General features: G+C 32.9%; 2 protein-coding genes and 1 long non-coding RNA gene across 3 annotated transcripts; 2 read left to right on the forward strand and 1 right to left on the reverse strand.

Annotated features, from left to right (window-relative positions):
• Window positions 1-1,351: 1,351 nt before the first annotated feature.
• Window positions 1,352-46,151, reverse strand: LOC133182820 (uncharacterized). Its single transcript, XM_061317665.1, has 20 exons — window positions 46,069-46,151; window positions 43,434-43,693; window positions 42,419-43,248; window positions 41,984-42,180; window positions 41,502-41,608; window positions 41,220-41,316; window positions 41,058-41,124; window positions 37,048-37,185; window positions 36,155-36,211; window positions 24,936-25,184; window positions 24,300-24,474; window positions 20,740-20,842; window positions 19,947-20,207; window positions 19,699-19,767; window positions 19,004-19,092; window positions 18,097-18,240; window positions 13,993-14,074; window positions 11,198-11,349; window positions 7,405-7,492; window positions 1,352-1,991 (listed from the first exon to the last, which is right to left on the reverse strand). The coding sequence occupies exons 2-20, from the start codon at window positions 43,676-43,678 to the stop codon at window positions 1,899-1,901; spliced, it is 3,243 nt and encodes a 1,080-aa protein (XP_061173649.1). The 5' UTR covers window positions 43,679-43,693; window positions 46,069-46,151; the 3' UTR covers window positions 1,352-1,898.
• A 200-nt stretch (window positions 46,152-46,351) lies between these two features.
• On the forward strand, window positions 46,352-52,448 carry LOC133183806 (cyclin-dependent kinase inhibitor 3-like). Its single transcript, XM_061318711.1, has 7 exons — window positions 46,352-46,507; window positions 47,533-47,588; window positions 47,824-47,868; window positions 48,408-48,630; window positions 50,117-50,148; window positions 50,749-50,852; window positions 52,029-52,448. The coding sequence occupies exons 1-7, from the start codon at window positions 46,386-46,388 to the stop codon at window positions 52,122-52,124; spliced, it is 678 nt and encodes a 225-aa protein (XP_061174695.1). The 5' UTR covers window positions 46,352-46,385; the 3' UTR covers window positions 52,125-52,448.
• Window positions 52,449-54,966: 2,518 nt separating this feature from the next.
• On the forward strand, window positions 54,967-56,809 carry LOC133182857 (uncharacterized). Its single transcript, XR_009720560.1, has 2 exons — window positions 54,967-55,084; window positions 56,011-56,809. It is a non-coding gene; the product is annotated as an uncharacterized LOC133182857 (long non-coding RNA).
• The last annotated feature ends 15,280 nt before the right edge of the window (window positions 56,810-72,089 follow it).

Raw genomic sequence — 72,089 nt, forward strand, 5'->3', positions numbered from 1 at the left:
TGTTGATTATACATGTTCATTAAAGGAAACATGATCGTGCTTAATTCTTAAAAAATGACTAGTGGTGATGAAAAACTGTGAATCTATTTTTGTAACACGGTGACATGAAATATTGGGGTAAAGAGTAGTGCTCACAAATGATAAAAAAAAAATCACAAACCATATAATGAAGCATAACTGGATGTCCATCTGATATATAAGTGTATCATTACTCAACAATCATATTAACCGTTGATATAAAATGTTGTCCACTAATGATATATATATAATTCAAATACAGATCATGAAGGGATGCAAACTCATCATGGATGTTTTATCCGCACTGGTCAACAAAAATACTGTTTGAGGAGAATAATTTCAATAGAACTGTCACGGTGATACAGAATTTTTGTTTAACTAGAGTATTTGTCAGTTTACTCCTTTACAGTCTCCAGGAAGTTTGAGAACCCACTCATTGTAGAAGCACCTGGTAAGTGGTTTCTACAAAAAATCATATCACCTTCTTGAACTAACTTGAGCTAACATTCTTCTCACTTAAATCATTTCTTAAAAATATTTCTCGCGTTCCTACATGATAAAAAAAAATTACAAATGAGACTTCTAAATGATTCTTTAGGATAACAGTAAATTGATAAACAAACTGCTACAAAGGCATGTCCAGATTGCAAACCATTGATAAAATTTTATGGTCAGTCTTAAATTTCCTGCACAGTAAACAAACAAAAATAAATAGAAACTTAATTCAGCAAATCATTTACGGAATTCGGAATCGAAGACGAAAGTCAAATAAATAGGGAGTAGTCAAAGTATATCATATTGATTTACTAGTACATGTACCTTCAGATGAAATATGAAGGTCATAATCATGATAGGTTATCTGCAAGGTCGCAAATCAACACATTTACCAATTTCAAGGTCAAGGTCAATCGCGAAGACTAAATATCTTAATCATAATCTACATGGAAAATTTGGAGATGATGATCATAATGGGTCATCCACAACAGAGCTAAAAAGAAATTATAGAAGATATATATTTCAAAGTCTAATGTCTAGATAAACTCCAAATGTGATTCTTGAATTTGTCCTCGTAATTTACCAACACATTTTTCAATGGAGGAGCTAAAATGGACTTTTTGGAGGAAAAAAAAAATTTAAGGTCAATGTGAACTCAATATTGAAAAAAAAAAAATTGTGAACTCAAGTTGTTGGTCTAAGTAGCAAGTTCTTTTGTAAAATGAGATCTCAAACGTTAGACCTGCAAGATAGAGTCGTTGAAGACACAGGCAAAGTCATATACCGGTTTTGCTCCACAACCTGGCTAATAAGAAATGCATTTCTGACTTAAAATAAAATAAAATAAAAAAAAGAATGAACTAGATCTTATTGCATCAGTGTCATGAAAATAACTCGTGTCTCACACATATTTAATAAATCGACCAATCGAAAGCACTAAAAATTATCAACGTTTTCCAGAATTTAACTGTGTGTGTTTCAGTGCACGTATATTAAACACACATAGTAAGAAATGATGACTAAGAAGTTGATATTCTAGTTAACGAATATAACATACGTGCTAAGAATACCAACAAATCTGCTGAATACAAAAAAAGGGAGAGAGAGAGAGAAAGAGAAAAAAGTTGTAAAAAATGGCAAGCTTTCTTGTTAATACTTCGTATGAGATTAAAGTGACACATATAAACTAAGAAATTAAAACATAACTGTTAAGGCACAAAAATATCTAACGAGGTATCACAGCTCAGCGAATGGTTACAATAAATTACTTCAAAAACAACCAAAACAATACTATTACAAAACTAGAGTATCAATAATAGAGTGTCGTCTGGTCCATCTTGGATCACGTGATCAGAGTCACGTCGTCAGTTGGTCTGAATTAGTGATCAGTTATGACGTATAGATCGCTTGGTTTCGATGAGATCCCAGATACGAATGGTGCCATCATCACTGCACGTCACAATGCGTTCGTTTGAGACCTAAAAAAAAAAACGACTCCATGTCCATCATTTCAGCACTGTCTATTATGACACTCTCGTTAATATGCAGATTAATTAGCCGTTAATGCAGAGTACACATTTGCATTCAGCGTAAGCACGTGTAAACATGTAATTCATGAATATGGCAATTAAACTAGTTTTATTTTCATAATAAACGCTTCAGAAGAGAAGTTTTCTATGATGAGTCACATAGCCTGCGCTGACCTCCTTCCACAATTATACTTTCAGCTGTCCTTTTTCGGTAGAACTATTTTCATGAAAATATTTTATGGGCTGTGAGAGATGTCCCAGAAATTTATACACCGTTTGCACAATATTCCGGCATAAGTCATTTTATGAAACGTATAAAGAATGTGCTGTAAATTTCGGTCTTTTCGAGTCTGCTCGCAAGAGTGCAGTACCAGTACTCAAAATAGAAGATTCAATAGGAGAAACAATGTCTTAGGTAATTAACAGGACATTTTTTTTTTTTTTTTATAAATTATAATTATAGTCTATGTGCACCTTTAAATCAACTGCATTGTTAGTTTTCTTTCTCATTTGTTTTTGGTCTTTACGATATATCCCAGTGAGCTTGAAATAAAAGATACCACAGAGTCGGACACATCTGTTTCATATTTGGATATTTTACTAGAAAAAGACGTTAATGGTAATCTAACAATCAAGCTTTATGATAAACGTGATGATTTTAACTTTACAATCATCAACTTCCCTTACTTATGCAGCAATATACCTTCATCACCTGCATACGGGGTTTTTAGTTGAGCATGCTCTACGTAAGAACAATTTCTAAAACAAGGAAGGTTATTGACAAACAAGTTGATGAAACAAGAATATCAACAGTCTCGTTTAAAGTCGTCATTTCGTTAGTTCTATAGTCGATACAATGACCTTGCCAGCAAATACAATTTATCTTAAGTCAAATGCTGACTGACGTTTTTCATACTTATTGTTAGGTCATTATTTACACACTGAATTGTCAACGGTTTTTTCCGTTATTTCCCGACCATGACAGGGAGCACAAGGCGGGTGTGACCGGTTGTCAGGGGATGCTCACTCCTCCATGGCACCTGATCCCACCTCTGATGTTTTAGAGGTCCGTGTTTGCTCTGTCCCAAAGTTTGTATTGTTTAATGAACTTCTGAGCTTGAATACTGTTCGTTACCTCCATACATTTCATTTGGTCTATTAAACTGAATTCTTTTGTCAGAAATTTATGTTTTTGTTGCCGTCGTCCTTGATTTTCAACATGACTCCACACTATGCATCCAAATTTTTTTTTCCTTTCATGATTTCAAAGATGACTTTTACTACTAAGTTTAACTTTTTCGTGGCTTCAAATAACAAGAATTGTGTGAAAGTTTACCAAAATAACATTCATCAATGTCAAAAACAGAAACGATTTTGCATATTCCTTTTATATACACAGTTTGCACACTTTTCTTTCAACTCTCTCTTTTTTTTCTTTTAATATTCTTTTGACCTATGGCGATATATAGGTGGTATGTAACCCTAAGTCTCTCAGCGAAACTTTTATTGTATTGGTACACATACTAGGGGTAGTGTCCTCTACAAAAATTTATAGTTTTTCAATTTAAATTTGTGTGTATGACATAATTGTAATATACACAAATTTAAATTTTGAAAAATTATAAATTCTTGTAGAGAACAGTAGTAAAGAACCCAATGATCTTTTACGTTTTATCTAGAATATATATAGAATCAATAATTTTACGGGTATAAAAATATATACAAATACGATGCAACTACGCGGCGGACTTAAATGAACATAAGCAGAAAGAATGGGAAAGTAAATTCTACTTCATGCTGATATACAAGTTAATTGTATCTCGAAGATGATTACCTACATTGTAATAAAATATATCAAAAATACACAACACACAACTATATCTGAAACATAGGAAATGAAATTTCACAATTGGGATACCTCTTCTATCATCGTTCTTGTTTTAGAAATGATAAATATTGCATCTATAAATGCCATTCCTTTGATTTTAATTTTAATTAGACTTTCTGACATAACCTCCTAAATTACCTTAAATGATGTATTTATATTGAAACAATTTTGAAGTTTATAAGACTCGTAGCCGTCCCACCGACGCAACGATTTTTCCTCCAGAATTAACTAGTAATATCATCGTTCTGTTTTAATTGATTCCACTAGTTGTTTTTTAAATGCCTTTGAACGCGAAAACCTCCCAGCATATCATTCTTTATCAAACCCATGATTATGAATATCACAAACAGCCTGTCTTTGAAGGTGTTCCTATAAACCTTCTTTCTCAGATGATAAGTTTCACGGCGTTATTTTTAAAACTTTTATGAATGAAAAAATTCTTCGATCCTTTAGCTACATACTTCTTTTGATTTCTATAGTTCTGAATATTTCTTGTTAGAGGTAAATTTATCAATTGAATGACGTGCAGTCTACAACAGTCTGTGGGTTTTTTTTTTTTTTTTGGTCATTTATCTCAGAAAAAATGATAAAAATAATGAATTATGATATCCCATCAGTTTTTCACATCATTAATAGAAGCGACTTTTCTTGGCTCTTCTTAACACTTCAAGACAGATACGATCACAACAGTGGGAGTTCATTTTTAACTTTTTTTGATTTATGCCCACAGCAATCTCGTGGTTTGCTAACTCGAAACAAACATTGTGACTGGTTTCGGTATAAAGAGAAAGCAAAAACAGATAATATCCGATCGAATTTCATCTCCCCCACTTAGCTAAAGGAATGCTGAAATTCATATGCCACGACGTGCGTCGCAAGACAATGGCCAATATTGCACCCTTTGACACTTAGGGTTACAGCAAGGAACGGAGAATGACAACCATTTGAATTTACCAATCACCGTCAGAAATTGGTAAGTGACGCAAAGCGCCATCTGCAGACCGGATGTTAGAAAATACCGTTTATTCAAGTGATGCTGATGAATTTCTCAGCTAGTCCTGGCAAGAATTTGACGAGATAAAGCTTTCAGCGCGCATTAAAAATTATTAAAGATGATGAATATCTTTATTAGAATGATTAAGATGGTATGGAGTTCCTGGCAGGGAGCTCTTGATAATCAACCAAGAATACTGAAATATACTTTCTTATCAAAGGAAAGATTATTTTGAATATCAATTAACCTTTATGTATAGACTTGATACTACATATTGAATGTTTGTGGTGGTTAAGGCCTTGTTATATGTATTCCTTTATTTAAAATTTGACTAGCTGTCGTAAAAAATAAATTAAAAGAAAATAGAGAATATCTTACTTAGAACATTTTCCATAGTTTTTTTTCCACCAATCAAAATGCTTTCGTAAAAGCACAATATCGGGTTTTATTTTCCTCGTAGGTTTCTAATAAAACGCAGGAAAAAGAACGTTGCGTATCGGTATTTACTTGTCAAAACAAATCAATTATTTCTGTATTAGATGGACAAGGTTAATCTTGAATTCAAAGCATTCTTTTTTTCTACAAAAGGGTGCCTATCTCAATATACACATCTTAAGTTTAAAGAGCCGAAAATTCTGAATTTTATGCTTTTGTTGAAGAAACTGTTTTAATATGACCAAGGTGTGTCCGGATCACTATTAATGACATGTATCGATATGTCATTGATTTATTCATACTTACAACAGTTGACCTCATGACCCTGGGATTGTCAGAATATGTCGGTGCAAAACAACAAAAGCACAATGTCACAACCATATAGAGTTACAACACAATGATTTTGTTTACTATTTATTCTTTGTGTTTGCAATGCACAAGTGGCATATTGAAATCAGTTCCGCCTTTATCAGTCCTGTGTATCCGACTGAATTAAGTTTTAATTTTGAAACTAATGACTCTATATAGATACTGTACAGGACTCTGACACAGTTACGGGTTTTAGGGGTCTTGGTATTTTCAGAAACGTGTGTCTGACCAAATCCTTCAAATACGATGATATAGATTATTCCGGTTATGACATAACTGTTTTGTTTTGTGGCAGCAAGGTAATATTCTGCGGCAGGTGCCTGACTGGTAACAGTGGCCCACGTGGGGGATAAACTTACACCCGAAAAAAACGATATGATCTATTTTTTCAGCAAGGTGTCTCACATCATTAAACGCAAGTATGCACCAAAAAGGACCCCCCTAGCAAAGTAGGATCAGACGAATAATAGCGGGCAGGGCGAAGGTTAACGATTATGAGGGCTTATTTATAATCCAGAAAGAAAAGTTTTTGACAGATCCCATTGTTGATGTGTATTGGAACAAAATCTTTGATCACTTCAAATGAAGGTCATTTCCGTCATTGTGGGAAATATTGTACTAGTTATCCAAAAAAAAAAAAAAAAAAAAAAAAAAATCTCGCGATCATAAAATAAATTTGGAAAATTGAAAATTTAAAAATCATACTTTAAAAAAAAACACCTTTAAATAAAGAAGATGAATTGGACATGTTATTTGCCTTTGTTCTTTACCTTTATAAAGTGATTTACTTTCATATTTTACTATAAATCAAGGCATGATTCACAATGAACAATCGGAGGGAAATTCGTCAAAGTGTGCATGAACTCTTTTAACACCCATTTCAAATTTTAATTAACCTTCTAAATAAGTTGAGGAAGACTTCATTACATGTGAAGGAAACCTCACAGTTCAATATTTAATGACAGAAATATGACCATGAAAGTATAAATTATCTCTGATTATACTGTCAGCTAATTTAATTACACTTTCAAAGATACCTTGCAGAAATATTTCTTGTCAGGTTAATTCTTTATTACATTTTTTATTGTCATAAAAAGTCTTAAAAATGATCATATGATCAACTTTTTTTTCTCTCGGAGTAAAGGCAACATTTTGACTACATGATTATCTTAAGTGCATTTTGGTGGAGGACCAATAAAAAGTCCAATTCCCATTGGACATGAAGTATTTTTTTTTAATTAGAAAACTAACTGACATTAGACCATTAAAAGTAAAACTATATATTTTTTTAAACTTATTGTTATGAATATTTTTTTAACTTTAGAAAACAACCTTAAATTTCTATGAAATCATCAGTTTCACCCCCCCCCCCCTTTCCTGTTTCCAAAACAAAAAAAAAAACTCATTTGCATTTATATCAGCAGGTTTTCTTCTACACTAATTTACAATTTATATAACTTTATTTTCACAAGACATTGACATTGGATTTATCTACAATACATAACTTTCATGTTTCAAAAGAATAGCAATAAATTAGGAGAATTAGATTTGAGAAAATCTTGCGTGAAATCATTGTGAAAAAAAGCAACTTAAAAATGTTGTGTTCATTAAAAAACCTTCCCTGATTTCCTTGTAAATCATGGAATCACTTCCAATGCATTGGTTTTTTTGCCTACCTTGACATCCCTGATGGGCCCCTTGTGACCTTGGAGAACCCTGACACTGGTCATGGTAAGTAAATCCCACTCCCTCACTGTGCAATCCCTGCAAGAAAAGTCATATTTATTAAATTTTCTCAGCAGAGAAAATTTGGGCTACATTAAATCTTTTTCAGTCTTCATATTGTGAAGACCCTCCTGAACACTCTCAAGCATTGTTTATTTTCATAATACTTTTGATGGCTCTTGAATCACATGGGACACTCAGCAGTGACATACACTGGCCATTTTGCATCAGATCAAAGTTTGTCAGTATTGAAAAGGTCATAAATTTTGTGTATATATATATAAGACCTGGTTCAACCTTTTCCAAGATAAATAGCTGAAGCTTACATCATCTTTTGTCAGTTAACACAGAAAAAATTAAAATGGTCTAACTTTGTGCAGGCATTCTTCCTATGACTGAAAATAGTTTATGCTGTGGTAAATAATAACTTTGTTTAGTCCCTGAATTCTTTGAAAAGGTACCCTCCAGTCTGGTAAAAAAAAAAATGTTTCAAAAAATATTACAAGATTGTCAAAAATTAGAAAAAATATTGCTTTATAAATTGCACATCAGCATTAATATAATAGAATACATTTGAACTTCTGTTAAATTCTGCTTCCCTATTTATATTTTTTTTATTTCTTCTTTTTCCCTCTGAAAGATCACATGCAAAAATACTATATCCTAAAAATATACAGGCTTGCAATATTTCCATAACTTGAAATACAGAGAGAAAGTTTTAAAAATATGACAAACCTGTATTTGTTTTGTGCCCCGTAATCTAAGATTTGGGGGCATATAGTTTTTGCCCTGTCCATCCTTCTGTCTATCTGTCTGTCTGTCTGCAAAAACTTTAAACTTGGCCATAACTTTTGATTGGTTGGGGCTATGGCTTTCATATTTCACATGTGTATTCCTTGGGACAAGACCTTTCTTTTGGTACCAACATATCTGACCTCTTGACCTTGGAGTTCGACCCACTTTTGCAAAATTCTACCACACTTTAACCTTGGCCATAACTTTTGAATGTTTGGTACTATGGCTATCATATTTCACATGTGTATTCATTGTGATAAGACATTCCCTAGGGTACCAACAATTTTGACCATTTAACCTTTGAGTTTGACCTACTTTTGAAAAACTTTAACCTTGGCCATAATTTGAATGCTTGATACTAGGGCTTTCATATTTTATATGTTTATTCCTTGTGACAAGACCTTCCCTTGGGTACCAACAATTAAGACCTTTTGACTTTGACCTTGGAGTTTGACCTACTTTTGAAAAACTTTAATCTTGGCAATAACTTTCGAACAGTTGGTTCTAAGGTTTTCATATTTCACTTGTGTCTTCCTTGTGACAAGACCTTCCATAGAGTACCAACAATGTTGATTTGTTTACTTTGACCTTGGGAGTACAACTTGCATTTGAGAAACTTTTACCTTCACCTTGAGCTGCCATATGGGAGCATCAGTTTTTTACAAACACATCTTATTTTAAAATTGATTTTCCTGAAAACCTACCACCCTGGGACGTAAAACAGAGAATTGATTTACTGAGGCCTTAAGTTTCATGATGATTTACACACTGAGTTGAAGGTTGCCCCAGTTGACCCTGGAGTTGAGGAAAATTTTGACATGTCAGACTGCTAGTATGTCATTTGCATCAAAATGACACAATCAGACACATCCAGTTCTTCCCCCTCTCAAAAAAATGAATTAAGTTTGATTTGTTACACCAAAGTTGCAGCAACTTGAATATAACAGCAATGTAATTTTATATACTGAAAAAAAAATTGTCTGCCTTCGTCTATGATAAATTATGAGTAAAAAAAAACATGCCTACCTGCACTTTTTGTATGGTTATTCAAGGTCTTCTTTTATTAATATTTTTTCAGGTCATTGACATATGCCTCATTTTTTATAGAAGTTACAATGACATTAATGCCGCACTTACTAAATATAATAAATGTTTTCCAATTTCTGCATATTTCCTCCAGATTTAATCTGACAATATAATTTATCTGTGGTTATCTTAACTGAGAAGAAAATTAAAGTATGTTTTCATCCATGAAGCATGATTGCCAGTTTGTTTGTCTGTTCTCAACATACATATACATAATTTGAACAAATGGCATAAACCATCCATTTAATTAAGCAGATCCTGTCCCCCCCCCCCCCCTTCCTTTTTTTGGTTGGGGGACAGGGATGTGAATGAATTGTGAATAAAATACATGAAAAGTTTAATAGATGTGGTCAGAAAAGTTTTCTTTCTGGCGTAGTGCACCATCTAGATGCAAAAGTCATACGATTATATCGTAATAGGGATGACCCTACTCTCAAAAACTGGATCTACTGGTAACTAGTTTAGAAGTAAATTTTGTTTATTGCTTCAGAAAAAGTGCTACATGGTTTTCATAAGAAAGAAGCATTCTGAGAGTTTTGCATAAGCAATAATAGTCCCCTAGCTACCAGCAAGTGTAATCTGGTTCCCCTTAAAAATAATTCCATAAAAAATTAGCAGAACAAAATGCAAAATTGATCTGTAACTCATCAACATACATTCACATACCAAAATTCAGCTCAATATCTTTAAGTGTTTAGAAAAAAGTGTGGAAAACCAAGGGGACAGACTGTCAGAGGGACAGACAAATGAACAGACAAGGAGGAAACCTGTAGTCCCCTCCAGTTTCATTGGTATAAGGACTAATAAAGGGAAAAAAACATTCAGTGGATGTAAATATTAAAGGAAATTTCTTAATATTTAATTCAAATGAATCATCACTATATTTCTGTGTTAGATTTACTGACTTGGTAATTAAACTTTCCCCTTTTAATCATTTTATACATTTGTTAATGACCACCCCAGAACCATGCCGTCCTATCTAAAGAAGGCCAACCTCCAAACCCATATCGTCTAAATCATATTTATTTATATACCTTTGACATTTTCACTTTAAATTCTTTTTAATTTCACAAGTTTTCTGACAAGTATTTGCATTCATTAATTTGGGGTGTTTTATAACTAAAAATTACAGTAAGTATTTCAGAACTAGAGAATGGTGATAAATTATGAGTGTCAGCAATAAGCATCATGTGGCCAAAACAAAATGTAACAGACACAACTTCACCACATTGCAATTCTTTGTATGAAATATGAGATTAAGCCTCGTAAATTTGAGATCAAGACAATATTTCTCTTGAGATCCTAAAATTTCACATAGACTAATTAATTTCATTACATTAAACATGTAACCTACAAGACTGTTCCAGAATTATTTTGAATAAAATCTAAGCTAGTACCTTTTATCTTGGCATTACCACATCCCAGATATATCACCTTTTTACCCATATCACGTATAAAATCTTGTAAAGACTTTAATGACCATAAAGTTGACATTTGCAGGAAACAATTTTTATCAACACATTTTACATAACTGTCTGTTTAACATTTCCAGGGATCATATGCAACAGAATGATCATGAAAATATATCCACCAGGAATTTAAAAAAAAAAATCTTTCTTATTATATAAATGAGATTATATATCTTGAGATTTTGTATTTTTCATACATCTTTAAATTTTAGGGGAAAAAAATGACAGAATGAGAATTCTTGAGTTAATATAACAAATTATTATAAACCCTGTTTTCAATGGATGTCTTGGTCTCTACACTGCCATGTATAACCTGACATCAAATTCCAGACATTAATGTCCATGAAGTACATTTGTTATTTGTGCACTACAGTGCAACACGACTGTCACTTACGAGGATGCTGTAAAGAAGCGACCTTTGTGGAACGCAAGTTTGTTCACTGCTGCATCATGGGCCTGTATGGCAGCCTCACTTTCACCAGTCCGAGCATTCCAGAAATAAACATGTCCCTGTGTGTCAGAACTCAGCAGCAAGTCTCCCTGGATCTGCACAAAGAAAATGTTGATAAGTTTATCATGCACTCTCTGATCAATTAAGCAAATTCATTTACTGTAGATCACTAAATTTTCGTGACACCTATTTTCGTGAGATAGTCATTTACTCTTTATCAACGAGACCAAATTTTCACGAATTGCTCTATATAATCTTTAGGAATACAATTATACATGAGAATGAAATTTTTGCGAAGATACTGTCTCGCATAATTACGCGAAAATAAAGTTCTCGTGAATAAAGTGATTTACAGTACTTTTACAATGATCAAGAAATCTCTTCCCATAGAGCTATGATCCAGACAGAAAAAAAAGAAACTTGTTATGCCATTCCATGTAACCTTGACCTTTAAATGACCTTGGCTGAGGATTGTATCATACTCTCTAGTCCAAGCACCCTTTGGGTAAAATGTGAGCTACAAAATGCAATTCCTTAAAAAACTTTTCAAATGACCTTGGATAAGGGTCAAGATCAATGACACACCCCAGGATCATACCAATCTCTCCTTTAAATAAGGTAAAAGCTTTTAATTCATTTTGATTACTACAATGCCTAGACACAAAGTGGGACAGATTCAGATGGTCAAACATACAAAGACATTATTATTATTCCAATTTTTAAACATAATTATAATTGGATAAATATTGGATTGGATATTGGATATTTTTGATACATTATATGTAATGCATCCTTATCCATTTCTAATTTTATTATCAAAGAAGGAAAATCATAAGTTCAGTTTTGACGTCAGTGTATGTCCTGAAGTTTATATCATTAACCAATGATAAAAAAAACCTTACTTTTAGGTGCAAGAATGAATTTACTGAGAACAAATCAAATTTAATTGTCTGAAATTGAATGCTAAAGAATGACCTTACACAGCATTGTCTGTACATAATCATCATGGTTAATGTTTATCTAAGAATGAAAAATGTTTGTGTCAGTTGTACATGTTGATGATATTAACTAGGAATGGGAAATGCAGTGATCAATTTAACTTTCTGAGTATTAAATATAATATCCATTATCCATTATTAACTTTACTGAAACAAAATTATAATTTAAAGAAAAATCATGACTCAAATGAACAGAGAATGAAAAAAAAAAAAAAACAGGAACAAAAACCTCTCTGGAAGATGAATTTTTACCTTCAATTTTTATGATTTTGAAATAAACGATTTTCTTAAGTGTGGAATATGTGGAAGTATATTGAAATTTCTAGCAATGACTGTCGATGATTCTGCAACACGAACTAATAAAATTTATATAAAGAGACTTGTCATATTACTGTATCATATTTGACCACTTTATAAATGTCATTATCCCAGCAGTAAGAATTTCTATGTATTTATCTTTAAAAGGATTTTTCTTACACTTGATCTATACCTACAATAATAAATTATCAAACAACATATTAGATCTAAATGAAAATATAACAAGGTCTGATTAAATTTGGAAGAGTTTTTTGGCACAATATTAAAGTTAAAAGTAATAAAATCTAATTTTGACTATTACAAGGGTGTAACCTCATTTCATAGTTGATATCATTAGAAAATTGGCAAGCTACATTGCAAGATGTCACTTACAATGATCAATGAGTGGCAATGAAGACAAATTAAAATCAAACTTTACATGTTTAATTCTCGTTAGTGGGAAAAAACTATCAAATAAAGAAAATTCAGTCACTCCGACCTTGTTGTTTGACTTCTTTTCATAAGAATTTTGTCATTCAACTTTACATTAAAACAGACAAAGGCGATTGATTTTCAACCCCCTCATAAACATGTCAGCCAAATTAAATATAACTTCAGCAATGATGACTTTATGGTCAGAATTTCTGTTTAAAATTCCATAAAAAATTATTTATAACTTTCAAATGATCAAATAATGGATTTTCAATTAACAGAATCCAATTTTCAAAATCAGTCTTTGTAAAATTCGAACTGGTCCTTATCAAGTTAGTTCCTCAAAGAGACATTTTTTATTCTCCTGTTATCAGAAATGGAAGTTAAAAACTTAACCAATTAAATGCAATGAATCTGTTAGAAATCTGTTTTGTACATTGTTATTCATTGGATCGTGTGCATACTCCATTTCCCAAAAAAGAATTCCATCTGATGAACAAAACAGATTTGAACTTCTTGCAATTTTAGGAAATGATATATATGAATCAATAAATCAATTATGCTAACCATACATGTTAATGTACAAAAAAAAAAAAGATTTACTTATAATTGCAAAAATAAGAGATCAGATGCTTATACTTATATGATTGAAATACAACAAATATACACAAAGCAAGTTTTCTTGATGTCAACTTTGTGTAGATGGATAAACACAAATCATATAAAAAATTATTCTAATCCAAACATACTGAAGGACAAAAGTGGTATTCTTCCATTTAAATATTGAAATTTTAAGTGCCCGTGTAATTTAAGTTATTCAGTTTAATGATAATGACCAAAATTTGTTGTAAAACAAAGATGAAGTTTTTCTGATAAAAGTTTAATGTCATTTTACTAAAAAACATATTAAGTTAATCTAGATGACTTTTGATCAAAGATTTTCAAGTGCTCTTTCATGATGGCATAACAACAGGCATGACTTTTCTTGTCAGGATCCACCCATGTTCTTACCAAAACTGACAAAACCTGGTTCTGGCCATTCTCAAACACATGCAAACACTGCTCTGTATCAACATTTGTGAGTCGTAGTGTCCTGCAAGTATAAAAAAACAACCAAATCAGAATCAATATTAAGCAACATTTACTGAAAGAAACTTCAAAGACATATATCAAGTAGTTTCTATCAAATATTTACAAATACATCTTATCATAACCCCAGCCAAATTGTTTACATGGAACTGTCATTCTGTAAAACCTTCAAAAGAAGCAAGCTTGTGGGAAGAGGTGCCCACTTTACATTATCTACGATGAGAGTTAATAGGAAAGAGTTGTAGTGATCTAAACAATTCCTCTGATACACTAATTGATAGTGACAGACAAAGAGAGCAGCCCTGGCTGACCCCACTCAAGTTTACAAACATCTCTATGTCAGAATTAAACAGCTCTTATACAATTAGTGGGAATCATCAATACAATTAGTTTTTCTGTGCACAGATTACTAAGTAGATGAATCAATGCCCTTATAACACACACACTACCAGTAGAATGGGAAGGGCAAAATGTTTCTTTACTTGTTAGCCAGTATCATTTTCTCTGATGTATCTAATATTTCAACTTGTGTGTATCATCCAAATTCTTTTTCAATGTTTTACCACTTTCTTATCATAAAAAGGAAAATTGATGATACATGTATGAATCTGGCATTACCAGTCTGACAGTACTGTAACATTATTCACATCAAAAAGAATATAAAATACAGAAATTTATAAATTTTGCATGCATAAACATGTTTTAATTTCTTTCTCATTCATATTAAATAAAAATATTTCCCTGGAATGTGTGTACAATAAATCCTGAATAACTTTTCAAACATTTGCATTTTTCTTGAATTTATATAGAATTTTATTTCAACATTGAAAGAATGCAGTATCTCACACAAATAAAATTGAAGTGGTATGCTAAAAAGTGAATTAAAATGAATTAAATGTGCTAAAATACACACAAATACATTACTTAAAGACCACATAACTGTATGAGTAAATGTTTAAGCATGATATAATATTATATTTTATGTCCTTAACTTGTCAAGGAAAGTGTGGAACATTTTAGCGAGCACAAAACTTCAAGGCTAATCATCGTAAGAGGAATATCTAAAATGATTATGAGCTTCCGTCAGAATGTCATAATTAGGGCTAATTGCCTTGTTAAACCATACAACAGAGTATCCTCAACTTGTCAATTATATTTTCAACTGACCTAAAAGTATATAAACTATACCTCTTCCCATTTTAAAATAGCTGATGATATATATATAGTCTTTCTTAAATACTTTATTAAGGAACCCTGTGGACATTTTTAATGCGTTTACGGAGATGCTCGTTTGTGAATGACCTGGTTTATTTCTATTGGTGGACTCACTTCCTTCTTCATCATGTAAAACAAACATTTGGGGTAATTAAATCATATATGGCATTGCCATTTGTAAATACAAATTCCTAGACATATAAAATAACATCAGACATGACTCACTAGGACCTGTATTATACAACAGAATTAGAAGACTTTCTTCAGCCCCCCTGCAGTTGGTTGACAAATCGTATGCCTTGTTTTAGTAGAATAGAGTGTATAAATGAAACACACCATTTCTCATTGCATTTCATGAAAGAATTTTCTACAAATGATTCAAAGAAAACTATGCGTCACTTGATGAAATACCCTGTCATAACATGTTATTTAATTCATAAAAAAATACTATTTATGCAATTTTTTTAACAAAACTTTATACATTTTTATTTTCAAGAAATCATATAAACCATAGTACTTTATATATATATAAAATAACAACCAGAAATGCGATCTGTACAACCACATACAATAAAAGAAATTTGATTACAATGTACTACTATATGCAGATCTGTTGGTAAATAAATTAGCATAACATTTTATTTGTATTATGTTTTGCGTTTTATTTTTCTCGAAAGCAGAAAAAAATAAATAAAGAAGATATACATTTACAACATTTTTATCATAAAAATGTCAAAGTTTTTTTTTTAAAACAAAAGTCAAATGTTAATTAAAACATGCAAAAGTATACTAAATGAGGGTCTTAAATAAGGCATTCAAATTAATGTCAGACCCTTAAAGTTTCACAGAAATTAATTAATATAGCTTAAAAATTCCAAAATTCAAGAGAACTTTCAAATCAGCACTAGTACCTCACTAGGTCAAAGCTTGCATGTAGAAGTTTTATATTCAGGTTGAAATGACCATGACCTAATTAATTTTCTTAAAATCTTCGAAATAAAGGTAAACTAAATCCAGTGAATGAATGTTTTTAGAATGAGTCACTGTTGAAAAATGACCGTCTTCAGGAAATATTCAAAACCCTTTTTAAAATGTGCTGAAAATATGACAAATGGTGTTGCATGTGTCGGTATGATGTGCAAAGAGCATGGAAGAAAAAAACTGGCAGGATGTTCTTGCAAGGAATAGAAAAACAGGCATAGAAGATGCTTATCAATGCATTAATTGCATGTAAATTAAGTAAATATTAAAGGTACACCTGAGGTAATTAATGAATTTTTTTCATATTGTAGACAATCACTTTTAATCTTAAAAACAAAACAAAATGAAAAAAAATTTTAAAAAAAACAAACTTCTAATTCTTGACCCAATATTCTGTCTCAAAACTAGGAAAATCTGGTTTTAGTATTTTATTGAAATATGTAATCTACACTGTTTGTGATTTAATTGTCTATCTTTCTGTGTACATATAAAAAGTGCAGATTTGCTTATTTTTTTTCAAAGAATGAAGAAGAAGTCTTAGAATAAAAAAAAATTGGATAAAGTCATCCAAAATATGGCTAGGTCTCTCAATGAGATTAGAATTCAAATATTTGGAATATAAACTATCATGCAAAAATTCATATTTTGTTTATTGACTTACAAAATACTGCAGTATTACTGTGTATGTCTCAATACACCACTGATCCCCCTTCAGGTAACATGAATCCCCCTCCCTTTCCTGCAATCTGACCTTTCTACACCAATTCTAGATAAAGGAGCATGACAAAGTGAGAATTTTCAATAACATAAAAAATGAATGGATAATAAATGATTGTACTTTTCCCTCAACACTGCAAGCTCATTAATTATATCAATTGACTAATTAGTTACATGTTAGGATACCTAACAACAGAATAAAAGAATGTGGCAAGCCAAAAGAATGCCATTTTTTTTCCCTGTTTTCCCATTCCATCACATAGCATTATTGGTGATTAAAATTCCTCAGACAAAATCCCCTACTTCTTTAATTGAACAGGTGGGAAAACTCTTTCTTAATATTTATATTAACCCTACATACCAACTTTGAACTTTTCACTGTGCTCTAATCCAAATCCATTGTATTACTATTGCAAATGAAGGCATAAAAATAACTCTAATATTAGTTTTCAATTACAATTTTTTGATAGAGCAATGATGTATGAGGTAATTTGCATTGTTAGTTATGCAAGTTATAAATTTAAGTGTTTTCTTGGCTTGAGAAAAATAAAGATTAATCAGTCAAATGTGGACAACAAAAGAAAGATAACTCATTGAAAATTAAGAAATGACAGTGTTGTCCAAAATCTCGACCAGCCAATTCGGTATTGGAAAATTGGTTTCTAGCACTTGTCATGTTTCTTCTTTTCTCATAAAATCAACAAGGAAAGGACTTCAATTTTGAATTCCTTCTTGTAAGGTTACACAATCCCAAGTATTTATTAATAGTCCCCAAAAAATGATGAAAGATGGTACAACAAAAAGATGGTACCCAAAAAAACCCCAAACAAATAAACAAAAACAAGAATGTTTATTATGTCAAACCTTGCATAAATTTGTCATTGTCAGACCAGTCTAACTAAAATGAAATGTTTGATCTCAATAATGTTTTCACACTTTAATCTGGGATTTTTACTACTTTTAATGTAAAGAACTATAACCCTGGTTTATACCACTAGTCTCAAAACACCAGGTTGTCTGCTCTTTTTAAGCTATGAATGCTCTTTTTTCCTAAGCTTGTACATGTTCTTAGTTGTCAGACAATTTAGAATTATCTTAACTTTTGACACTTACATGTCACTGGAGCCTGTAACAACACATTCCCCATCATAATGCAAGCAATGGATGCCAGATTTGTGACCTGGCTCTATTGTCTTGTAGTGCAGAAATGTCACTCTGTGCCACAACTTCACCGTCTTGTCATGTGATCCTGAGAGTCTACAAATGTCAACTTACAATTATGAAGTGTAACTCTGATTCCGGAATCTGCCTACGAAATACATTCTTTTTCAAACACAGACAACACAACATATTAAACCTTTTGCTACTGCACACTATCAAATATGATTTTAAATTTTCCTATGAAGAATTGACACCACAAGAAACATTGCAAGAAATTTCAAAACTATGAAAATTAAGTTCACTGTCCATTAAGTATTTAGTCCAATCATTATCACTTAGAAGGTCTGTTACTGACTGTCCACAGAAATATGGCAGGTTGTTCAAGACCATGGAAGGCAAGGCAAAGCCGAGGCTTCCATGGACTTGAACAACATGCCATATTTCTGTGGACAGTCAGTAACAAACCTAATAAGTCTTATGTTTTGTTGAGGACCAATAACAGTTAACAAGCCTACCGAGATCAATTGCAATTAAACAATTTTCTTGTCTGTGGTAATCTTCTTCACTAGTCATTTTGTTGTTTACCTATTACCGTATGTCACTGAAAAGGGGCACTCCTCTAAATTTAATCGCAGCATTGCCAAATTGGTAAGGATGTAATTTATTGCTTTCTTTTAAAAGAAAAAATAGTACTGGAATGATTTTCTCTTTAAATTTAGATGACATAACATTGTTTTATCCTCCAAGTTGTCATCAAACTTTTTGCTACTCACCTTCCATATAAATAATGAAGGCAGGAACATGATGTTTGTTACTCAATGACAGAGCGTCATTCTAGTGCAAGGCCAAACAAACTTACATGTACTTATGGTTCATCTGTACGCAAGACACACAGCCTCTGTGATCATCCAATACAGCTTTTTTCTCAAATGCCTTAAGATCCCACACCTACAAATCCACAAGTACCCTCATTTCTTTATATATGTTTTTCTCCCTCACAATTTTCTTTTTGAAATATGATTTGGCTTCTTTTTGAAAATAATATATTATCCTTTGTCTCTTGATCCAGTTTTTATAGTACTATATTTACATTTGTAAATGTTTTCCTTTATATAACACTATTAAAAGCAACGCGTATCTATATCCGTATAAACACGGGTTCCTCGCGTCATAAATGTTTGACGTAATTTCTCAGTGACGTCATAAAGGGTCGACGCGCAATCAATAGATCAAACTCGTGCCGTTGAGTTTGAAAAAATAAAACATTTCATGTGTTAAAGGTTATAATCAGGCTAATAAATAATATGAATAAGTCACAAATGTAAATATAAGTAATAAGGTAAGATTTTAAAAAATCTATCGGGATATAAATATGGGTTGGTACGAGATCAAATTTACCATAAAGCCCTTCGGGCTTTATGAAATTTGATCTCGTGACCAACCCTTATTTATATCCCGATAGATGTTTAAAAATGATACCTTATTTCTTAAGTAAAGGAAGTAGATTTTCAATAAACAAAGTCTTTTCTGCAAGTTTGCTGAAGCACTACTTACAATTAAAGTTGTGTCCCATGAGCCAGAGATGAGTGTGTTGCCTTCAAACTGCAGGCATCTTATTCCACCCTACAGAAATAAAACATTGATATCAATGCTTACTATCAACAGAATAGACTAACCTGACTGCAAATTATAGTTTGTTTAAAATATCAAACATCTGATGCTATTTAACCTATCATTAACAAATAATTCTTGTGAACGAATTATAGTTTGTTTACAGTATCGAACATATCTCAAATGCTGACCTTGTGTCCATAGAATTTGTGTATACTCTGACCGCTCCGGACGTCCCACAGCCTTATACATCTGTCCAGTCCGGCCGATATTAGACGCTTCTTGTCAAAGTGTACACACACTACCCCATTCATGTGACCCTGGAGTTTGCGTACCCTCCTGACACTTTTGACCACCCCCATGTATCTCTGGACCGCTAGCTTGTACTCACTCTCTTCCTCCTGGTTTTCTTCTTTCTTCCATTCTAAATGCAGGCTTGGAGCTGATTTACCCTATAATCAGTCAAAGGTCAACTTTAATATCATGCATTGGCCTACCCATCTTTTTAATATCTTCTTTTGAAAAAAAAAAACTTTTCATGTTAACTGTAATTTCAGAAAAAGCTAAAAATTGTGTCATAAAGGAAGTGGGGATCATTGGGATGTTGACTTCTGTAACATATATCATATTACACTATACTAAATAAGGTTTCATAATTATTCATTGAACATAAAATTTTGTTGTTTTGTCAGGTTTGAGCCTGCCTGACCACAAAATTAGGTAATCAACATAGTACAACATTTTTCTTATGATAGAATAAGATGAGGCATCTGTCCACAAATTTACTGATCAACGAAAATGTATTTTTTTTTGTCCTTTAAACCACACAATTTGATCCACATGAAAATGAATGAAACCAGAGTCTCAGACAAGGTTTTCAAATAAATCTAAAGTATTGTATCAAAAGTCAATATATCTATTAACCAGTATAACCTGGGTTAATAATCTAGATATAAAAACAAAAAAATAATATAAAACTCATACCAAAAGGTCATCTGCCTGCACAAGGTCAGTTCTCACATCCAGGGCGACCTCGTCTTTAGGTTTTCTTGGCTGTGGCCTCTGTTTTACCATAGATCTTACCTCCCTAGGAATAAAAAATTACTGAATTACAATAAAGCATGTAAAGAAGCAAAATAGCAGACTTTCAGTCTTGTGTGTCCAGTGTTTGCCAAGGCAATGTGTGCCTAGTTTGTCTTCCTTACAGTCATATTGAAGAGGTATGATAATATACCTGGTCATGTAGTTAATATAACGATACAAAATATAATACAGTAGATCATATAATACTGTTACAATATTTGATATAATTTGCAGAAAACTGTAGTTTATGATTATTGTTGGAACTAATAACTATTATCCAAATCGAACAACTAATTTATCAGTATATTTTTTTTAGATTATGCTGTTAAATGTACATGTATATTCATCTTATAAGGCTTTTTCTATGCCTACATGTAGATTAATAATTTAATTATGAGTTCCTCACTGACAAAAGCAGCTGCAAATGACATGACAGCTTTGATTCATTAGCGTATTGAAAAAAAAACTTCAAACGCATAACCCCACCCCACCCCCCACCCCCAAATCAAAACAAACAAAAACAAAACAAAAAAACTTGGGAGTTATTAAAGTGGGTCTGATAGGTTACAGGAAACAAACCTTTTTATGTCAATTCATCTAATCAATATGATTGATTCTAACAGGGATTAACTTCCTTCATTTTAAGATGTTTAGGTCTTCAATACATTATCCTTATATCCAATGGGATCAGGCAACAAGCTTTGGCTATTTGAGCCCTTGCATATATTTCTCAGACTTGCAAGATAAAATTCAGACTCATATTACCCAACATAGAAATACGTACATGTAACTGCATGGAAAAATACCAATTGAATACCATATGAAAATTAAAAAACACATTATGAGTGGATTCCCCATTTACACTGTTTACTAAATTTTGCCATAATTATGCTTTTATTTACTAACATTTATGTAAGAATTTTTCACTAATAAACACCATTTTGATACAAAAATTCAAACCACAAGTAGAATTTTAATTTTATAGCCATTAAAATGAAATTAGGACATTTTTAAGTCAATGAATCAAGTTTTACAACAAAATCCTTTTTATATTTAATACAATTCTTTCTTGGTAAAAGTCTGGAAACCTAGTTTCCTTTCATTTGTTTTTATCTTCTAATGTTAACTTGTGGTTGCAGCCTCTAATGTTCCTAAAGTGTCAGAGAAACAGGTTAATCCTCTAGTCTTAGAAATATGACTCAGATACTATAGGAAGGAGATAGACTGCATATTAAATAGTCTGTGGGAGAAGAAAGCTTTCAAAGAACAATTAGTTGTATCCCCCACTTACTTGTGAACCCAAATAAAATGTAAAAAAAAATAGTTATGTAACATCATGAAATTGACCATTTCATAATGATCATAACTTATTTTTTTATACTCACAGTTGACAATGATATATATTCTTTTTGGAATTTAATTTTTAATCTTTAACCTTGAATCTTTATCAAGAGTGCCAACAAGAGTGGGAAATTTTCCCAGACTGATATGTTATTTTTGATATGTTAACTATATTATCAATAATCATTATGTCTTCAGCCTTAATATTTGACCTTGTCCTCTTGCCATCTAGCATCTCTGATGAAGTAGATGGGTGAAATAGAATACTGGGTGGTCAAATGGCATTCTAACTTGTTTTCAAGTTATTCTCAGATTCAGAATAACTGCCTTAATTTCTATTTTATCTAATTGACAACTGACCCTTAAATAAACAAAAAGCATTGCAAAGCAGAGCATTCCCATTGCAAAATCAAGGCAGCATTCAATATCGATCCCGATGCAAATTACATCACTTCTGTTATGCACACAAGGACACACTAACCCACCCACCCCCACACACAAGCTTGTTACTATATCCCTTCCAACTCCGTTGTGAGGGGATAACTAGCTACTTCTTCTTGTGGTCACTTAGTGCTTTTCCGTAAGTGACTGAAATGTCAAATGGTATGCTTTAAACTGTGTGTACAACATTGCTAAAACATATCACTTTGTTTAGATTTAATCTTTGCTATTTTGACCATCAAACTGATAGCCCTAAGGCTTCTTATACTTGACGTCCAACATCCCTTAAACAAGTATAAGACTGAAATTCCATTTGGCACTCTTGTTTATATTTGTACCAATGCACACATGAACACAGAGATTCAATTATATATATAAGGACTATTGAATATTTATCGAGTCATCTTTAATGATGCCTTACCCACGTTATCAATTTTAAAAACCAAGAGACTTTCACATATGATTATGCTAATTACCATGTGCTTGTCATGCCCATAATTGGCACTTCCCCGTGGTTAAAGTACATAAGTAAAAATGGTAAAAAGAGTATTAACAGAATGGTGGCTTTTTATCATTGTCTATGTATATTACATTTCTTCATACAATGTTTCCTCTGCATATTTCAATCTGTGTTGCACTTCCTTCTCTTATCTTTGAAAATCATCCTTTTTGACATAATATTTTAGCACTTGACCCACATACAACAACATGCCTGACTATAGGACCTTCCTCTGATATATGGAAATGTGTGATTAAAATCTACATACATTTTGATGTTTTTTATCGGGTTCAATAACTAATCATAAAAAATTAAGGGCAGGCAGCATGTTAGCAAAGAGAAGGCTACTAACGGACAAACTCTGAACTGTTTTGTGTTTCAATTCTACAATTTAATGGGTAGCTAACAAATAAATGACATCACAAGTTAGACTAGTGGTTTATAGGCAAACAAGGAGATAAATGATTTGAATACTGTATACAGGGTTATTTTCTCTCCCTGTTAGGAGACAAATGATTTGAATACTGTATACAGGGTTATTTTCTCTCCCTGTTAGGAGACAAATGATTTGAATACTGTATACAGGGTTATTTTCTCTCCCTGTTAGGAGACAAATGATTTGAATACTGTATACAGGGTTATTTTCTCTCCCTGTTATTTTCGCCCTTTCACAATTGCAAACAATTTTGTCCCATTTCAAATTCGCCTAGTCCCAATTCTGTTTAAGAAATTATACAATGTTTTTTAAATTATACCCGTTTTAAATTCGCCCGTCTGTGAGTAGGGAGAAAGGGGCAAAAATAAAATGGGGGCAAACATTTCCCTGTATACAGATCATTTATCTCCTTGTTTGCCTATAAACCACTAGCCTAATTTGTGATGTCATTTATTTGTTAGTAATTTTTCAGTCATTCTTAAAATGGAGTTAAATTTGAGTCTTCTAAGAAAAGTACACTGAAGCCTCATTATTCTGGACACCAATAATCCGGATGCTTTACCTTCCAGACAAAATTTGTGAGGAACAATCTATATTTATATATACTAAGTATGTTTCAGTAATCTAGACACTTCACCAATTCGGATGATTTGCTCGAGAACACAAGCGTCCAGATTAATTAGATGCAACTGTAATAAAACTCCCACCAACGTTTAGACTTTTTTCAGGTACTATCACTCATACCTAACGTCAGTCTTCTGTCTCTTGGTTTTGAATCGTTTTTTCTCTGCCTTTTCTCTTTGTTTCTGCTCTTTCTGGTGATCAGCCTCAATCTTTTCCAATTCTTTTGGCTTGTCTTCTGCACCAGATTTCTTCAATGGCTTCCAGTGTGGCTGGGATGCAGTCTGTTCCCTTTCATCTATATTTGTGTACATGAATGTACAGTTTCAAAAATTGATTTTTGCTTCCAATTTTTTGGCTGGTTACTAGTAAACACATTGCCTATTGATGATAAATTCTGCAGTTTTTAGCTATGTGATTACAAGTATATGAAAGGACAATATAAAAAAGAGTTGGGGGAGAGAGACCTTATTTGCTCAGATCAACACTGCTAGCAAACAATAGACAAGGTTGCAATTAAATGAGAATAATATTGATTTCTTTGAAAAAAAAATATGAGCAAAATCATCATAAATAAGGAACTGTCTCAATGCAGTTTCTGAAAAATAAATTTCATTCATGCACCAGTAGAGTTCCTAATATTTCAACATCTGGCCCGGGGATCATGAAGCAGTTTTAGACTAAGTCAGAATTTGAACATTGCCATAAAGTTTTATTATAGTAAATGCATAGAATTTAAAGTGTTATTAAAATTCAAACCTGTCTCCTCCTCATCCTCCTCACAAGCCTGGTATATAAAATCCTCATACTGGGAAAGATCCTCATCTGACACCTCATCCCCCTCATCGCTCTTCTCATCTTCCTCTTTTTTGTCCCCTGTTCCCTCCTTATTTTCCCTCTTGAATTTGATGGCATATCTTTCCCTCTTTCTGGCCTCCTCTTTCTCCTTTTTCTCTGTCTCTTCCTGTTCAATCACAGCCTGGGTACCTCTCCTCACTTCAATGTCAACTGTTGAGGAAATATTCCAAGAGATTATTACAAGTTAAGAATCATCTTGCCAAATTAAATGAACATCATATCCAACTAAAGAGTAATAGATGAATTCAACATTATCTATAAGGGAAGCAAGGCCAGTTTCGGAGTTCACATCCTACAAGTTGTAATTTTAATAAAAGTACCAAAAAAGTTCAAAGAGACTATAAAATACAACACAAAATTCATGCATTTATAATCAGATTTAAATATACCACCCAGTGCAATGAAATATTAAATATATGGCTCAATATTCTTTCTTGCATCATTCAGAATAGTTCAAAAACTGAGAAATATAAAAGTCAGGCACCTTAGTCTTCATTGTTTCTAAAAGAGTAATATAGTCACACACACAAATATGTATATTGTAAAAAAAAAATCAAATAATTGCTACAGTGCATTTTTTAATTTAAATAGAAAAATTGCTACAAAGCTCAGATGATATTTCAAAGCCTTTAAAGTAATTAAAGCCTGATATTAACTTTCTCCTTCATTTTTTTTCCAATGAAAGGATAGCCTTTACTCACTTTGTACCATACAGTAATATATACAATTTTAAACATGCAAATGATTTTCTGTGAGATTATATTCAGTATAAAGCTTTAAAATATTGGTATGCATGCATAAATTAAATACTTTTAATTCATTTCTGTCAAGATTTTAGGACTGTACAATATGCTATAAGTTTTATATTAAATAATGTTTAAGGAGGAATAAACTCCAAGCAAAGAGAGGTAACTCTAGCATCGCTACATCATTATTTCCTTTAATTTAAAGCTTTAACACTAATTTGTCACATATGCTGTCTAGTAAGGTATACTTAATTCTCTCAAATGTCATTTTCATATACATCTTCTGCTAGAAAATTGAAATATTAAATTACAGGAAATAATCCATTTTATCAAGCAGAGGGCTAATTTCTCTCACCTAAATTGATTTAAGGTTCACTGTCCCTTTGCCCATGTATTCACAAAAAATTTTGCTTTAACACTTATGACTTTCCAAAACAAATCTAATTTATAAAATGCACACAATTTTAGCATTCTTTCTGGGGGAAATTTTGACAGAAATGGCCTTTTTACTTGACAATTTTTTAAAGGAATAGTACTTATTTATCCCAGTGAGAGTTACCTCTCTTATAAGAGGGTCAGTGAACCTTAAAATGCTAGTCTCCACGCTTATTTGTTTGACGTGTATTTTTTTTTCAAAAAATATTTTAAGTAATTCTAAATTCTTTTATAAGGAACATAATTTCAGGATTATAGAAAGACATTCATCTCCTACATTAATTAAGGAATACACTTTACATACTACAAGCTCTTTCTAATCAGTTTTTTAAAATTCCATGACTCTTCTTGTTCAAGATTTTGTGCAAATAAGATCATATTTCCCATAATGGTAACTGGTATCCATGGTACTGTTTTTTTTTTTTGGGGGGGGGGGGGGGTTGTTTGTTTTTTCGTCCCATTAGCATTTATTCTTTTAATCAGATCATACAAAATGGACGAATAAAAAACCTAAAAAGATTACCATCTAATCGGGATATGATAATTAAGACATACATTTATATTTATACCTGTACAGGGTGATGAGACTTCAACAGGATACAGTATTTTAGAACAGTGAACAGTATATTTTCTCTAGTATAGTACAAGCATATAGAGTCATGCTGCAGAGTAAAACACTTCTGTAATACTATATGTGTGATATATAAATCTAGTACAAACAACTGTGTAATACTTAAAAAATAAAGAGTCTAGAGAATTTGGCACATTATGCTACCTTGTGCTGTGGATATGTTCCTTCTATCATCTGAAAAGGTTTATACATGAAATATTATCACAAGTGTCAACACATTTAGAAAATGTACAAATCATTTCAGACACAAAATGTTCTTCTAAGAAATGTATTTTTTTTTTACAATGGATAAAAAAATAATCATCATGGATTTTTCTGGAACATTTCTATGAATATATATTACATAATATAAATAACAAAACAGAAAATATCCTGAAAATTTATCAAAACAAGAGGCCCGTGGGCCACATCAATCACCTGAGCATTTTGGCTAAGGAAAAGCAGAAATCAGTATAGTATTGAAAAGTTTAAATATAAAAGTGGTAACAACATTTGTCCTCTTTTGAGACCTTGCCCTACCCCCAGGGACATAATTTGAACACACTTGAATCTACACTTCCTGGGGATGCTTCTAAATTAATACAACTAATTATGGCTTTGCTGTTCTTGAGAAGAAATTTCTTATTGACATATCCTTCATATTCCTTTGTTTAACTTTGTTCCCCTGTTGTGGCCCCACCCTACCCAAAGGGGTCATGATTTGAACAAACTTGATTCTACACTACATAATGATGCTTCGAAGATCCATAAAAATATGATTAATCATGGCCTTACTGTCGTTGAGAAGAAGAATTTTCCTATCTATTTTTATATAAAACTTTAATCCCCCCATTGTGGTCTTATTCTACACTCCATGAAGATGCTTCCATATCAATATGACTAATCAAGTCTTTGTAGTTCTTGGTAAGAAAATTTTGAAAGAATTTTTCCTATATATTTCTATGTAAAACTTTGATCACCCATTGTGGTCCGACCCAACTTCCGTGTGTCATGATTTGAACAAACCTGAATCTACACTACCTGAGGATGCTTCTATATCAATATGATTAATCATGGCTATGCTGTTCTTGAGAAGAAAGTTTTTAAAGATTTTTTCCTGTTTATTCCTTAAAACTATTTAAAACTTTGATGCCCAATTGTGGCCCCACCCAACCCCCAGGAGTCATGATTTGAACAAACTTGAAAAAACTTTGATCCCCCACTCTGGCCCCTACCTACACCCAGGGGTCATCAATTGAATAAATTTGAATCTACACTACCTGAGGATGCTTCCATATCAATATGACTAATCATGGTTTACTGTTCTTGAAAAGAAGATTTTTTAAAAGAAGCCACCCAATTTTCACTACTTCTTAATTATCTCCCCTTGAAAAAGGACATGGCCCTTCATTTGAACAAACTTAAATCCCCTTCACCCAAGGATGCTTTGTGGTAAGTTTGGTTGAAATTGGCCCAGTGGTTCTGGAGAAGAAGTCGAAAAATGTGACAAGTTTACAGACGTACGAATGGACAGAGAGATGGATAGATGGAAGACAGACAAAATGTGATCAGAAAAGCTCACTTGAGCTTTCAGCTCAGGTGAGCTAAAAAGAAACAAATACAAGAAAAGGAGAAAAAATCTTCTACAGGACAAAAGCCCCGAGTTTTATTTTGTGTTGATGCAGACAAATTTGAGCTTGACCTTGTACAGATGACTTTGATTCTGGGTCATGATACATCCTTTAATCATAACTTCCCTATGTGTAAAGTCATGCACCTGTACCATCTCCACATTATAATGGACCAGACAAGAATTTTATACTTGAAAATCCCTTGACCTTGACTTTCTTTTAATGTCCTTTGGTCAGGTATTATAAATACTCCTGGCTCATAATAACCTTCCTCTATATGCCAAATAAGCATTTCAAATGTTTCTTACAAAGTTATAGATTAGGCAAGATTTTATCACTTCTAATATCAATGAATTTGACCTTATATCAAATAACCCTTAATCAGGGTCAAGACACTCTCTCTGGCCATTAGTAATCTTTGTGCCAATTAAGTATGAAGTACTTCAAAAGTTAATGAGCAACACTGAAGTTTTAGACAGAAAAGGCAACAAACAGTCAAAGAAATAATAGATGAGAAACATTTCAATACAAGGAGATAAAAATATGTAAACTGTAGAATAAACTTTAATAGCAACAGTGTTAAACAACTTGTAAAAATGTTTACATGTTTAAATTATTTAGTCACTTTAAAAACTATTACAAAAGCCTACAAAGCAAAAGCATCCTAAAGTATATGTCATCTAATGCTATGCACTACCTATTTAATAAATAAACTATACTAAAACATATAAAAGACTACCCAAAAAAAAAGCTTAATAATGTGTTAATCAAGTAATTGTGGGCAAAAAAATGATGTACAGTAAAACATGACTAGAGAAAACATGGGTATAGTACAAACCTGACACTAACAGAGTCATATTGCTCAATAATAATGAAATAAGTAGTTTGGTTTGCCATAATTGCATTTCACTATATACGACGGGTTATCAAAAAGTTCGTGGACTGATGCGATAAAATTAGTACTAAGTAGTCTGTGCTTTCAAAATTTATAAGGAACATAAAACAACTAAAAATAAAGACGTGTTAAAAATTTTAGCATGATACATTGATTATTTGCCAAATTATTATAAAATAAAAACGACATTGTATGATCACCCGGCGCTGTCGCCGTTTAGTTTCATGACGTCCGACAACATCATTGTTTTTCAATGTCCGATTCTTCTACCTCACACACTTATCTTGATGAGATTCCCTGGAGTTGAGTAAGGACTTAAACCCGTCTTGTTTATATGACTTTACAATATTTTAAACAGCTGCTTTCAATACATATAATATTGCAAATGGATTTATACACTGGGAGAGATCCTCCCTTCATTATGCCAGCATATTTTGCTTTTTGGAGTTCAGTATCTACCACACATGATCAACGTAACGCCATTTTTTGACGTGACTGACTTTTCCCACCTTGACTACAAATGGACATTAACTGTGCATTCCTTTTCTCTCTGAATCTATTTTGGCATTTAAAAAACAAGTACTCTGGATGCATTTTATTTCACTGTAGCCAGTTTAAATATTTCCTAGGTCTATACGAGTTTTTTCAGGGGCAAAACTTAATAGAATGTTGGAAAAAGAAACCCCTCCCCCTATTTGACGTCATTTTCAAGCCCTTAATTATTTGGACACTCCATATAAAATTTACGATTAAATTTCATAGAACTTACAGAATGAGGTAAAAATTGCATATTTTACGGATCAATAGTGTCCCATCACATACCTGAATTAACAGGATTTTTGGATGTCAAATGTTCATAACAAAAGAGTTTTTCTCAGTGACACTGAGGTCGAAAAAACATCATGTTCAAGGTTGCGCCGCCTGGACATACCATTGCTTACTTAAACATTACTAATTTATATAAAAAAAAATTTTATTTATGATTTGTGGTTTATTCTATAGATAGAAAAGATGATGCTAACTAAATATTTAAAAAATCATTGATGTACCTAAAGCGGTTTTAATTTTATGGCGCTAGTCCACGAACTTTTTGATACCCCCTCGTATATGTCATATGCAGACTGAAGTAAGAAATCGTAAAAAAAAATCTTAAAAATACAGTCATATACTGTTTATAATGGCTTACAAGTAGGATTTTGGGGAGTTAAATTTTGGTCCTAAACTCTGTGTCCACTGTCCAACTTATAAGTGTGTCCTTGAAACATCAGTATTTTTCAGTATATATAAAACTTCGAGATATTCAAGGGTTCAAGATATTGAGGGTAAAATACTTAAAGATAAAGTGCTTGGGACTTCCAAATCACTTCGACATATCCAAGGTATATAAAAGTGCTTACATATTTTAATGATTTTATTTTTATTTCAAAAGATTGCTGTTGTATAAAAATTGTTGATAAAAGATTAAATATTGATGTCATATCCCAAACATTCTCTGAAACTTGGGAAAATACTACAGAATTCCGATATGAAATTGTCAATTGATTCTTGTCATATTTACATTTCTAACGTCTTTGTCCGAGACAAAATTTCAAATAGTAAAAATACTTTATTTCTACATAAATCTACTGGTTCATCGATAGGCGTGGTGAAAAAAAATCACGTGCGGGGCGGGACAAATAGAGACAGAAGCGGGGCTTGTAACACGTGAATTTGCAGAATCAAGAGCATGTAAATATAAGGAATAACTGTAAGATTTTTTGGTTTCATGACGATGATCAATCGATTGGCTTGTGTGATAATTTTATGCATAAACGCCTTCGGCGTTTATGCAAATTATCACGCAAGCCAATCGATTGATCACATCATGAAACCAAAAAATTAGACAGTTATTCCTTAAAAAAATTGAACCAATCAATGAATGGGTCAGTGGCAAATTCCTTCAAAATACATGTAAACTGAAAATATACAACTGACTTGTAAGTGGAAAACAAAATTTCAATTCAAAAGAGATACTTCAACTAAATCCTCAAATGGTCTCTGTGGAGAAGAGTCTCTGTATCAAAGACCAGCAGCAAGGTGATGTTGTAGAGTCTAATGATTTATTGTGTTTAGGTCTATGGCCCTATTTCACTCGTATTCAGAAAAAATCTGTGCACAGGGAAGCTAATGTGGGCAAAATTTAAAAGTAATCAATGTACAAAAAAGAATTCTAAAATCAAGTGCAAGTTACCAAAGAAAAGGGCATTTCTGAAGCAGAAACTTAAACCTGATCCTTTCCTCATTGTAATAACCCTCAAAATAATTTGATGGAGCATGCCCTAGTCATTGCTAATGCTAATAAAATTATATCTATTCCAAGAATTATATTTTATATCTTTGAAAAATATAATGACCTTTTAAATTTAGCTTAAGTTTTCTCAGGTAGCATTCTAAATGACATTGTTTTTTAATCATAAGTGGAGAAATAAATAGAGTTACAAGTACATATTCATTAACTACATTCATCTTCATACCATTTTTAATTATACATTTATCAAATTTATTTTTTAATCAATCATACAATTCAGATTTTTCACATTTCATGAATAAATCTTAAAAAATAAAAATATAAAATCTTACAAGGTCTAAATTGTCCCTAAGCTATAAATATGTTTGAAGCATGAAAAATAATGAATATTTGAAATTAACTTTAAACCCCCCCCCCTTTCCCCACAAAAAAAAGCTGATGAATGGAATTGCAATTACCTTCCATTGAATTAAATTTGTCAATTGTTTTGCAATGAAATATATCAAGGTGATCTGACATGCTACTCATTAGAAATGAATTGGTTTATATACAGGTCATATGTTAAATACTAGTAAGTAGGCAATTATGTTTATGCTTTTGGAAACAAGACTTTTTTTTCTGAAGATAGTTTTAAATGCATTTTGCAAAGTTAACGAGATAACAGTCACACATAGGTTTATTTTTTTATATCTAAAATCCAAAACATTGACTTTAATAAAAGGTCATAATAAAACAATTATCAGTGGATAAGTTTGAAAGAATATATGGGACCTGACAAAGGTTCAGAGACTGAATACAATGACCTTGAAACTGAAATATGACCCAGAGCACCGTCTGATATGTTTACAAGGTATGTGATCAATATCAAAGTTCAAGAAGTTTATGATGAACAGGTAAATCAGAAACACGGCTATATTTACATGTTTAAGTGTATTGACATGTACAGACTGTATCTTTGTCCAAAAGTTATGTGATAAATTTCACCCTCCAATGCACTATACTTGAAAAACCTTGAGTGACTCAGGTCCAAGAGAGGCTTCTACACACTATTTTGTGGTGAACAAGTATTGCTGTTGCTATCTCTTTTTAGTTTTTTTTCTCTTAACAGTACAAGTTTTTAAAAAAAATTGTAAAAACTCAAGATTAGAATAAATATTACACTGTAAACTTCTGTGACTTTCAGATGACCTTGATGTAGGATGATGCCATATCCTCCAACCACAAGCATTTTTTATGTCAAAATGACATAAATCTATAAAAATAGATACAGTACATATAAATTGAACATTTTTAAGCCTAGTTATTTAACGTTAAAATGACCTCAGGTGAAGGTCAAGATGCAGATCATTAGTAAAGACCTTTTATTGCAATATTTCTCTTTTACAAAGGTATGGACTGGTCAATTGAGATATAACTTTGATCTTATTTAGATATCCAGAATCAGCATACATACATGTACTTTTCTGTCAAGTATGAATTTTTAATGTGTTCCCTTTCAATCTGTGACCTTGATCTTGTGTAAATGAACATGATTATATTCAAAGCAAATTTTCTAGTCATAGATCATCACCTGACTAAATATATATGTTCTATGTTATTCAATTCAAACTTTATGAGTGATTAAAATTGAAGACAGGTGAAAATACAAACAGATCCAAAACAATACTCCCACTCTCCCCTTCTTTGATTCAAAAAGCTTAAAAAAAGATACAAAACTATATATTAAAAAATCCATTTCAAAATGTCAATGGACCAAAATGCTCGCTTGAGTCATTTACCATTCATCAGCTTTGAATTCCTATAATGTATTTGCATTTCATAGTATCAATCTTGGAATTTAATCTCTATTGGATCAGTGATGTAAAGACATTGGACAGGAAAGCTTAAGTAACTATTATTTAAAAAAAAATGTTCTAAGCTAATCAATATCCAGGTTTTCTATGAATCATTATTTCAATCAACTAGCAATTACATTTCTGCTTAGTTATAATCAGGATGAAAAAGCAACTCAGACATGGTGGATCTAAGATTTTGAGATATATCTACAATTTAATACTGTATTTTAAAGGAGTATATACTAAGCATAAATTGAATCAAGACTGTCTTAATTTTCTGGGGGAGGGCTTAAATCCACCACTGTCACAATGACATTAACTACTTTACACATAAGCACACACAGTAGAAATTGGAAAACTATAGCACAGCAGTTTGAACACTCCGGGATATATTTCAAAAGCAATCAAGGGTGATAACTCTGTCTGAGGATAGTAGCTTAGGCTATAAGGGATAATGTCCCTTAGAATACCTGAATGTGTAGATGGGGTGTAGACATCATAGTGAAACATCCTCTGATACTGAATTAAGATGTCTTCAGAATTCAGCTGAAATTTGGGAGGTTGCTCCGAAGCAACCTCCTGTAAAGTAGGAAAGATACCTACATTTTGTACATTATCTCCTGAAATAAGATTATTTGCTGAAACAAACAAAATTTGGGGGATTATTAATAACATAATTAATATGACAATTTGCATGTTTATGTAGTTAATCATACAATTGCTGTATACAAAATTAAATTCACCATGTGTTACAACTAAATGCTAAAAGTACACACAATTCAGTCTGCTTAATGATTGACATATACTAAGATAACACAGCACTTCTTCCTTTCTCTAAACTAACTTTAAAACACATTACTTCTATCTATACCATTCCTATTATTCCATACTCCTAATACAAGAGTAATACTGGATGTTACATATAAATGTTCTCCATATTCCAGGCATGCAAAAATACACTGAATTCTAATTATTTTAACTAGTTTAGGTGATTACTGTGTCTAAAGTTACAAGGGAAGAAAGCCATTCCTAAAATATAATCTACATATTATAAACAGTTGAGTAATGCTAAAATCTTTCAGAGATTTAACTCTTTCCAGCAATTACAATGTGGTGGATCCAAGGATTTACATATCACATAAAATATCTGTACCTGATTTCATGAATTGTTGATCGTAATAGAATTTGAAACCAATTTGTTGTTAAATGTATGAGAAAAAAATGGAGATAATAGGCAAATATCTCCAAATAATATAAATTATTCTACTCACATCCATCACTGACTTTCGTGACAATTAAAGTGTTTCAAGGTCAACAAAAATTCCACCTCATGTTGCACAATATGTAAGACAAAAATTGCTTTTATTTCTTGATGTAAATAATTGATTTAGTTTCCTAATAAAATCAGGACTCATATGAATCATTTTAATTAATGTTTTCCAAGTAATGGTATTATTAAAAATGTTTACAACATTCCTGCCAGGTTAAAAGTAAGATAGGATATATTAGTATATTGCTATATCTGAATACAGAACATGCGGTAATAAAGATTGTACAAACCTTTGTCTCACCCCACCCAATGTGTACAAAGCACAAGGCCACATCTGAGACTGAAGTGTCATAACGATATTCAAAAATATTTCTTATTCAATTACTTCATTTTTAAATTTTTCTTTGTAAAATCTACATAAAATTCTGGCAACTGTATCCTAAAATAGGAGCAAAACACTAAACTATATATATACATGTATATACACATGTATATACATTAATTCACATTCAGTCACACACAATACTGAATTAAATTACAGCCATGCAACAACATCAACAGGCCAGTCTGTGCTAGCAACCCTCTGGGAACCCCTGCAAAATTTAACCACCATACCCTCCCTTGGGGTGCCTCTTATAACCTATTTTTAGCAAAAAATGCACAGTCTGCCTTTGGCCACCAAGTCTTACATTGAAATGTTAGCAGAGAAAGCAGACTGGAACAAAAAATGAGGAATACACATTTATAGACTTCACTTCTTTGGTTGATCTAAGCAAGTTTAAAGTTAGAACATGCATTAATGTTAAATACATGAACATTTAAAAGCAGACATAGGACATTTAAAATTAAAAAAAACATTTTGTAGGAACATAAATCAGTCAAAGACTTTTATAGGAAATGTAAATAAAGCAGTTTCGTATATATAATATCAATGGAAATATTATGTAAATGACAGGACAAGAAAATATTTTTCAAAATATAAATGTAAAGCATTGCCCTTTTACCCCCATTTTATTAGATCACTTAATTATCTAAGTAAGTTTATATTAAGATCACATTTTAAGAGGCAAACACACATTAAAATATTAATTATAAACTCATTAATTTGACATTAAATTTGCACTTTTGCATTCTCAGTTAATATCCCAAACGCATTCCATCTCAATATTGATAGAATAAGCTAGTTCACTCCACCTTATCTTAGCTACTTACTCGCGCCACTTGGTTTTCGATAAACTATTTTTCTTTTTGATGCTACACATACATAAAAGTACACTATATTAAATTTCAGCTCTCTGTTTCAGTTCTATTTTTGTCTCTGAGCAAAAGTTTAAAAAGTAAATTTGTTCACAATTTTTATTGAATCAGTATATTGTACTTGTTTTGCAGTTAATTTAAATCTATTTCTTACCTTCATGCTCGGCCCTTAGTCTCTGTAGCCTCTCAGCTTCTTCAAGAGCAGCTAACTCTGCAGATAATTAAAAAAATATATTTTCAGCATAATATTAGAAAAAAAAGACATTAGCATTTCCTTTTAAATCTAAAAACAAAAAACTTACACAGTCAGAGAGAGTCCCACTGAGGGGCTGTCATGGGAAAGGTACAATTACACTCGATACAGTAATGTTTAAAATAAAGTACAGCAAAAGTAACATAGAAGAATTTCATATGTTGTTTTGAACATATTTTATTGACAATATGTCAGTATGGGATAAGACACAAGTTCTAATAGCTTAGGTTGTCCCCCCCTATATATGTGCTAAAATTACTCCTCATAATATCTAACACATCCACACAGACAGACAATGCAATATGACCCCCAAAGCTATAGGTGACTTTTTTCTATTGTAAAGTATTTCTATACAAAATTTGAAAACATTCTAATGAAAACTGAGTTTTTGCTTCACAACAAAAATGATGATGGACAGACAATAAACGGACAGATGACAGATGAGAGAACCCTAATAAAGAGGATAATTAAGGTAAATCTTCTTTTAGGGTCACTTATCTAATTCCATACTAGCACTTCCTCATAAATATTATCATATTTAAAGAGTTTTTCAATAAATGACAATTACTTGGGATAATTATGTAATGATGAGAAAAGTTTGTAATAGCAACTGCCTTTGAAATCTTATTGTCTTGTTCTTTTAGTAGTTTAAAAGTGCTTGAAGATTTCAATGCACAAAGATCTACATAAATACTTAATTATAAAAGTGACCAAATTTACCTTATAGAGATCTCAGGTCTGCAGAAAAATACATGTAGTAGTCTTTTTTTTCAGAGGTGAATTTATTTATTTACCTCTCCTTCTGGCCTCCATCTTCATCATGTTTGTCAATGTCTTTAATTCATTGTATGCAAGCCTCCAATCAATGCCCATCTTTCTCGTGTTTGCTCTCAATACTATATCCTCCATGTTGGTTATACCTTCCTGTAACCCTGTAATAACAAATGAACTTGTTTGAGAACTTTAATGAACATGTTTCATTATCATTTACAAGTACAATTGAGTACTGCTTATCCTGAAGAGAGATAACTCACAAACTGAAGGAGGCTGGACCCTGATCTATTGAGCAGATTTTTGTCTGGACCTCTATTTGTAAAATACTGCATTATATTTTAGTTCTTACAATATGGTAATTTGAATTTTACAATGCCAATTATACTACATTCAATAAAAAAAACATCATTAAATTCCATACAAAAAGCGTTAAGTAAGTGACTATATTTTGTGGCAGAAGGATTTTTGAAGAAATTGGTCATTTTTTCTCTTTCAAAGTATTTAAAGTACCATTAAGTTCTGATTCCTATTTTTCTATGCAGACTGCACAAACAATTATTTTGTACAGTGAGATATTTTTGATGATCCCAAATTGTATATTAAATTAACTTTTATGAATTTATCATGACATTGTTACAAATATAGCAAATATATTGTGAAAGTCCAGGGAAAAAGCCCCAATTTTAGCTTAAAATTAGCACTTTTCTAGTAATAAATGTATCTAAAAATTTACTTCATTGACCCCCAATTTTAATTAGATATATATAAGTTATAAGATAACTTTGACTATTCTGATTAAATTCAGTAAAATCTTAAGACTTTCATATAATTTTATTGCTTGTTAAATTTCTAATGCCAAAAAAAGAAGAAGACATTTTGTGAGTGCTGAAAGGTCAAATAATTGATTATGCAGATAATATGAAACTTGTTAATTTTCAGAATTTTTAATGAGCCTTTTCAAGAGAAAAAAAAGAATGTTTTTGATCCCATGATTTATTTTGATAAAAAATATTGGAGGAAACTTAAAAAAAAGTTATTTATGTGTAAGGTGAAATTAAAGTGCAAAAAGGTAATATTAAATGTAGTGCCAAAAGATCTAAGCATATTGACCCCCATTTTCTGTTTTTATTTTTAATTAAGCTATATTGTGTGTAGAAACTATAAATAAAGACAAAAAATGCTTAAGATGATAGCAGGATCCTGAAAAAGTCATAGAGCGCTATAAATATTACATGCTCATATCAATAATCTTGACCTTTTGACTTATATCAGCATAATTATAGACATCTCCCTTTAGGTTGAGAAAAACTTGTGTTCCTGCATAATGTAAAAATCTTCTTCTTTTTTTTTAATCTTTATGAGTTGTCATTCTAAGTCATTATCTTCCATCTTTTTCAATATCCCAAAAGATTATCATGAAGACAAAATTTTAAAAACATGTCTTAAAGATGAAAAAAAAAATGTAAAAATCTTCTTCTTTTTTTTTTTTTTTTTTTTTGATTGATTCTTTGAAGAAACAAACACTAAAAGAGTTATTGCAAAGTTTTCCACTCATTGGTTTTCTTAATGATTAAAATTCTGTATTTTGATTGTATGCCAATTGATATATGAACTGCATAATATCATAAATAATAACAAAGCAAATGTTAATTGCTCTAAAACATAGTGTACCCTTAAAATGGGATATTTACTTGAAATGAAAATTTTATTGCATATGAATAAACTTTGAAGCTTAACATATTTTTTACAAGCATCTTGTAAAATCTGAAATGAAAATTAGTGGTGTCAAGGAATGACAACTCTGGATAAAGACTGCATCGGATTCCATAACAAAAATGTTGATCACCATTTTTCTATAACCTTTGAGTGAGTGACCCCAACTGTGGCAGTCTTCTTTAAATCATACTCTATCTTTGTTGTAAATGAAGATATAAAACAGATCACCAACACTTCGTGAGAATGCAGCAGTGAATTTATTTTGTTGATCGGATTCGACCGGACGTTCGTCATCAGAACAATCAAGCATGTAAATTTATCTATTGAAGTAAAAAATGCAGATGACATTGCTATAAACAAAATAAAATGTGGACTGTTTTGTACATATGCGGACCTGCTTAACAACAGTATTTTATACAAGATATAATCAGTTTACGTTGTCTCTAAAGCTTTTTCTGACTTAAGATTTAGTAAGTAAATTAAATAATTGTTTTTATGATTAATAAAATAGTCCATAAATTCTGTGGATTGTTATTCTTCTGTTTTGTCATCCTTGTGGCAGTTCAGGCTGTTTCAGATATAGACGTGTGACGTCACAATGTAAAAAATACAGGAGGTTTGTACATATAGATTGCTTCAAAATTATACAAGAGGAAATTAGGTTACATTTTCTATGAAATTTGGGAAATAAGAGAATTAATACGATTAATACACATATACTTGAGTTAAAATCCCAGCTTATAAACAAAGAAGACACTAATGAAATGGAACATATCAACAATCTATTGACTGCAATCCCAAGCTCTATGAACAACAATAAACCCCTAAAGGAATCAACAAAAGCATCAAAGGACAACAAGAAATCCCAGTAGAAGAACCCCCCCCCCCCCCCACCAGCACACACACTCATGTAAATCTAAACATTTGGATGAATTGTAGCGAGGACCTACGTGCCTTCACGCTTCATCTGAATGAATTTCACCATAAAACTACTTTGAACTTTTTGAACATTCCTTAGGAATGATCTTTTCTTGTACCACAATGTGTATTAATTAATGTAATGTAATTTAGGGGAACAATTATTTTCCTCCGCGAAGTAGGACTATACAGAAGTAGAATTTAATTTTTTACTTCAATAGGTAAATTTACATGCCTGATTGTTCTGATGACAACCATCTCTGGTCAAAACCGTTCAACAAAACAGATTCACTGTTGCATTCTCACAAAGTGTTGGTGATCTGTTATATCTTCAAGTTTACAACTTTAGGTACAGACCCTATTGAATACCTTATGGTATCCACACGTGAGAATCTTCCACAATTTTAACCTCAAACTGTTGGTCTCCAGTTTTTCTTTATTCTGTTGTAAATGTATGAAGTTATCATGTCCTAAACAACCCATATTTTCACAACACATAGAAAAGCCTTAAGTCATGTTCACAATCTTTGAGATACCCAAAAATTGTTTTTCTCTAATCAATCCCTATCTTTGTTGTGAATATGAAGTCACTTAGTTAGAGAAACCTAAAAGTTTTGACAGACATTTTAACAGTATTGACCTTTGATCAAGCAACACCAAAACAAATGTGTTTTCCTTAACCAACCCTCCAAGTAGGGAATAACAAATAATTTAACAGGAAAAAAATATTTGATTGTGTCTCATTAAAGTTTTGTCAGACTTTTTTTTTTTGACCTTTGCATTACTCTAACTAAAGTCTATTTATGAAGAGATTAATTGACCTTTTTGGTACAGGATCCTGTACCTTTTTAATTGGGAATTTTAAATTGAAAAAAAACTGGCAAAATTTGGAAATATTGATATTTTACTAGTATCATGCTTACTGTAGAATAGACAGAACTGAGAAAGATTGTAGGCTTATCCTCTATGCACATATTAATATGATCTCAAAATTAAAGATTGTTGATAAAAAGCACTGAAAAATTCCATCTGCTTGTCATTGGGGCCTTTTTCTCCTAATTTTGGGGAAAGAACAGAGTCAATTTTTAATTGGAATAGGGTTCTTCTACTGGACCTGCATGCAAAAATATCAAGCCATGTTATGTAGTGAATATAAAGTTATTTGGTTAAAATGTACTCAAAAAATCACATTAAAATGTTGAAATTGCTAATCTTAATCTTTTGACCATGATCTTTGGTCAAGTAAGCCTCAAACCAAAAGGGAAAAAATTTCCCTGATCACCTTAGGTATGTAGTTAATATGAACTCATTTAGTTTAAAAGCATACAGTTATTACTATGGCACCCTTATCACGATATGGGGCCTTAATCAAAACATAAATCATCAGACCTCTCACCTAATTCATGACATTTGATCATCCACAGGCTGTCTGTAGCACACAAAAACCGCCATCTCCGACAAACCTGACACAAAATCAGAAATTCAATAAGGCAGTAAAAATTTTATGGTGCCAAGTAAAATCAACATTTTTTAACAAGAAATACTGCATTAATCATACCTGAGCTGAAATGGCAACATCTCTTGGTATAAGTAGGGAGAAGATATACAAAAGAATTTTATCTGACAGTCTGTTGATGTCCCTGGCTCCCCTGAGTCTGAAAGTAAAAAAATAATACAAAATAATTAGGGAAAAAAAGTTATTCTCCATGCAATATACATCAGTACAAAAAATATGTTAATTTAATGCAATTAACATATATTCTGAGGATGTACATGTACATACATGTATTACACTTCAATCTAGATAGTTTACTGAAAGTAAAAGTAACATTTTTTTCACCTTTGCTGTATATGATGATACATGGCATTTAACACCCCTGATCCTGCAATCTTCAGAATTTCCTTTAATAAAGTTATCTTCTCATAGTCCTCCCACATCTCAAGCCACTGAAAATACAAATCACAAATATAAACTTTACAATCTTTTTTTTTTTAAATCTAAAAACTTGGAATTCAAAAACAATTTTTTTTCCAGACCAGTATAGTACTGAGCAATGAAATGGCCAAGCAGGAAATTCCATATCAAAATGGCAAATTAATTTGAAGACAATGGTATTGATCAACATTAAATGTCAATACACATTATAAAAAATATGTGCCCCCCCCCTTTCAAAAGAAGGAAAGAAAGAAAAAAAGAAACCAAGATGCAAAATTTTTTCTTCAAGAATTTATGATAGCATGATTACTGTAAACATTCTTCTAAATATTGCTGGACATCTGTTAACTTGACAAATTCTTTACATATCTTATCAGAATATTTACATTCCAAATTTTGAGGAGCTGCTCCTTGAAATGAGCAATCAGATCATTTTTCTTGGCTTTCAGGAACACCATTCCTTCATGGGGCTGTTCTGTCCACCACTTGACCCCCTTGAATGACCGCTGTAGAGAAATGGGAACATCTTGCAGATACCTAGGCTTTTTCACTTGACCGAATCGGATTTCTTTTTGCATGGAACCTTCAAACCATAAAACTAATATGAACAGTATTAAAACATATTTAAGATCTAATGATGAAAAAGAAATGCTATAAATTTAAACATGGCACATATGCATCCTCATTTAGTTTATTTTGAATTACCAGTGTAAGGACTTTACACCTATCATAATTAGAACTTGATGTACAATATAGAATTTATTACTACTTACAAAAGATTCTGACTTTGATAAAAATTTTTTTAGTTTTCTTTAGTGTACCTTCTCTAGCTAGTCCTCTTTTGGAGAAGAAGTCTGGAGTACTTAGAGTTGTTGGGGCTCCATAAAACTCGTACCTCAGTTTGGACACACTTTTTTGTGAAATATTAGACAGACTCCTTGTCACCTCTGTCCCAGGTTTTGGCAGCTCAGTTTTTCCCACCATAGATCTAATACCAGGAGTAATGATCCTGAACTCCCTACCTGGGGGTGGTATGAGACTAAGATCAGATTTTCTCCGAGCCTGAAGGGATTGACTCCTCTGTAAACTGGACCTCCTGGATGCCACCTTCTCCTCTTCAGTGAACATTGTGTTCTCTCTGTTTACAAATTTCTGAAGTATAGCCACCTCCTCCATGGCACTCTGCATAATGGTGCTAGCCAAATGATCTGCAAAGTTTTGAACAGGGGATAATTCTGTCTTCTCTGAAAAGATAACTCTCTCCTGAATGACCCCCAGTTTTTCAGTGAAAACAGTTCCTGTATTGCCCTCCTTGTTTGTGGATGAGGGTACTGAACTAACTGCTGAATCTGACATCAAATCCTCTTGATCATACTTAAGTGATTTTACAGTTGAAACATCTTTTTGGGGAGTTCCAAGCAAAGCTTTCTCATCATACATGCTAGCAATAGTGTATACACTGTTGTTATCACTCCTCTGTGACTGTTGGCTGCCTGTTTTGGAAGGAGTCTTGCTTTCTTCAATGTCAGACCTAGTTTTGGAGTTCATGAAAGGAGACAGTGGGTAGCGAAGTTTGTAGGCAGCTGCATAGTCTCTGTGTTTGACTGGTTCCAATGTGGTAGCTAAAATGTCCAGCTGCCTTGTACTGCACCTTCATGTCAGAAATATTCTGTTACTGGTAGGTCAGTTTTCAATAAATCATGAATTCTTCTTCTACATCAGGCATATAGTTTTACTTCTGTAATTTCTTTTTGCATAATACAAGTAAGATGATGATACTATGTTAAATTTCTCATACACTCTTAAAATATTTCTTATTTAACATAAATTTATTACCTGTCTACTATACCATACAACAGAGTCTTTTGTTGCCATGGCCTCCAGGAATCAAACCAGTCACAAATAGTCTTGTAAATTTGTTGGTTGTTAAACTTTGAATAATTTTGCACACCTACAGAAGAGTCGGATTTTATTGGTGGCAGGTAAACAATCCCTTCAAAGTTCCCATACCTCAACCCCTCTGGGGCAGCCTTCAAGGAGTGACTCCTGGTTAGATTGATTGGGACAATGGTGCTTGGCATTATGCCTGTCCAAAACTAAGAAAAAAAGACAATATTTCATGAAGTGCACTGTGCACAAATATTTTAGAACAGTATCTGAATTGGTGTGTATTTAAAGTTTGAGTAAATGGGTAATAAAACAATTTTTGTACTTGTTTGACTGCTTTATATTCACAAGCAAATGATTGGAGATATTGTCACTTATGTATGTGTGCATTAATTAAAGTTGGTGCGTGTACATGTACATGTATATACACATATAATTAATTTTATTACATACATGTATATTAATTATAATTAAATCTGAACATTGAGCAAAACATAATGCACATATTTATAAACAGGCCTAGAAAAAAATATGTTTTGTTTCCCTTTCAGGCTGAAAAAATAGGGTACATAGTTAATTTTTTTCTAGGCCACATCTTTCTATTTATTTAAAGCCACTAAAAGAACAAAATTTATTTACTATTACAGTTCCTACTCTCTAGAGTAAGAGAATGTACACGATAAGGCTTAAGAAAAAAAAATTGTTTATGGTTACCTGGCCAAACTTAATTTTATGCACCAACCCAAATATTTTTTATTTGGTTGTGAAATCCTGAAATTGCAATTCTTACAAATATGACGGTTTATAGATTGTAAGGTCACTTTTGATAGTGATTTTTAGAGCTACAAGAAGAGAGCAAACTGTCTTTAAAAAATTGCATTTAAAATTTATGCCTTTATGCCCCCCCCCCCCCCAAAAAAATAAATAAATAAAAACAAAATCCTACCTTCTGAACTTATTTTTAGCTTACCTGAGCATAAGGCTCAAGTGAGCTTTTCTGATCACATTTTGTTGGCATCTGTCTGTCTTTCTGTAAACATTTCACATTTCTGTCTTCTTCTCAAGAACCACTAAGTCAAATTCAACCAAACTTGCTACTTGCTACAAAGTATACTTGGGTAAAGGGGATTCAAGTTTGTTCAAATGAAGGGCCATCCTTCTTTCCAAGGGGAGATAATTATGAATTAGTGAAAAATTAATGGCATCTTTTAAAAATCTTTTTTCTAGAACCACTGGGCTAGAAAATATGAAACTTATATGGAATCATCCTTAGATAATGTAGATTTAAATTTGTTCAAATCATGACCCCCAGAGGTAGGGTGGGGCCACAATGGGCTATCAAATTTTTATACTGGAATACATAGAAAAAATCTTTAAAAATCTTCCTCTCAAGAACAGCAAAGCCTTGATTTGTCATATCTATATGGAAGCATCCTCAGGTAGTGTAGAATCAAATTTGTTCAAATCATGACTCCTGGGGGTAGGGTGGGGCCACAATGGTCAATCAAATTTTAAATAGGAATGCATAGGAAAAATCTTTAAAAATCTCTTTCTCAAGAACAGCAAAGTCAAGATTAATCATATTAAGCACCCTCGGGTAATTTAGATCCTAATTTGTTCAAATCATGACACCTCCTCTCTCTCTCTCTCTCCCCCCCCCCCCCCAAGGAGTATAGGGGGCCACAACAGGAGATCTAAGTTATACAAAGGAATATAAAGGAATGGATATATCAATAAAAATTTTCTTCTGAAGAACATCAAAATCATGATGTCGTGTTTTTTAAGAAGCATCCTCAGGTAGTGTGGATTCAAGTTTGTTCAAATCATCTCTCCCCTTGGATCACTTTTATGTTTAAACTTTTCAATACTGACTTCTGCTTTTTCCAAGTCAAACTGCTCAGGTGAGCCATGTGGTCCATGGCCTCTTGTTATTAGCATGTTATTGCGAGCAGCGCAAAGTACCGCTCAACACTGCAAGCTCTTATAGCAACATATGGGTGAAGAGAAAATTTGGACTGTGCAAATTGATCCAAATGATTTTTTTCCGGCAGTAACCTTGAGACCAAATCATGCAACACCAAATCATCCCGCTGCTAACTATGTTCTGACTCGCAGTAAAAACAAAAGTTCACTTAATAATAAACTCACCTTGATTAAATTGATATTGCAGATAAATAGTTGATTAAACGTTCTTTGTTAAAAATTTGCTGTTTTCAGACTTCGATTTGGGTAATACAACTAACATACGACGTCATGTGACGTCACATTCAAGACGTCCCCGGTTCCAAATGTGTCGTGCGGTTTGAAGAGGTGGACCTACCTTAAAACTGAATGGGTGTACAGTAATACACATCTGCGCTCGCCCTAACGATTGCACCGCCCCAACAGTTGCACCGTCAACATATTAGTAAACAAGCATACATTTTCTCTTACGCTTATTGAACGGGTGCAGGTGCCCTGTACAGAGGACATATGGATAGAGACAAAGCAATAAATTACCGAAATCAATTTATTGTATGCTATTAAACTCAATTAACAACAAACAAACGAATGGCTTTTCGTGTTAAATAGACAAAATACTGACCTATACATATAACAGTAGCTCCAAAACCAGACTGTTTATGCTCTAACCCGCCATCTTGGATGTTTCCAACGAGAGCTTTTTTCGGAACATATCTTGAGTTTTCATAATAACAATGTGTGCCATTTTTGTAATCTTAAATTCTATGAAATCTAAGATCTGTTTATTACTATCAAATTATTTGGTCACATCTGGTAATTGAAAAAAATGTTTTTAAGTGTTTAAGTCAGTAAAAGGGGGTACGAAATCGTCATGAAAGTGAAACATATACAGCGCGAAATTTGAAATTGAATTTCTTGCCATCCCGATCCCGAACAAATATGAAAGTAGAAACTGCTATATCAATGTCTGAAGAATTAAGCACTGCAGCTACTGAACAGGGATTCGACTCTTCAGACGATGATTCTGGCGAAGTTGACTTATCACCGCTGGATATTTCATGGTCTATAAAAGATCATTATTCTTGTTTTTCATTGGCGATATCGATAATCATAATGTGTTGGGTTAGAGCTCACTAACTCAGGATATTGACAGAATTCTCATTCTATATATTTGTTTGATTTATACCATGTAGTCTCTACTGAACTCTGTATGTGATTTACATTCTCAATGTAATACTTTATTATTTTAATAATCTTCTGAGGTTGTTTCTGGGTTGTTTTACTCTTCCTATAAAAGAAAGGAGATGGGTGAACATAGCGTGCAGAAAGCCTATAGCTTCAGATATATAAAAATCATTTCAATTTGTGAATTTAGTATTTAGAGTAAAGTTCTCATTATTGTAATTTATGAAATTATAATAAACAAAACTTTTCTGAGCAAAATTTTCTCGGCAAAATTTATTCTTTTATTAAAAATATATAATGTGATATTCGTGGGGATTGAACCCTAGCAATAAAAATCCTGAGTATCATTTTCTTTCGAGGCTAGCACGCTAACCACTAGACTACACAAGTCCTGATGAATAGTGGCATTTAAATCATGTTTGTGATATGACCCTTGACTTAATGGACTTCAAGTGTTTCTCGAAAAGATGCGAATGTTATGTCATAAAAGTCTATTTTTAAGGTATAGTGGGTCTTTGCTCCATGTTTTTGGAAACCAAATAATGTATATTTTTATGCAAACTTTGAGGATTAACTTTCAAAAAAATGGAGCCAAGACCCACTCATAACGAAAAATAGTGTTATAGTATGAGAAAATGACTCTTTTTGCCCTCTTTAGTGTGTGTATAATATTTCATAAGCAAATAATTTCAATCTTTTTGAGATTTTTGCAATCTGTAGAGATTTTACATAAAGTATATTTAATGTTAGATGAAATATCAAGGAATTTTTTGATATAATTAAAATTTAATTTTTTTACCTTAATGTTTGTCACACTATAGGCTTTTCGCTCGTCATATTCACCCATCTTCTTTACAGTCCTCTTTTTAATGATCTCTATTGTATTTTTATATGCTTGCAGGCTAGATCTAACATGCTATGGTTTTGAATCTCCAGTTGGAATCACGTCATTACCTGGTATGTCACAGTATAGATTCATACATCCAGAGACAAAAATCATGTAAATTATTTACGTCTTTTATACATTTCAATATTTTCTTTTACCTTAATTTTTAAAAAATTGATTTATTAGTGCATCATATGTTCATAAGGGCCACAGTAGGAATCTGATGTATGTTATATAAGACTTACAAGTTGTGAGACTTATTTATCTAACTCCTTTAAATATTATACAATATTTTTATTACTATAGGGTGCCGCTTCAAGGATGTGTGGAGATCCCTGGAGAATGACATAAGTATAAATATATTGTTTCTTAATAGAATAAACATAGGAGTAGAAGTACCTATCTTCTTCCTATGTGTACCCTCTCCTCTCCCCCTCTTCTTGTTCTTTCCACTTGCCTACTCCTTCTCTCTACCCTCCCTCTTTTAGACTCCCCCTTTCCCCCAATTTCTTCTCATCTTCTTTTGCTCCCTCCCCCCTTTCTCCCATCTTCAAACCTGTTCTCCCTCCCTTTACTTCCTCTGCCCATTCCCATGTCCTAGCTCCCCTTTTCTTTTACCCTATCCCCCCCCCCATGATAATACCAATAAAAAATCATGATCAATATATTGTATGCATGGATAAATTGTGTTTTGAAGAACCTTTAAAAAACATTTCTATAACTACTGTGAACCAGTATCTAAACTGAGTGTTCCTTGATCTCAAAGCTTCCAGAATTTGAACTTGTTCATTGTTGGCCTTATTTTTAATAACTATTAAAGCCAAGCATGTTGACCAAAAATCTTAAAATTTTCCTACAATGTACAAGTTTTTAACATCTTCCTATTTCAGAATATTTGGTTTCTGAGGAAGTGCAAGATGTATACTGTTTGTGCAGTAAGGGGGAACTAACTAAGTACCGGGTCCAGTGGCTACTTCACGAGTTATCTGGAGCGGGCCTTACTGTCCATCATTTCCCTTTTCCAGATGGTCAGCCACCAACCACAGCTCAACTGATGAAGATCATAGAGGAACTCAAGATCAGTCTTAACAACAAGAGGAAAGCCATCATACAGTAAGATATAATGTCATTCAATTTTTATTTGAAAGAAGTTTAATAAGCCATAATTTTTGTTTTGTCTCCAACTTCTTGTCAGAAGTTAATTGTCAGTAATTAACTCTTATACCTTTTTTTACAAAGGGAAATTATTTCTTTCAAAAAAATACAACACTATTGTCTTATGAGAATAATAGCATGTAAAGTAGAAGTGATATACTGTATAAAGTTTTATTTTAAAAGAAAGATGTGAATAATACAGTCCATTAAAAATACATGTATGCTAAATTGAATATCCTGGAACAGTTATACCAAAATCAAACTTGTATAGATGAATACTATTATTCCAGTTTTCACTGCTAAAATGCCTGGATGTATTACTATCTATTACAGTCATCATACATGTATAATTAGTAATATTCAAAATGGAATTTGTTTTTATTCATTTTCACGGAAGATCCTTTCTTGTATATTTTAGGGAAGATTTGTTCTCGTATGTCATGCCATACTTTGTTTAGGTTAATTCTTCAAATATTAACTCTCCCATGACTCAACTTGCTTAGATGATATATATATATGTGACATATAGTCTCAGAGTCCCAGTGGTATATGTATATAATCAGATGCTGATGAGTTCACATATTCAAAATATGTATGGATGAAGCATCATTCATACTAGTCAGCAAATAGCTCCAGAGAGCTATAAATGTTATTGTTATAAACTGAACTTTAAATAAAGAATATTAGATTATCATATCATATACACTCTCCATTAACTGAGTGCATTCCATAAATCCATGGTTTGTTGTCAGTCATTTTCCACAGGATTTTTTCCTGGACCAATTTTGATTGCATTTGGATAATTAATACTAATGATGCTTATCATACCCCACAAAATAAGTTGTGGAGGGTATAATGTTTTTGACATGTTCACAGTCGTTCCATCAATCCTGTTCTTGTCAGCACAACTCCTCTGAAACTGCTCAACAGAATTTCAGGAAACTTTGTAGTTAATGAGGACATACTGTACAGATATGCATATTTGCAGAAAATTCCGATTTGTTAATAAACTGTTTCACGATAACTGCGGTACTGCTCTTTTGCAGGGCAAAATGATATATTTTGGTGAAATATGACGTAAAAGCAATTGTTTTATATACGTCATTTAATTATCTGTCAACAAAAACTTCGCCAAACGTTATTAATTTGCCCTGCAAAAGAGTAGTACCGCAGTTATCGTGAAAGGGCTAATTACAGTAAAACACACTTATAATATGAAGTGCTAGGAACCCAAAATTTTGATTCGTTATAAAACAATTCCTTATATTTATTCAGTTCACAAAATGTTTTCAAACTTTAAAATGACCTACATTTCAAGATTTGTTCTGTTCCATTATAAAGAGATGTATATGAACAAGCCTTTCACACTGATTTTGCTATTAGTTATTATGTCAATCATTCTGGTATTTACATGATCAATGATGTGCTTCTTTTTTATTTTCAGTTGCTATGGAGGATTGGGAAGATCTTGTGTGGGTAAGATCATTATATGTGACTTGCAGGGCTGTCAGAAAAAAGGCTATAATTAAGCCAAACCCTTCAACAATTTTTTTTTTACCTTGACCTTTGACTTTACTATTCATTCTATATAAAACTCAGTTTTAAAGAAACTATTCAAGATATTTTCATAAACCTTCATTCACTTATACAAATTGGTGAGAGCTATTCAATTGTGTCATAATTTTCTGACCTTAACTTTCCCTGTGACCTTGGCCTCATTTTTCCTCATTTACCCAAATCTTAAACAAAGAGTCAAGGTACATCATTTTCATTTTGCATTACTAATGAACCTTGGACAGGGCATTCATGTCCTATGTAGATATTTCTTCTTTTTTTTTAAGGTGAAAAATTACAAAATATTTGTAAAATAAAGGACAATAAACTATATATTTGATTTTCCTAGACTAAAAATTAAAAAAAAAAATTGAAATTGTTTATCACTAATATTTCCTTTTAGATATAGTTTTGGACTTTCCTGTTCATTCAAATAAAAAAATTGAAATTGTTTATCACTAATATTTCCTTTTAGATATTATTTTGGACTTTCCTGTTCATTTTTCTATTTTGACATTTCAGTTGGTGCCTGTTTTTTGTTGTCATTGGATTCTGAGATTACCCCAGAGAAGGCAATAGAGAAAATGAAAGAACTGAGAGGACCAAGAGCTGTTCAGACTGTTAAAGTATGTTGTTTTTTTTTTTGTCTCAAAATATTTTCTGTTTAATTTTATGAGTCCTCTCAGACCACTGTAGAAAAAGCTGGGAGAGGGAGACATACACTGTATATAAGAACCATTATGTTTATCTGTCATTTCATTCCATTTCATTTGTGGGGTTAAACTTTTCAATGGAGAAACATTGTAAGCTCCTACAAGGCTCAAAGGTTGCTTAGAATCTGAGAGTGTGTCAACACCCTATTTAAGGTAATTTGAACAAGCCCCAGGGTTGCAAATAACCACCCACCAACTAGCAAATGCTAGTAATTATGCCTGTGGGCAACCAGCTCTTGAGGATGTAATCACCCACATGGCGAGTAAGAATTTTATCAGAACCTGACCATGCTTTGATTCTACAAATAAATGCATTTTCACTGATCCCCTACCTACAAGGTGTTTTCTAGAACCTTAATCACCTTAACATTATAACTTTATGAGGTCTCAAAATGTAGGAAATGATGCGATGTCATTCATTCATGGTGTCGAAATCATCAGGGAAATTAAAGACTGTGGACAGTAAAGTATACTTCTCAGAGATTAAAATTTGAAAAGATTGAGAAAGTTTTTTTTTTTTACAAAGTGGAGAGAAAATTTTGGGCCCCAAAATAACAATGTGGGCTAGATAAAACTTGTAAAGTGAGGTACCACATGGCCCCTAAGGTTTGAAATGTTATTTGCAACCCAGAAGCCCAAAAGGAATCAAAAATGTATAATTCTTGTTTAGGTCATAGCTTTGCAATGCAGGTATAAAAGAAGCTAAAGACAAGCGTTGCTCATGACCTCAAAGTGTGGTGTGCCCTAAGCCAAGGTCATTTGGACAAGGTCAAATTTATCAGAAAAAGATTGCTTGTGACTTTCTAGTGTGCAGTGACCCTGAACCAAGATCATTTGAACAAGGTCACTGGTTAAGAACTGAAGTGAAAAGTCTGTTTCCTTAATTGGAGAAGCTCACAAAGATTTGACAGAAGTTGTGTCATACCCTCAAACCAGTTGAGTGGGGAGGGGGGTATGACACAACTTCTGTATAATATTTAAGAAAATTCTTGAATCTTCTTGTATTTAAGTCAACTACATGATTACCAATGCCCTCGATGATTGGCAATGAAGTACAGTTAATAAATTTAAATTACATGTGTATTTCAGCAATTTAACTACATCAATGAGTTTCCACAAACCTTAGCTGATTTCCAGAAGGAGTCTGAAGATGTGGAAATAAAGGGAAGATCTTTATCAAGATGAATTTTAACTTTGTACTATAAACTAACTACTGTGTTACCTAGTGACAACTGTGTACTTGGTGACAACTGTGTACTATTAATATTAGTGATCCTAGTCAGTGTACATATTGTACTAAATGATTGGAATTTTATTATCAGTACATAAAATTATTTATTGTGAATACAAACATTTTTGTATCACATATATATGTAGTATTTACTAGTGTAAAAAAAAAAAAACAACTTTAAAGCTCACTGAACTGTGAAGATAAAGTGCAATTCAGAATTGTTCCAAGTGTATTTTGTAATGTTATTAAAAATGTGCATTAAATTTGTATGAAATTTACCTGTTATGCTGTGTGGCAACGCACTTTGAAAAATTTTTTCAAAGTGCGTTAAATTTTGGACTAAATCAAAGCACTTTGAAAATTTTTTGGAGACACTCAACGCACTTTGAAAAAATACGTACTAGTATAAAACAAAAATTGTGGACTTAGATTTTAATAATAGACAACATTAATTTGTTACATTTCTTTCGAAAAACTGCAGATGAATTGATCTACCCTCATCGAGAATGAGGAGATGGCAGGTAGAAAGGCCCTCAGCCCAACTCTCTATCTTTCGTACACAAATATATGTATTTACATAACTGGTGTGACATTGATATTATTTCTCTCAATAAATTTGAGTTAACGTAAAATAGATGAAAAAATTGAGATAAGCTTCCCTGAAAAAAAAAATACGAACCCTATTATATTAAAGAAGAAAGCCGCATAACCTTTATTCAAAAATATATCCACAATGATTCCTCAGAAAAAATGCTTTTACATGGTAATTAAAACACGCTATTTGACATGTCTAGCGTTTTTATGATATCAAATTACAGATTTCGAAGTAATCTGACTGCATAATTTTTTGAGAAAAGGGTATTAGTGAACGAGGTAAAAATTTCAGTCGAGTGAGTAATGTTGCCAAGGTTTATTTTCTTACTATCAAATAAATGAGTCAACCATTGTTTCATATATGTTCACAATAGATAGATAGATGAATATGATAGAAAAATAGATGAGAGAGAGAGAGAATTTTCATGGTATGGAAAAATCATGATTGCTCCCTTTTCCCTAAGAAAAATGCGATGCTTTAAGTCACTTCTCGACACCTACATCTACCGAACTTATTAGAGACTGGGTAAAATTTAAAAAAGAAAAGAAAAAAAGAAACGAAACTGTGCTATTAACTAATCATTCCTCCATTATTTCTCAGACCTTTTTCCTTTTTATAACAGTTACGAGAACCTTTGGAAACAAGACAACTCCTAAAAATCTTTAAAACGTCTATATCTCAGATCCTGACGTCATCACCGAAAAGTTATCCAACCAGGTTCAAATAATTATTTATCATACCTAAAATTTGAAAGAATATTGACCAAGCTGTGCACAATTTTTTTTTTCAAAGTGCGTTAATATGGTCGATATTAACGCACTTTGAAAAGAATTTTTTTTTTCAAAGTGCGTTAACGTGGTCCAAAAATTAACGCACTTTGAAAAAATTTTTCAAAGTGCGTAATTTTTCAAAGTGCGTTGTAACAATGCTGACATTATAATTGAAATCAAAAAATCGTTTAGGGATAAGAAGAGGGAGCAGGTGTATCATTTATATACTGTTCACACATGTACCACCAATGTCTTAAGTTGATACAAATACGTATACATGTTCTTGCACAGCCAATATTTATATAGATAATGGATGCACAGATTATGATCTAGCAGATGACACATCTGTTCAAATTAAATACTTGTTCCTATTTCATTTTATTTTATTGATTGAATAGGAAGGCAACCTAATTTTAATGTATAACTGTCCCATTTGTTGTGGTTGACCAATTTTGAATAATCTTTTTACTTCACTGTAACTTTTCATTACACCCTCTGCAGTTTCTTTGACCTTGAAATATAAATTAAAATCTGCATCATTTTTCTGTTCAATTTCTTTATTTCTTGTGAATAAATATTGTGCCAATTAAAAATTTAGCCATGTTATTGATTTGCAAATCAGTCATATTGTCTTTAGTGGTTTTCTTGTGTAAAGTAAAAAAGAAAAATTAATTTCTCTAAAAGCCTGTTTCATCAAAGAAAGTTATGAGGGTGTATGTAAAATAAAAATTATGCTTTGTTCACAAAGTTAATGTCATATTAAGGTATTCATAGGTGGCTTAATCAGACATTGACACTTTGCATACTCAGGGGTTTAAGATTCAACAGTAGTGACCATGGAACTTACAAAATTATATGAATATATTTATATTCTATTAGGAGCAGAAGTTTTGAGCTATCTTTTAAATTGAAGTAAAAAGTGTAAAATATTATGTCCCTTGTTTGTTGATGATACCTGTAAGAAATAATGACGTGTTTTAAAATTTGTTAATTGATGGTTGAAGGTAGGCTGTCTACCAGTGCTTCTATTTTTTACTTCAAGAGATTAAACAAAATTGATTTTTTTTTTTTTCAAATAAATTGCGCAGAATTTATTGAAGAAAAACTTAAGTAAAACCATTATTTAATCTAATAATTTTAGAAATAAACTCAGTAATGACTAGCAATTTGTCTAAAAAAAAAAAAAAAAAAAAAAAAAAAAAATCCCTGCTAAGAATTCAAATTCAAGAGTGGAAGATTATGATAGCTTTATTTATTTGAAGATATAAGTATCATCAATCATTTTTATGATAGCTTTAATTATTTGAAGATATAACTATCATCAATTCATTTGATGCACACAAACATTGAGAATAGTGCAAGTCACAAAATGTTCTTCCGAGACGAAATACGTAAAACTATATATGAGGCCATTGTATACGAAATATTTTATGTACGGCTGTCTAATAATATGCCGGTGTCGCAATCTCAACTCGTACTTCGTGTGTCCTTTGTCTTTTTAGCTGCAGCTGGAGGCTTTGTGTTGTGGGATGCTGTAACAGAAAAGAAGGTAAAGGATAATTATTTTTTTTGTTAATATCTGTAGTTTGTGATTTTTGCAAAATGTCATGAATTTACGTTATTTCGAATTTCCTCAACATGACTTCTCTTCATGTATAGAGATTTACACAATAATCTTTAATGATCCTTCAACATCTGGCTTTGAAATATGTATTTGTCATACAAAAATACTTGAATCGCATCATCTTTTAACTTCAAGCATTTGCAGTTCCAGTTGTCAAGCATATCCAGTTGTTATAGCGCGGCTCGAATTTCCTCGCAAAATTTAGTCTCATGTCGAGTTTGGTATTCCCCACCAATTTAACGTTAACCTAATTCGGATTACCTTGCCTTAGGGTTTTGACACATCCTATTGTCATTAAAGAACTTTGTGTTTTGCCTTACAGAAATAATACTGTACCCATCATTTAAGGCCAAACAAAAAAATATGTGTGGTTCCGGTTACACCTCCAAAAAAATTAGGGTAGGTAGGTAGGGATTTTTGTTGTTGTTTTTTTTTTTTAACAAAATGATTTTCTTAATTTTTCTAAATAATACCTATCACTGCTTTGCAAATGACATTTAGATGTGGTGTGATAAAATACTAGTCAATATTGGTAGGGGACACCTACATGCTAGCTTGTTTTGGATTTAACACTATTAAACACTTGCACTTTGTTGTGCAAGGAGGCCGTCATTGCTGAAACTTAAACTTAAACTGGAACCATTGATGGAAATTGGGGAAAATTCCAGAAAAAATATGAAAATTGCCATAAAAAAGTTTAGGGTGGGGGGTGTAAAATAGGGACGGTCGGGTAACTGGAACCACACATATTTTTTTTTTATTTGGCCTAATTGTTGTATATGTATCTTTTATAACACATACACTCATTTATCAGAATGAGGTAGTCTTTGTAAATTTTACTTACTTTTCAGCGAATGAGAGACGGGGTACTCAGAGATATAGAAAAAATGCAACAAAAGAAACAGGAATCTGAAGTGCAACAAAGGGAAAACTAACAAAAGTAGAGAAGACACTAAAAAAGGAAACTCACAAAAAGAGCTTTTCTCCAGGTGATCTGAATAACCTGAACAATTGAGAACTTCATGTTGAAGAAAAAAAGACTGAAACCATATTTCCCATCAACATGTGTACACGAAGTCTGCCTCTTAGATTTCTACAAAAAATAAAATCCATATATTAAAGAAGAGTAATGCTTGGAGAGATGGCTTGAACATTGCAAATGATTGAGGTTATACTAGTATGGAATATGACCATGGCTTTGACTTTCCTTTGTCTAACGAGTCGTATTCAAGTGCTTTTGTAACTACCTACCCATGATTGTATATTGTGTGTGTGTTTTTTTTAATTATTTTAAGTTATGAATGAAGGTGTATGCTGTACACATGTCTGCAAGAGTGTTAGAGGTGTTTTTCTCATTATTTTTTAGATGGTATTAATGGAGAAAAAAGTAATGATTCTCTGTGTTATATTGCTAGTTTTGTGCTTAGACCAGTAGTGTGTATAGGGATGGATCCAGGGTTTTGCAGAAAAGTGGTAAATGAATGTTGAAGACACCCCTACCCCAACAAATGCACCACTGGTATAATTCAAATGAACCATCAACACCTTGCAATGTTGAATTGTTCTAATGTTTGTATAAATTAATTTAATGTGAGTCAACCATGACAATGCTTTCAGCCAGTTTCAAAATAAAATTTTATTTTTTTCAAACTATCTGCAATTCAGTTCATGAAAATGACAAGGAAACCATATTTTTAGATTGTTACCCTACTATTGCAATCCCACCTTCATCAATTTGGGGGGGGGGGGGGGGCATCAGTTCAAGAGAACACATTGCTTAAAAGTAAAGTCGGTCCTTTCTACATAGGCCAAAAAAAAAAAAAGAACACAAAGATGAAAACCATATTATATACATGTAATTGCTAAAAGGCAATCTATTTGTTATACTTTTTTTTTCCAAAATATATTTTGTTGTTGTTTGAAATAATTGGAATACAAATGTAATACTGAACCATAGTCAGATGTCAGAAAACAGGACAACACATGGTGAGGTCCTCCACAGTAATTTAAACCAATTTGATCACCGGTTGTTGTTGTTGCTAGATATCACAGTTAGTAGAGGACCTATCTAGAGTTAAGAAAGCTGGGTTCAAATCCTGGTCTTGTCTGTCATATTGTCTCCCTGTTAATCTTGAAGACTGCCATGCCTTGAAACTGACAGGTGGAAGATCTCCCAGGGAAGAGTTGGGGCTAGTGTCTTTAAATAATGCCTTTAAAAATGAGGAATGTGGTAGTTAGCCTTGTTTGATTGCCAGTGGCAGGACATCAATCATATTCCAAAGATGATCTGGCTACTGGGTTAAATATGAGAAGTTATTGGAACCAGGTTTTCATTAAAAAAGAAATGTTAATTTTGACCCACAATTTCCCAAAGGGTAAACATGAAAACTCCATAACCTTATTCCAAACATAGGGGTTTGTCATCCGGATTGTTAAATCTAAAGTAAGTAATAAAATTTTGAATCTACTTTAAATACAATAATAAAGATTCTGACACCTTCAGAAAGCAATATCAAGTTTAAAATAACGTACCACACCTATGTACATAAACTAGTAGAGTTTATGCATTAGGTGTGATACTTTTTTTTTTAATACGGTATAGTCAGAATCTTTATTGTAACAACTTTTTAAGTGTATTTAAATACTATTTAAAGTAGTTTTAAATTTTTATTAATTTATTTTACATTTAACAATTCGGAAGACAAGCCCCTATGATTCCAAATCTACAGGACATCACCAATCATATTCCAAAAGATGAACAGGCTACAGCGTAAAATTTAAGAGGAGATTGAGGAAGAAGGAAGTGTGACAGATGGACGGACTAGGATAACGATATATCTGAATTTTCTTAAGAAAGTGTCCATATATCTGTAAACTACGTTCCATCGATGCACTCACTTGTAGTACAGTTGAACTTCGTTATCACGAATACCGGGGATATGTCGAAAAGTGTTGGCAGTCCCAACCACTTTTTACCCTCCTTATCTCAAATCCTTTGAAATCTCTAATTTTAATTTGATCCCGTCGAATTTGAAATAGTAAGGTATGACTATTTTTCTATCATTTTTCGCAATTCCTACAATTTAAAGTTACATCTTTAATTCCGCAAGTTGGCCAATAGTATTTGAATTTTATCTTGGATAATGTTTTCTAAACACCAAGGTGAGCTGAGGTCATTTCATTATGGACCTGGCCTTAAACTGTGCGTCTTTCACTGAATGTAGGCAATATTAGTAGAACTTTGCCATTTTCGTCATTTTGTTTGGTTTTCTAATAGTTTATTTTCAGTTGCATCCTCGCAAGCCAGAGGTCCTGAGCCAACACGTTGTCGTTGGTCCAACGGCAATCACGTGTTGACTCAGGACCCCTGGCTTGCGAGGATGTTTCAGTTAATGAGAAACATTTGTATGTTTATTGCCTATAGTCTATGTTCAATGATCGTTTGAAAATTGCTAAGTGCGCTAGGTGACGTCTGGGTTTTTGCACTGATTTCATTAGCCATTTCAAGGACGTAATATCTACTAACTGCTAGCTAGACAACGCTTATTATTTCTACGTAGCGGCTAGGCTAGCGTCGCTAGATCGTAACTCTACGTACATGTACACGTATACTTAGATTTTGAGGTGAACAGATCGAGAAGTTGGGCCTTGTATATGTCCGCTCTAAATTCGATTGCCATTTTTTTACTACGACACAATCTTTATTTAACATCTCTAAACCATATACTAGTAGTTTACACCTCCGTGTATGTTTCACGAGTGTTAACTATACTTAACAGAGAAAAAAAAAATTATCTGCAAGTGCAAACATGGTTTATATCATTATATAATATACAGTTAAATTATATCATTGATGAAGTTACCAAGATTCCATGCAGTTCCCCAAGGCCAGGACTATTTCCCGAGGCGAAACTGAGGGAAATAATCCTGGTCAAGGGGAATTGGAATCTTGCTAACTCCAGCAATAATATACTTTCAACTGTTTTATTATACCGATACAAACGTAAAATCTAGAGGATTCAGATAGCGTGATTTCAAAGCAGGGATGAGCTCACTGAACTTACACACGGGGATTGATCCATTCACATATCATACCAATGTTAAAGTAAAATCTAGAGGATTACGGATATCCGGGGATAGCTTTCGAATCAGGGATTAGCTCACTTGACTAACGCACGGGGATTAGTCCATTCATAATGATTTCTAGGGAAATAGTCACATCTAACGATCTAATGTTATATAGAGAAAAATCAGTAGAGGTATAATATTAATGTTTCACAATTAATACCGTTAAACTATATGGTTAACAACCAGAGACACCCCGTCACCCCACCCACGCCCCCCCCCCCCAAAAAAAAAAACTTTTCTTAATCTCCATTTTGCTCTGGCAAGACTACCCAACGAGTCGTCGTTAGTGGTAAGTGTCTTTAACTGTAGCTGCATAATAACGCCTGTAGAAACTTAAAGAACCAACTTTTTTTTGCAGTCAATATTTTGTTGTGGACAATAGTGGACTATTCCATTCTTCTATACTGTTTCTGTCAAGCATGTCCAGGCCCGTAGGAAGCAATTTCAGTTTGGGGGGCACACCATACATTTTCAGTTGAGGGGGCACTATCAACTATCAAAAATTTCTTGACAAAAAAAAAAGAAAAAAAAAAGGTCATCAGACGTATTTATTGAGGGGGCACAGGAGGCATATAGTAGCTATTTTTTTTATATAGTAATCTATATATCGGCAAAATTATTGGAGGGCATGCCCCCCGTGTCCCCCCCCCGGTTCCTACGGCCATGATGTCGCCTAGTTGCTCGTTCATCTTGTCTTGTAAATGCCGTGAAATTCTTCTTGCTCTCTATGGCGTGTAGAACGTTGCTTTATTCGATAATCTTGTGATGTATGTTCAAAATCTTGTGATGTATGTTCAAAATCTTGTGATGTATATTCAAAATCTTGTGATGTATGTTCAAAATCTTGTGATGTATATTCAAAATCTTGTGATGTATGTTCTAAATCTTGTGATGTATATTCAAAATCTTGTGATGTATGTTCTATAATCTTGTGATGTATATTCAAAATCTTGTGATGTATGTTCAAAATCTTGTGATGTATGTTCTATAATCTTGTGATGTATGTGCAATATCTTGTTATGTATATTCAAAATCTCATAGCTCTCAGTGTAGACTCTTTCAGGGCGAGTGTCATTTTTGTTTGTCGTATGTTTGACTAGTGTAGAACTTCCAAGATCTCTGTCTGACTTCGCAAATATATCTGCATACCTCTGTTTGTTAGTTCATACACATTTTCGGCTGAACCCAAATTTGCAATAAATGTTCTTGGAATCACTGTTTGATGGTCATGGGATGGATTAGTTAGTCAGACTGGCACTTCTCCATTTTTAATGTTACCAGGTGATCTAAATTGCTACCAAAGCCTTTCCTGACTTGAGAAACCTCTCCGAAGGTTCTATCATACTTAAAGAATCTTTCACATATCATGGTGTTCCGATAGTATGACTCCAATAAAGCAACCAATTCTGTAATGTTTTACAAAACACAAATAATTATTGTTCTAGGTTTCCCTTCCGAGAATTATGCATATATAAGACTAAATCGAACTTTCGTCGAATCCCTGCGGAACACCGGAATAACACCAATGGCACCATTTGGAAAACCCTGTTTGGACATTGACCGAAATCGGGAATAATATTCATTTAAATTTGCTAGTTCCTATACGAACAATGATTATGAAACAAACTATAAAGTGTTTTTCAAAGAGTGAACATATAATCACTCCAAAAATTTCCAGCTTATCTATGTATCTACACTCCAGAAGCTGCAGACTACAGGTAAGTGGTCTAACAATTCTGTTGTTCCCCGACAGTGCCCGCATAGTTCTACCAGTGACACTATATACACTCTATAAAAGTCACCAAGACACCTTTATTACTTAATTATTAGAAAAGATATACAGTGTACTTTCCTTTGGAGGGACCATTAGCTAAATGGGCTGCAAGGTCGGGAATATATGGAATATACACCATTTACAATTTGTACAAGTAAGATTCCACCAGAATTATCTTTTTTTGTCGATGTCGGCATTCCCTTGCTTGATTAGGACCCCGCGCTCTTCGGATGCCCTACAGTGATCAGTTTGTCCGAAAGTCCGATATCACTCGTCCAGAAGTTATTTTCTCTTCCCTTGGTCCAATCTAGCTTAAACTTCAACCATGGAGTATCCTTGAGTAAAGGATGTGCAGTGATCTTGAACCAATTTATCAAATACCAGTCAAACCATCCACATGTAAAAGCCATTTACAGAGAGTAATATATTTCCTCTCACCTTAGTTAATCTGGCTCAAACTTCACTGAGAGAGTGTGAATGGGTAAGGGATGTGTGCAATAATCTTGAACAAAAATTCTAGATGAAAGGTCAAGGTCAACGCAGATATTTGTGTAAAATTAGAGTGCCAGTGTATAAAGGTGCAATTCAAAGGTCAATTTCAAAGCAGATCTCGATGCAATATATTTTTTGTGAGCATATATTATTTCCCCTTTGTCCAATCTGAATCGTAAGATGGTTTGCCAAAGACCTGTCTCGAAGTCAACAACAACGCTGCCTGGGTTCCCAAAGAGTGATGAGGACCTGAAAGTAGAATAATTTTACTACAATTCTATTTTGGGCAATGAAACACAAACATAGTACACATTTCAAAATGACATTAGACTTTACTAAGATACATTAAATCATTTAATTTAAATGTGGCCTACTTTTTTCTCGTCGAAAATGTACCTTGCCATAACCCCTTTTCCGGTGGAAACTGTTTCATGACGTTAGCAGATTTGATAAAGGCATTAGATTGTCAGTAGCTGGTAAAACTCCTGACGAGCCTAAAGTAACATTCATATGTGATACATGTACCACCTTTTGGAGAGTGCAATCCATCTGAGGTTTGGAGAGTGCAGTCCATCTGTGGTGGCATTAAAATGGCTGCGGTCTCTTCTATGAAAATGTTGTTCGGCATTAACGTGTGTTCACTCTATTTAAAAAATATTTTGGTAAATTTTAAATACGTTTTTCGTTTGCTTGGTATAAACCTGAAAACGCTTCAACGCCTTAATTGATAACTTCGGAAGGGAAGCGATTATCATTTTAAGGTAAAAAAAAAAGGGGGGGTAAAAATATACTTTTCGTTTGCCTGATATGAACCTTTAAAATGCTTTAATTAATATGTTAACGACACCATCGAAATCTACCAAGTTACACGGATGCTCTGCTTCATCTTCTCTTGCGTTCTGTTGGCCCAGCGAACGAGCTTCTTGCCTGCTGTAAATACTAGTGTTGTCTGGTGCGGATGGTGCAACATTGACTCTCGTGGCATCTTGCATGATGCTGGCAGCAGATGCGAGAACAATTACATGTAACAGACACCATCCGTGAAGATCTAATTCAGACATTGAAAAACGAAAAGACAGGCGTGCGTCATGTTATCGTTATATTCTTATGTTCAGCCTCCTTACACAGTTCAAACAAAAACAAACCTCAAAATAACTATTATTTGGGATTTCTTTTAGAATGTTTTCTGTGCTTGTAAAATAAAGATGCGTCCATCTACAGGAGTTATCTCTCCATCTACAGGAGTTATCTTTCTTCAAAATATTTTTTAAGAGAAAAAATTAAAGACTTTTACATTTATTCATCCCCATGATAGACAGGGACATAATGCACACAATTTGTAACTTAATGCCTATGAATAACGAAAAAAAAAAATCAAAGGTCAGTCCCGTAGAACGCGGGGGGGGGGGGCACCCCCACTTTTTTCTGCTTATAGTTTTTTGCTATAGAAAATTTTCCTTGAGATGCTGATTGCCCCCCCCCCCCCCGACTTTTTGATGTTGTGAGGTCGAGCAAATTCCAGGATTTGGACAGGAAATAACCTTTTTTTTTTGGCTTGTCAGATTATTTTGGGAAGTGCCCCCTTTTTGGTCAGTTTAGTTTTTTTTTATTTGCTTGTCAGATTTTTGGGGGGAAAGTTGCTCCCCCCTCCACTTTTGAAACCATTGCTACGGACCTGAAGGTATAAATGTACAATGTTCATGTATTTTCAACTGATATAAATATGGCTAACTAAGCCCTACCCTAGGGAATAAACATTTGGTTTGGGACCGTTAATTTTAAATTTTGGTAGAGGGTTTATTGTTTGTAATAATCATTCAAACTTTGCCTGCTAAATATCAGTGGCCAGAGAGGAAGATTTTCAAATACTAGTACCGGTATGTACTAATTTCGATTTCACAATGTACTCAAACTTGGAAAACCCAGGTTTCAATACTTTGATTTCTTGTTATCATAGATTTATTTTTAAAACTTTTTCAGCGTGCGTATAAGTACGAAAGCCTATTAGGATCAAACTACGGTAAAAAAAAATTTAAATGGCGTTATAACGCCTTTTCAAAAGGCGTTATAACGCGAAAAAAGGCGTAATAACGCAAATAAAGGCGTAATAACGCCTTTCCAAAAGGCGTTATAACGCGAAAAAAGGCGTTATTACGCCTTTCCAAAAGGCGTTATAACGCGAAAAAAGGCGTTATTACGCCTATCCAAAAGGCGTTATTACGCCTTTCCAAAAGGCGTTATTACGCCTTTCCAAAAGGCGTTATAACGCCTTTCCAAAAGGCGTTATTACGCCTTTTAAAAAGGCGTTATAACGCCTTTCCAAAAGGCGTTATTACGCCTTTTAAAAAGGCGTTATAACGCCTTTCCAAAAGGCGTTATTACGCCTTTCCAAAAGGCGTTATTACGCCTTTTAAAAAGGCGTTATTACGCCTTTCCAAAAGGCGTTATTACGCCTTTTCAAAAGGCGTTATAAAGCCTTTTCAAAAGGCGTTATTACGCCTTTTAAAAGGCGTTATTACGCCTTTTTAAAAGGCGTTAATACGCCTTTCAAAAAGGCGTTATTATGACTTTTGAAGGGCCATTATTATGTCTTTGACAGGCCCGTGCTTTTAAAGTGGGGGGGGGGTTCCCATAAAATTGACATGCAAACAAAAAAAAAAAGAACCCCCCCCCCCTGAAAAAAAAATAAACTGCCTAAACTTGAGGGGAAACTTTTTCTAAATGCAATGACTTGCCCGAGTTTAACCATACTGCAACAATATGTTAAGGGACCAAGCAATCAATTAATGATTTTTTATATTTAAACTATAGCGAGACTATTCTCCCAAAAAGTGGGGTGGGGGACCCCCCCCCCCCCCCTCACATTCGTACTACCGGGCTGTTTGAAAAGGAGCTGTATCCAAAAATGGAAAGGCGTTATTTTAAAATGGTAAATATATGAAAGATTCAACCAAAGCCATCTTTATTTATGCAATATTTAGATTATAGTTTTAATATTAAAAATTATATTATAAATTATAGTATTTTCTATATTCCTACACATCTCGCAGACAGTTGTTTGCATTTTGCATGCATATTAAGAGAAGTCAACACTCTACTTTTGAAAATCCAGGATATAGGCAGAACCAGCTTTGGGCTTTGCTAGCCACGTATTAAAAATTCATATCAAATTTGAAATATTTTTCTCTCCTCTTGGTAAAAAACAGGCAAAGTATTTGCATAGGTATAATGAGCAATTAGCCTTCAACAAAATTTCTGAAATCCATACACCTTGGTAGAAGCGTCTGGCATCAGAGAAGGACTAAGTTGGTTTAACACTGAAAATATTTTACACATTTAAAAATCTTTTTTCCTAGAAATCTAATTATAATCAGCCCCCAGGGTGGGCTAAGTAAGTCATGTATTGAAAAAAAAAGAGGCGTAATAACGCCTTTTTAAAAGCCGTAATAACGCCTTTTGGAAAGGCGTAATAAAACCTTTTGGAAAGGCGTAATAATGCCTTTTGGAAAGGCGTAATAACGCCTTTTGGAAAGGCGTAATAACGCCTTTTAGAAAGGCGTAATAACGCCTTTTGGAAAGGCGTAATAACGCCTTCTGGAAAGGCGTAATAACGCCTTTTAGAAAGGCGTTATAACGCCTTTTAGAAAGGCGTAATAACGCCTTTTAGAAAGGCGTATTAACGCCTTTTTTCGCATTATAACGCCTTTTGGAAAGGCGTAATAACGCCTTTTAGAAAGGCGTTATAACGCTTTTTAGAAAGGCGTAATAACGCCTTTTGCAAAGGCGTAATAACGCCTTTTTTCGCGTTATAACGCCTTTTGGAAAGGCGTAATTACGCCTTTTTTGCGTTATTACGCCTTTTTTCGCGTTATAACGCCTTTTAAATTTTTTTTTACCGTAGTTTGATCCTAATAGGCTTTCGTATATAAGAGCTATTAAGATAACAAAATAAGCAATATCATCTATAGGCAGTTGGCTTTCGTATATGGAATTCCATAAACTTGTTCAAAAACGTGAATAACTTATTTCTTTATCTCTGTCTCTCTCTTTTTTTTAATTTTTTTTTTTGGGGGGGGGGGAGGTTAGCCGCTCCATTTCACTTCTCAAGCTTCATATTTATGACTTTTCCTACCATCTTAACAGGGGTCTGCGCTTTCCGGGGGTGAGGTGTCCTTTTAGTTGCTTTAGTATATTTACTTTAACAACTCTGCAATTTCCCCTCGACTCCCCCCCCCCCCCTTGATCCGCGTGTAAACCTTACATACGTTTTATTAAAATATTATGTTTTTTAAAAGACTGTCTGAAAACTAATTCGAATTGTCGTCTGACTATAAGTAACATTAATGTCAATAAAGGGGTTTCTGCAAAAGCTGTAAAACTTAAGATCCACCACTCAAAGCTGCTGCCATCTCAAATCATCATCAGATCATTGATTAGCGTTAACTGCATATTTATTGAGTTTGTTCCCAACTTAAACTAGACTGGATTTCTTTGCAAGTAGTTTGGTGATCTTTAGAAGGTTTAAATGTTCGACTTTCATGCTGTATTACTATTGCAAGTTTATAACTTTTTCAAGATGAGAATGAAAACTCCGAAGAGAGGTAAAAATATGCACGATTCCCCCCCCCCCCCTTCCTCGAAATAGCTTTTGCAGGTTTTGGAAGGGAGTTGACCTAGTTTTTTTTTTAATAATAAATTTCTGGACTGGATTTTTTTTTTTTTAGAAGTTAGCTAACTCTGGAAAAATTCATAAGATCATTAATCAGTTAATCTTAATTATATATTAGTTTAGGTCACTGCTTACAAATGCTTTCCTTTTCCACGTTTATGTTATAAATAGAATATATAGGTTATAGAACCTTGTTTTTCATTGGATGCACTTTGATCTTTGTTCACGTGTTTATTTTGGTGGGAATTTTCTGCTGATCTTTTGTTCGTATTGCCGCCTTGAGAGTTGCCCTGCTGAATGTGTGTGTGAGGTATATCCGTTGAATCATTTGATGTGTTCTAAATAATACATGGAATTTTATTAATTCTTAGTCCAGGTCAGTCGTCTCTAAATGTATTTTATTCAATGGTATAACACAAATTTGACATTTAAAAGTGTCACTGTGGTTAATTTGATATACTGAGTTAACCAGTAATATTAACACAAAACATTTTTCAATGATTTTTCTTTGTTTAGCAGATGTACGTTCAGGATGATGTGGTGAAATGGGAAATACCCAGTGGACAGTCCTCACTTTGAAGGTTTTTGATCGAATGGCAGTCTCTGGTGAAATGCTTCTCTGTAGTCCTTCATGTAATGTCCTCAACAGGTAACATTCCATGGAAGTGCAAGGCAATTACAAAGTAGTTTCTTAGCCTTAAAAACTTTGAAGTATAATAGTAATTCTGGAGCAGTTATTTACTGAAATATGAAGTCAACAAACAGTAACTGAGATAATAATACAATTGAACTCTGTTTAAGAGGTCCATTACAATCATCAGATTTAGGTACATTAGGCTTGAATTTAGCTATAATATAGCTTTATTCAGCTTTACAAAAAGCATCTAGCTATTTTAATGAGTTTTCACAAATATACTTTTTGTATTGGGCAAAAATTTGCGCGAGTATGTCTACACATTAATATTTTTAGTTAGGACTTTCAAAAAGGCCTGAACCAAAAACATAGATATTTTAAAACCATGTGTCTTTTAACACTTTAAGGAAAAGATGTAAATTTTCACTGAGTAGCTGTTCACCATGTGTGCATTGAGGCATGAATAAGTATGATTCATACTTCGCATTGTTTATTTTTTATTAATGTTCAGTCAATTATCTTGTGAACCAAAATAAGACACCTAATAATTTCATTAAGCAACTACTCAATAAAGCCCAAATACTAATCTTATAGAACTTTGATTGCAAAAGCTTAAAGGTGTAGACAGAATGCAACAGAAATACACCAAGAATATCTTATTTTCATATTACAATAACATCCAAGAGTAATTTTTTTAGCTCACCTGAGCTGAAATCTCAAGTAAGCTTTTCTGATCACCAGTTGTCCGGTGTCTGTCCTTCTATCTATCTGTCTGCCCTTCCGTCTGTAAACTTTTCACAATTTTGACTTTTTCGCAAGAACCACTGGGTCAATTTAACCAAAGTTGACAGAAAACATTCTTGGTTAAAGGGGATTATAAATTGTTCAAATGAAGGGCCAATCCCCCTTCTAAGGGGAGATAATCAAGGAAAAGCAATGATAGGGATGAGGTAATTAAAAATCTTCACAAGAATTAGTAATAGACAAGAAAAGATGAAATGTTGAAGCTTTCTGAGATAGTGTCAATTCTAAATTGTTCAAAACATGGGGGAGGGGGACAATAGGGGATCATAGTTTTACATTGAAATGTATATGGAAAATCTTTTTAAAAATTTCTTAAGGCCATAGAATGCCCTAAATTTAAGGAAAGTTGGAATTTTGATCAATATATAGCTTCTATATTTTGTTGTTTTAAATTCAAATTAATTTGTTGATGGTGAAATTGCAGTATATTTATATTAATTTTGTGGGGATTTTGTTGTTATTATTTTTTTGCATTGAGTTTCAGTGCAGTTTTCAAAGTGAAGAATTAGGGGTAATGAAAAATAAGGCTGTTTTGCTCTCTTCTAATTTGAAAATTTATAATTATTGACTGTTTTTTGCCTTTTTTATTGCCTGTCTTGTAAATGCTCACAATTTCAAGCAGCTTATGTATGTTATGGTATAGACAATTTTGATTCCAGAAAACAGAAGCAGCAAATTGATATTATATTTTTGTGATGTTCGCACAATTTCCACCTATTGTTACTTTCACATATTTTAAACTTGCTTGTCAAAAGGGGGAGGGGGGCATATGTGTCATATCTAGTTTTATAAAAGAACAACAAATTATCCATGATTAGTCATACTTATATAGATGTAGATAGTGTAGATTCAAACTTGTTTAATCCATGACTCCTGGAAATAAGGTGGGGCTACAATATGAAAGTTTTAAAAAGCTGCAGATGGAGAACAGTAGTGCCATAGTAACTCAGGTGAGCAATGTGGCCCATGGGCCTCTTGTTGAATATTTTTCTTGCCTCTCAGGCCAACAAAAAATACATCTTTTAAAAATATCTTTTGCCATCAACCTGGTCATTGTAGAATAATAAAAGTTATTAACTTTGCATCCTGGCAACATTCTTTATGACTTTAGGGTCAATCTGATGAGGAATAAAGATCAATAGAGAAATCTCAAAGTTATGGTAGCATTTAAATTTCCAAACTTTTTATAATTTAAACACATGTAAATTAATTTAACAGGTAACACATACAGATGGTTTTTTTTTTACGGTTTGAGAATATGTCTGGAACTCTTAATCAGATTGCTTTTACTTAAGTCAGAGTTACAAAAACAAAAAATGATGAATTGAAGTGGTGATACCTACTTACTATTTTGTAAATTATGATAACTCAATATTATGTGTTTTAATTCTGTTATTATACTTTGGAAAATTTCTCAGTATATTCAACTTACTAATCAATACTTTATACTGAAGTAGATATAGATGAAATTCTAATGAATGGAAAATTTTTATTGAACACAGATAATCACAATGTTGTTTTTTCTTGGGTTTCTCTTGCATTACCAAAATGTGCCTGGAAAAACATTTAATCTCATTCATTTTCTCAGACATCTACTTGATATGTAGTCTACCAGCTGTACAAAAAATGTGTAATTTTGGTCAGTTTATTCATAGACTGGACATCAAAATTAATTGAAAATGAAAATTTGTCCTCTATTTTGATCAAATTGTTTACCAGAAACTGCCATTTTTCTCACTCTCAAAACACTGGAATCAATAACATGTGACTGACTGTGCTAGCTTGGTTAACAAAACAATGCAGATTTAGAGATCACAGGACAGGCTAAAATACATTGTAAGTGGACTTCATTGGAAAGGTTTTTAATTGTAAGGTATATAAATTTACCATGTGCGTGACTTTCGTAAAGCTGTGGTCAACCATCGAAAACGACTAGACAATTATGAATCGAACAACATGAAAAAAAAATGTTTCTTTGCCAGTCAATGTCAATAGGCCGAATGATGGTTCCGATTTTATTATATAATACATCACAGATTCCATCTAACTTCGATGAAGAATACAGATAGCGCGGACTGCGATGGACTTACAATGTAATAAAACATGCCGCATGGCACTGCGCACCATTATTTCATTGCGTGGCCCCTTCCCAGGCCCTGCTTTTTTTAGTTTTGGTTCGATTTCATTATAACTTGGCACACAAGTAGACTACACTTAAATACATAATTCTTTATATCAGATTTTGATTTTGATGAACAGTGTTAAACATTGCCATTGTTACTAAAATAGAAACTTCTGTGGAATACTTTCAAAACGCTACTCTCACCTACAGTTTTAGTCTAATTGCAATAAATCCTGCCCCAGAAAACTAAACCAAGGATCATTATACTATTTATTACTGTTGCATAGTAGCAAGTCCAATGCAAGTGCTACTTTTCTCTTCCTTTGTTAGATACAAGCCAGTAAAGCTACAGTCTCATCAGAAACTTCTGGATGTTTTTCAGTGGCCCGTTTTACAAAAGAACTTACGACTAAGACCAAAAACTTCAGTTGATGGTAAATTTTGCAAAATTAATGATTCTGTTTAAAATTGCAAGCTTAAAAGTATCTTTCTACATACCTTTTAAAAAGACTAAAACCATTTTCTATTTAATGTAAATTAGAAAGTTACTAGGAGAATTAAATTTTGGTCTTGGTCGTAAGTTCTTTCACAAAACGGGCCCCAGGATTATAAATTGTCATATTAAAACTAAGCACATATTTACTGAATGTCTTTATAAGCATAACATTTTTAATGTCTGGAGTACAGGAACAGTCATTCATTTTCCCTCAGATAAAATGTTACATGCAAGTTACTTGCTAAAACATGCGATGCTCTAAAATAATGACTTGTACAAAAACAGAGGAAAAAGCCTAACATTTGAAATCTAAGTATGAGTGTAAGTATATTTCATTTTTTTACCACAACAAAGTTGAGATGATCTAGCATTGCTTTACCCAAGCATTGACATTGGGGTTCTGGTTAAAGTTATATAGTAGCAAGTCCAAGTCCAAGTACCTAAATAATAAACCCTTCCTGTACCAAACTGAAATTGCCACCAGGTGACCAGACTTGCATAGATGATGATCTGTTAGAGATGCTTGGGATGCTTGCACTGACCTAAATTTCAGGATGAGTGGCCAGGTTAAAGTTTTTTGGAGCAGATCTACAGGTATTCCCAAGTTACTTCAACCCCTATGGTATGTGACTGAACTTGCACTGAGGAAGCAGCTTACCAGATTTGCTTCAGATGCTGGGTCTAACATACAAGATTTTTATTGAACAAAAATTTTGGAGCAGATTCATTCTTTAAGTAACTAAAATGACATGTGTATCCAAATTTGCAAGACTGAATATAGCTGATGCGCATCATAGGATACTCAGAACAGGCTAGATCTGACCTACATTTCTATATCAGTGACCTGAGGTTAAAGATTTTTGAGTAGGTCTATTGCAAATTAGCTATAAATTAAATCCTACCTTAACCACACTTGTATGATGGATGCACCTACATACATGACATAGTGTAGGGATGCACATAAACCAGACATGCATCAGATGCAGCATCTGACTTATCTGGATGAACTAGCTGATATACATTTCCCTGGTAACCAAAACAAATTTTTTTTAGCAGGACCATTCCCAAGAAACCATAAAACCTACAAAGACAACATTTGCATGGGTTTGCATCTATAGAATAACCCTTTGCACATATACCAGAATATTCTTGTAATGGTGTAAGACTTAATTTGCCTGAAGTTTGATAACATTCATTGTGATGAAATTGAAATTAGTTCATGGAGTTGAAAATGAGATAATTGTATGCAAATGTTTAAATATTTATCATTCAGTCCTTGGCAGAAGTTGGGTTGGGGGTGGTTAGTAGTGGTGGTGGTGGTGAGATATGCTAGATCATCAGTTAACCTAAATTCATACAAACATGCACCTGTATTCTTTAAATGTAAAATTCAGTATGTTAAAATCCATAAGCCAATTCATAATTAAACTAGTACGTAAATCATCCACAACACAGAGTCAAATATCAGGCATCTAATAAAGTACTGTTTATTTTCAGTTTCTTACTTAATATTTGAAATCCTCTCTCCGCTCTTTTTGCCGGGACCTCATCGTTGGAGATGGTGGAATAAGGACTTGGAGGCGACTGGGCATATTGGATTGGAACGGCATCCCAACAACACTGGAATGGAGGTTTTCTTAATCATTAAGAAATAGCAGAGGTAAGATCGTTTCATTATTATTTTGGCACCCCTACTAAGTACTAACATTTCCCTTCCCTCCCCCACTCTCAGCACATCTTTTGTACAGTAATAGTTTTTTGTTGTGTTGTGTTGTTTTTGATTTGTCTAATCTTCTCTGTTTTCTCTTTGC

The sequence above is a fragment of the Saccostrea echinata genome, unplaced genomic scaffold, assembly GCF_033153115.1.
Source record: "Saccostrea echinata isolate AGI-Se365-2 ecotype Australia unplaced genomic scaffold, CSIRO_AGI_Sech_v1 ptg000009l, whole genome shotgun sequence".
Taxonomy (NCBI): domain Eukaryota; kingdom Metazoa; phylum Mollusca; class Bivalvia; order Ostreida; family Ostreidae; genus Saccostrea; species Saccostrea echinata.

What these genes read in the sequence shown, in the direction of transcription:
- LOC133182820 (XM_061317665.1), bottom strand. Translation starts at nt 43,678, where the DNA reads ATGCCAAGCACCATTGTCCCAATCAATCTAACCAGGAGTCACTCCTTG. An exon ending in CATGGGACACAACTTTAATT is followed by an intron (nt 19,093 to 19,698) that starts GTAAGTAGTGCT and finishes GTGGATTTGTAG; the next exon opens with GTGTGGGATCTTAAGGCATT. An exon ending in CGCTTCTTTACAGCATCCTC is followed by an intron (nt 7,493 to 11,197) that starts GTAAGTGACAGT and finishes CTTTTCTTGCAG; the next exon opens with GGATTGCACAGTGAGGGAGT.
- LOC133183806 (XM_061318711.1), top strand. Translation starts at nt 46,386, where the DNA reads ATGAAAGTAGAAACTGCTATATCAATGTCTGAAGAATTAAGCACTGCA. An exon ending in AAGAGGAAAGCCATCATACA is followed by an intron (nt 48,631 to 50,116) that starts GTAAGATATAAT and finishes TTTTATTTTCAG; the next exon opens with TTGCTATGGAGGATTGGGAA. An exon ending in ATTGGGAAGATCTTGTGTGG is followed by an intron (nt 50,149 to 50,748) that starts GTAAGATCATTA and finishes TTGACATTTCAG; the next exon opens with TTGGTGCCTGTTTTTTGTTG.